The 71923-nt window shown below is 36.1% G+C and overlaps 7 protein-coding genes and 1 long non-coding RNA gene across 10 annotated transcripts in view; 3 read left to right on the forward strand and 5 right to left on the reverse strand.

Annotated features, from left to right (window-relative positions):
• LOC115714046 (telomere repeat-binding factor 2) overlaps window positions 1-1897 on the forward strand; it is a 4210-nt gene extending 2313 nt beyond the window's left edge. Inside the window, exons 5-7 of one of the 3 annotated variants that reach the window (XM_030642568.2) lie at window positions 509-592; window positions 923-1272; window positions 1492-1897. In XM_030642568.2, coding sequence (XP_030498428.1) covers window positions 509-592; window positions 923-1272; window position 1492 — 435 coding nt within the window. In that variant the 3' untranslated portion in view covers window positions 1493-1897. Of the gene's footprint in view, window positions 1-508; window positions 593-922 lie in introns of all 3 variants that reach the window. The other 2 variants (XM_030642569.2, XM_030642567.2) reach the window with 2 other exon arrangements.
• A 623-nt stretch (window positions 1898-2520) lies between these two features.
• On the reverse strand, window positions 2521-3399 carry LOC115711927 (uncharacterized). The gene has a single exon (XM_030640121.2). The coding sequence runs from the start codon at window positions 3247-3249 to the stop codon at window positions 2725-2727; it is 525 nt and encodes a 174-aa protein (XP_030495981.2). The 5' UTR covers window positions 3250-3399; the 3' UTR covers window positions 2521-2724.
• A 4437-nt stretch (window positions 3400-7836) lies between these two features.
• On the forward strand, window positions 7837-8804 carry LOC115712156 (uncharacterized). Its single transcript, XM_030640400.2, has 2 exons — window positions 7837-8422; window positions 8508-8804. Exons 1-2 carry the CDS (start codon window positions 7983-7985, stop codon window positions 8557-8559), a joined length of 492 nt encoding a protein of 163 aa, XP_030496260.1. The 5' UTR covers window positions 7837-7982; the 3' UTR covers window positions 8560-8804.
• A 6292-nt stretch (window positions 8805-15096) lies between these two features.
• Window positions 15097-17794, reverse strand: LOC115707015 (uncharacterized). The gene is made up of 2 exons (XM_030634810.2): window positions 17146-17794; window positions 15097-16744 (listed from the first exon to the last, which is right to left on the reverse strand). The coding sequence occupies exon 2, from the start codon at window positions 16655-16657 to the stop codon at window positions 15824-15826; it is 834 nt and encodes a 277-aa protein (XP_030490670.2). The 5' UTR covers window positions 16658-16744; window positions 17146-17794; the 3' UTR covers window positions 15097-15823.
• A 1627-nt stretch (window positions 17795-19421) lies between these two features.
• LOC133037483 (pentatricopeptide repeat-containing protein At5g67570, chloroplastic) lies at window positions 19422-23994 on the reverse strand. Its single transcript, XM_061114870.1, has 9 exons — window positions 23379-23994; window positions 23069-23260; window positions 22610-22691; window positions 22345-22533; window positions 22134-22247; window positions 21958-22051; window positions 21721-21878; window positions 20651-21088; window positions 19422-20285 (listed from the first exon to the last, which is right to left on the reverse strand). Exons 1-9 carry the CDS (start codon window positions 23930-23932, stop codon window positions 19527-19529), a joined length of 2580 nt encoding a protein of 859 aa, XP_060970853.1. The 5' UTR covers window positions 23933-23994; the 3' UTR covers window positions 19422-19526.
• A 215-nt stretch (window positions 23995-24209) lies between these two features.
• LOC133037125 (uncharacterized) lies at window positions 24210-25768 on the reverse strand. Its single transcript, XM_061113948.1, has 3 exons — window positions 25674-25768; window positions 24829-24974; window positions 24210-24778 (listed from the first exon to the last, which is right to left on the reverse strand). Exons 1-3 carry the CDS (start codon window positions 25766-25768, stop codon window positions 24210-24212), a joined length of 810 nt encoding a protein of 269 aa, XP_060969931.1.
• A 9737-nt stretch (window positions 25769-35505) lies between these two features.
• Window positions 35506-37037, forward strand: LOC133036556 (uncharacterized). Its single transcript, XR_009687158.1, has 2 exons — window positions 35506-35615; window positions 36773-37037. It is a non-coding gene; the product is annotated as an uncharacterized LOC133036556 (long non-coding RNA).
• Window positions 37038-55101: 18064 nt separating this feature from the next.
• On the reverse strand, window positions 55102-58514 carry LOC115702195 (ADP-ribosylation factor-like protein 8a). The gene is made up of 6 exons (XM_061114871.1): window positions 57810-58514; window positions 57178-57259; window positions 57040-57072; window positions 56748-56869; window positions 55884-56045; window positions 55102-55477 (listed from the first exon to the last, which is right to left on the reverse strand). The coding sequence occupies exons 1-6, from the start codon at window positions 57845-57847 to the stop codon at window positions 55360-55362; spliced, it is 555 nt and encodes a 184-aa protein (XP_060970854.1). The 5' UTR covers window positions 57848-58514; the 3' UTR covers window positions 55102-55359.
• Between the last annotated feature and the right edge of the window lie 13409 nt (window positions 58515-71923).

Genomic DNA, 71923 nt, shown 5'->3' on the forward strand with positions numbered 1-71923 from the left:
GCAGAGGACACAGATAGTAACATGTAGTGGCTGAGTCACCTGTGTCACCGATAATATTGCCAATTTCAAATTAATTGGATTCACTACTGCTAAGCCACTGAGGCTATATCTCAGTGGTGAGGGTCCTGACCTGAGGGATGGTGGGGAAAAGGGTGGTGGTCTCAGGTTCGATCCTGGGACCTCTTGGTTCTTTAAGGTGTTGTGTAGTGCACCAACTGGGCTACACAGCAAAAAAAAAATAAATAAATAAATAAAGGGATTCACAACCATTAAAATTTGGCGACAGTTTCAAGATGCTTATTGTGAACTTTGTGATATAGCCACTTACCAATTCTATTGAATGCTTCTGCATTCTGCTAAGTAAACAATGTCATCTCAACTAATAAGGACAAACTGTGTAATCCAGAATATGAAAATAATTTCACATATTTCACATTTCTTTTTTCAACTTTGGTGTTTAGTTTCTCCCTTAAAATGCTTCTTGATATTTTCCAACTTCATTATGCAGGAGAAATATTGGGCGCCACCAAACCTCAAAAAGCTGTTATCAACAAAACTAAAGCATATGACAGAAAACGGGAAACTGATTAAGGTAAGACTATCTAGATTAAAAGTGCTTGTTTTAATACATTTGCCATTTGTGCATTGCAATGAGGAATCGATTGAGTTCGAAAAGCATTGCTCTGTAAAATTGAATATCTTTTTTTCAATCTGTAATCTAAGTATGCACATGTAGATCGTTTTCCATTGTTATGCACGCGTCTAGATCAGTGATTCGATAATTTCAGATAATGTGGTGTTTATGAAAGCACATTAGTAATTGCAGAGATATGCTAGAAGTGAAAGTTAAATGGAAAAAAAAAGTTTAAATGTTAAAAGTACAATTTCCAGTTTATCATTTCCATATTATTTGTGTTTACAGGTTAAGCATAGATACAGGATTGGATCAAGCTCAACAGGTGCTGAAAAGAGAAGAAACTCATCTGTGTTACCTCTCGAGGAAAGGCCAAAGGATCACTCAGTAGCAGAGAAGAGTGATGTCATTATTCTTACTAAATCTCAGGTTGATGCAGATCTTTCAAAGATGAGGAGCATGACTGCGCAAGAGGCAGCTGCAGCCGCTGCACAGGCAGTTGCTGAGGCAGAAGCTGCCATTGCAGCAGCTGAAGTGGCAGCAAGAGAGGCAGAGGCAGCTGAAGCTGAAGCAGAGGCAGCACAAGTTTTTGCCAAAGCAGCAATGAAAGCATTGAAAAGTAGGACGCTTCGGTGTTGGTAAACTACTCTGGCTAAATTGGTTTTTGTAGGGAACTGTTGCTGGCATAAAATTTGATTCTAAGTACTGGGGGTGGGGGGAAGGGATTTCCTGCTTTGGGTGAAACAAATATTCCTCCCATAGTTGAGAAAATGTGTCGGTCTTTACATGTTTTAATAAAGCATACATTCTACAACTACAATTATTCAGGTTGTTAATCTGGGTTTTCCATTTTTCAGATGTGACATGACATTAAATTCACATGTCAGTGACACAAACGAAAGGAAGAACCGTATTTGGTATGTGAAAATTATCCCAACCCGGTATGTCTTCTTCATGCATCTGCTGGTGTACATAAATTAGGCTTGTAAATCTGGAGAATGTGACTTTTATGTGAACTTATGTTACTTTTTTGGGGGTTCCATTGCATATGGAGTTTTGTTTTTAGATTTTGAAAACAGATGAAAAGTTGTGTAAGAAAGAAAGAGTTATGGATACCCCATGAGAACCCCTTCCCTATGTTACTCGTTTTGATTTGATCCAGAGGGAAGATCGACTGAACAGAAAATTAACAATGTATGGTAGTAGGAGCATTGTGGCCCTTTGTGTTCTTACATTATTAGTCATTGTGGACTTTCTCTCTTACCCTTCCTTGCTCATATGTGGTTTTCTTTTTACAAAGAGTAATGATACGTGCAATAGCAAATCACTTTTAATAAGTGGGTTCTATTAAAATGATTGTTTAAAAAATTCGCCATTAGTGTCATTGTGTGTACACATTATTTTTTTTAATGCATTTTGGAGCAAAGCCTAGTCGGATTAGACCTTTTTAGACTTTTTTTTTTATAAATCATCTGATGAGAGTGTATTCCTTTCATTATACGAAGAACAAAGGCAAGGCAACTAACCCTTTAGATTTGGATTTAACTTTGACGGGACTTTTGTTTGATTTTCACATAACCTTAAGACAATCAAACCCACAAAGAAGAAATTGATTTAGAAATAACTACGAATGAACCCTTTAAAACATTTAAGATTTTCGACAATTATCAATTTGGATGGTTATAAAAAGGAAGGCCTTCAAAGGTCCAGAAGTATCACAAGAACAATGAACATTCAACAACAAAACATGGTAACCAAATGGTAACATTTTATCCACCTTAAAAAAACACAATCTGAGTTAGTGTTTTGCTAACATCATGTTCATATATACACTTCAAAATTTATAAAAAGCATTAAACTTGGACCCAAACCAAACTCAATCCGAATAACAAAAGAAAAGCAGTCTATGAATTAGCAAATACCAAAATTCTTTTCAAACTCCACTCATAATCTGCTTATGAGTAACACAAGAAACTTCAATAACAGTTTATCCCTTTCCATTTATGATCAAACCAAAGAATCATTATTCTACATCAATGGAACTAAACTCAAAAGAAGAAGAAGAAACAAAAATTGAGTATTGAGTTTACTTATTCCAATACTACAGTAGCACCCAACTCCTTGAGCTTTTCCATAATTGGACCAGCCTCCTCTTTTGTCAAACCCTTCTTCAACACAACAGGAACCTTCTCCACCAACTCCTTGGCCTCTTTCAGACCCAAATCGGTAAAAGTTCTCACCTCCTTTATGATCTTGATCTTCGCCGCCGCATCGAACTTCTCAAGCTTAATGTCGAAAGCCGTTTTCTCCGCCGCCTTAGCGTCAGCTGATGCCGGCCCAGATCCAGCCGCTCCTGAACCGCCTGAACTGGGGGCTGAGATCGCCGGACCGTACCTGTTGAGGCCCATTTTATGGCGGAAGAGAACAGAGTAGTCGTACCTCTCGAGCTTTGTGAGGTCGAGGAGCTCGTCGGCGATTCGCTCGAGCTTCTGGGTTCGAGGCTCTGTGGCTGTGGCTGTGGCTGTGGCGGCGGATAAAGTGCGAAAATTGGGATTTGAGGAGGCGAAGAGCCTGGTGAGAGACCTCGGGGAGATTTTTGTGGCTAGTGAAGACATGTTTGGTTGGATTATCGGAATATGAGTTTTGGGTTGAATTTCTTGGTTTCTCTTAATTTTTATTTTTCAGAATTTTCTTTTTTGGTGTGGGTTTCAGTTTCATGGGCGATCCCAGTGAGTAGTGAGTGCAGAGGCTCCAGTTTTTGGCTCCTCAGGGGTTTAGGGGTATAGTCTAGATAGAGAAGAGGGTAATTTTGGAAACTACAGTAAAGCTACATGTCGTTTTCCCCAAACGACAGGACTCAGGAATATATTTTCAAATTCCTTTTTAAAATATCGACATGACTTTTAAGTTTTTAACAATTACTTTTTTACAATTTTTTATTTAGGAGAAAGGGGAGGAGGAGACTACCCACACCTCTCTCTCGTTGCGCGTAATTATGAGCGCTTCAACTCCGCTCACCAATGTGCATCTCTATTTTTTAAGGGTAAATGACGGAAAAATCTCCAAACTTTCGTTTTGGTTTCACTTAACCTTTAAAATTTAAATTTGTACGAGATAATCTCTAAAATCACTATACTGATAGCAAAAACATACATCCGTCTCCCTGACCCGTTATTTGCCTACGTGGCTCAGTCCAAATAGGCAATTGCTTGCCATGTCATTAATTATTATGAAGTGAAAATTAAAAAAAAGGTTAATGAATTTTTTTTAACTAATGCCTAATTAGGAAAAATAAAAGACAAAAAATTAAAAGAAAAAAAAACACATATTAAAATTAAAAGACACATTTAATTCCTTAAAAGACACAATTAATTCTCCAAAAGACACATTAAACTCAAATATAAACAGTTCAAAAATTAAAACTAAATTATAACTATAAATCAAAACAAAAAACTCAAACTCAGAAATGCTTGAGCAATCGAAGGAACCCTAGAAAAAGTAAACCCAGAAGTTACCACCATTTTCGTGATAAATCGAAGAAAATCCAAAAAAAAATCGTGGTAGAGAAAGCACACAGGAGGGAAACACGAGACCCAGCCAACCCAAGAAGAGATTCATCATCCTCGTGTGAAATCGAACGAAACCCAGAAAATTGGTAGAAGTAGAAGGTTTTTGAAATGGTGTTTCGTCGTCGAGGTGAAGAAGTCCTCCTCCCGACTACAATAAGTCCCAGATCCATAAATTCTAGGGTTTTTTGTGTTTTCAAAAAATATTGGTGTTGTTTGGGTGAATGTGAGTAGAATGAGTTAATGGGGGGATTTTATACGAAATTTTCAGTGGGTAGTAGCTTTAATGGTTTGTGGTGGGGCTTGTGGTCTATATCATGTACAGTGGTTGGATATGACATTAAAGTGGAAGGTTTGAAATTATTGCTTAAAACAGATTAGTCAAAGGCCGTTGGGAATCTTTGGTTGTTGTTTTCTTCAATGGGAACATTTCCACATGTTTTTATCTAGTTTACATTATTCTTTGTCTGTTTGTTGGCATTGGGGGATGAATTGCTATTGGGGGTTAATTGTTGTTGGGGGTTAATTACTATTGAGGGTTAAGTCAACATGTTGAGAAAGTTTTATTGGTTTTGCCTATGTCACCTGTAAGTTTGACTGTGTACTTATACTTACATATTAACTTTGTAGGTTTGAATTTGGATAATTTCACTGTGAAATTTTTCCATGGTGGTTATTGGTTCACCCGAGGTGGCAATAGAAAGTATGAGAACAGTCGAATTGCCTACTTTGATTTCTATAGTTTTAATGGATTCAGCAGGCTCCACTTTGAAGAAATGGCTCAGGTATTGGGATACATATTCGCTTTTGGTTTTCTGTTTAAGCTAAAAGGGAAGAACTTGAATATGGGGTTTAGGGTAATTGAGGAAAGTGAAATTATTATGATGTTGGATGATTTGAGGGGTAGAAATTACAGGGAGGCCACCATATATTTGGTATTGCCAGATCCAGTTTTTGCAGTTGAATGGAGACTGGATGAGGAGCCAGTAAGGCATGTCCCCCAACCCCAACCTGCTAAATTAGTACCAGATGTTGTTGTAAATCCAAAAGGCCATCATTATCCTAATGATGAATTCTACAACAAGTTTGTGTAATGGGGTGATTTAGCAGCACAATGGATTAATGAAGAGGTAGATTCTCGAGAGTGCAACCCCCAACCATGTAATATTGTGCCTGAGACAATTCATATTTCATCCTCCTCATCATTAGAATTTGAAGAAGATGATGATGCTGCTGCTGATGATGGAGATGATGATGGAGATGATGACCATGATGATGGAGATGGCAAAGTTGAAGATCGTGGAGATCCACCTGATGATCAGAATATTTTTGAAATTATGGACTGGGCTGAGGAGATTTTGGGGCATTTGGATGATGATGGAGGCCTAACAACATATCCAATACCATTGCAGCAAAGCCCCCCTTTGCCAGATGTAGCACCAGCATCCCAAGTTAGTGTATATATTTGTCAAAATGAATAATTTTGGCTCTGTTTTGTTGGCATGTTTCTAATTTTTAATTTTCTTTTTGTTTACAGGATAATCATGGTTCAACAGGTTCCCCAGATGTGGAGATCACTGGTTATACGGAAGTTGAAGAATCTCCAAGAGCTAAAAGACTTAGGCAGAGGAGGAGGTTGAGATTCAGTGCCCAATCATAACCCCACACTGAACCAGAACCCAACACTCAACCAGATGCCCACATTAAACCAGAACCCCACACTCCACCAGAACCCCACATTGAACCAGAAATCATTCTCCCAACACCCTAAACCCAACCAGAACCACAACCCCACCCTGAACCAGAAACTCATAGCCAGTCTGAAACCCACCCTAAACTTGAAGAACCTCTAAGAGCCAAAAGAGTTAGGCAAATGAGGAAGCTTAAGGAACCCCAATCTCAACCAGAAACCCCACCAAGAGCCAAAAGACTTAGGCAGAGGAGGAACTACAAATCCCCCCACACTGAATCAGAACATATATCACAACCCCAACTTGAACTAGAACCTATACCACAGCCCAAACCTAAACCAAATATTATAACCCAACCTAACTTTTAGTTTCCCTCACAATCATCCCAACCTGACCCTCAAACCCAACCAAAATCTCACCCTGAACCAGAAACCCAACCAGATGCTGATTTTGTTTTGCATGAGGAGGAATACTGTGGTGAGCCAGAAGTAGAGAGGCATGGCTACACACAACCTGAAAATTGTGAATGGTGGGGAAGGCACACTGAATTGGTTCCTGATAACCTCTGTGAAGATGAAGGTGACATTGGTGAAGAAGATGAAATGGGCAGTGTTCATAGTGATGAAGAAAATGAAGGTGGAGGACCATATAAATTGCCATACAATCCAGAGACAAATCTGGATGCCTTGGAGTGGAAACCATACATGGAGTTTGCTAGCATAGAAGTTCTAAGGAAGACAATCAAGGAATATTTCATTCATGAAAACAAGGAGTACATTCTACTGGCTAATGACTGCAAGAAGTTTAGGGTGAAATGTAATGCTGAAGGATGTAACTTGATGCTCTATGCATATGTGAAGCAAGATGGGAAAACATTCAGGGTAAACAAATGTCAACCTAAGCATGAGAGTTGTGGCATTGTTTTGAATAATAGACATATTACTACACAATGGCTACCAGAACAATTCAGAGACACATTCAGATGACATCCATCAATTGAGTACAAGTCCTTCTTGGAGATAATCAAAGACACAAAATATTCTAAAGTAACTACCACAAAGTTTTATAGGGCAAAGAACATAGCAAAGGTAGAACTAGAAGGCACAGTCATTGAACAGTATGCAATCTTGGAGGATTACTTCAAACAACTCTTGGAGACCAATCTAGGTAGCACTGCCAAAATTAAGTGTGAGATACAAGGTGATAAAAGAATATTCCAAAGCTGCTATGTCTGTCTACATACTTGCAAGGAAGGGTTTAAAAATGGGTGTAGGCCATTTATAGGACTTGATGGGTGCTTTTTGAAGGGGTTTTGCAAAGGAGTCTTGCTGGTTGCTATTGGAATTGATGCAACAAATTTTATATTTCCAATAGCCTATGCTGTCACTGAGAAAGAGACAACCAACAACTGGAGTTAGTTTTTAGAGTTATTAAGAGATGACTTGAGTCCCATTGAGCCAAAGTCATTCACTTTTATGAGTGACAGACAGAAGGGGCTTCAAAATGCGGTTGAAAACATTTTTCACAGCCCAGATAGCAGGTTTTGTGTGAGACATATGCATGGAAATTTCAAGAATGAGTTCCCTGGACTACTGCTGAAGCAACTACTGTGGAATGCAGACAGATCCACCATTGAAGCAGATTTTGATAGGAGAATGGAAGAGATAAAGAATGTGAATGTGAGGGCATACAACTGGCTGGCAGCAAATCAACCATCAGAATAAACAAAATCACATTTCAAAGAGGGGGTGAAATGTGATATGTTGTTGAACAATATTTGTGAAAGCTTCAACAATGCAATTCTTGATGCAAGGGACAAACCAATTATTACTCTATTGGAGTCCATTAGGTAATTTCTTATTATGTTCGCTTCAACTACAATGCTCATTGATGAAAAAATACTTATTTTGAACTTTAATTTGTTACTTTTTAGGTATTGGCTTATGTGTTATTTTTACAAAAAAAATGGAGAGTATATCAAAATGGAAAAGCCCTATACACAACAACATTGTTAAAATTACTACTAAGCTAACAGAGGTTGCTAAACGATGTGTCGTAACAAGGGCAAATGCAACTATGTTCCAAATTTAGATGAATCAAGGAGGTGGTTTCACTGTCAATTTAGAGGGGAAAATATGCACGTGTAGGAGATTCCAGTTGACAGGCATCCCATGTGGACATGCCTTAGCTGCAATATGGTTTTGCAACCATCAATCTCATGCTTATGTTCACCTTTGTTACAAGATAGAGGCTTTCAAGAAGTGTTATGAACATACAGTTTACCCTGTCCCAAGCCCTGATAAGTGGCCCAAAACAGGTCAAAATCCAATCCTTCCTCCAGATGCAAACATTTTGCCAGGCAAACCAAAGAAAAATCGAAGAAGAGATGTTGATGAGCCACCCCTCCAAATTGCACAAAGACAAGGAGAACTGGTGCAACTATGCATTGTAGCAAATGCAAGAAACCTGGACACAGTAAGAGGACTTGCAAGAATGAGGCAGCACCTACTCCTACTCCTGCTCCAACTCAGGTAACACATTTTTAGCTGTAATTTGGTATACATATGTCCTTTGGATACTTATGTCAATAAAATAACAGTCATTGTTTTTGTTTAGGGCCAAAAGAATAAGGGGGGCAAGCCACCAATCCAAAATCCAAACAAGTTAACATTAAAAAGAAGGAAAAGAAGGGAAAAAGAAAACGTTAGGAAGGCTAGGCAAGCTGCAGAAGGTGGTGGAGCTGGGTCAGCTGAGGCTGGAGGGTCTAATACATAGGATGGAGCATTGTTTTGTTGTAGCATCTTGTGCACAAACTGTTGTATTTTGAATTAGTGCACGTGATGCTTACTTTTAACACAAACACTTTAGTGTTTAGGGCTTTTAATTTTAGTTTTTTAAACTGTTATTGCTGCACATTATGTGTTGTGTTTGAATTAGTGCACATAATGCTTACATTTGATACAAATTCTTTAGTGTTTAGGCCTTCTAATTTATGTTTTTTGTTGTTGCTATTAGTACACATTTTGTAATACAAGACTCAAAGCAATGTTTGCTTTTAATTAATTAAAAGTAGATTATATTTCATTGATCAACAAAAGTTACACTTGTTACAATTAATTGCTCATGCTTTAAGTACAAACAACAAAATACATATTGCAATACATATTACAAGATATCTAATACATCCACTCCTTTGACATTTACAAGTTTGACTTCCATTTAGGATTCATCAATGGTGGGAGTGTTATCATCAAAACTCTCCACAATTTCATATCTGTCTTTGCAAGTCATTGACTTTTCAATAGGTTCAGAATGGTCTTTGTTAGTCACAAAGTTCTTAACACCTTCAGATGATAGCATGGACACTTCTCTCTCCAGATTTTGAATCCTCCTTAGCAGCTCAGGAATCACATCCTTCGCTTGTTGACAAATGGGTGGGTCGTACCACATCCAAAAACCACACCCTTCTACTTCCTGCCACAACCAGGAACAATAGTGAACAGAAGGAAAAAATGAGAGATAAGAAAATAAAAATTAGGGCAAACAAATCTCACATCATGGCATGGGCATCTAATGAACCTTCGTCCAGGATTCCGATTTGTCCAGGATGTTATCATATGTGCAACTTGAGGGGGAAGACATTCACAGTAGTGAGGCCCCGCAGACATTTTTTTTGGTGGTTTGTGGTCTTCAGCTTCAACAATGTAGGACAAATACAGGTACCCAATACTTTCACTTTTATTTCTCTTCTCTTCAACTTCGACCGGTGGGTGAAAATGGGGTCTGAGGATTTTCCCTCCTTTGCAAACCCAGATCTTCGTGACTGAGAAAATATAGATTTGGGTTTGGAAGTTTTAAATTTAAGTCTGTGTTTTTTTTTCTGTTAATTTTTTGTCTTTTACTTTTCCTAATTAGGCATTATTAAAAAAAATTCATTAACCTTTATTTTTAATTTCCACGTCATAATAATTAATGACATGGCAAGCAATTGCTTACTTGGACTGAGCCACGTAGGCAAATAACGGGGTCAGGGGGACAAATGTGTGTTTTTGCTAACAGTATAGTGGTTTGGGGGTTATCCCGCACAAATTTGGGTTTTGAGGCTTAAGTGAAACCAAAACAAAATTTTTGGGGGTTTTGCCGCCATTTACCCATTCTTTAAAGGTGTTAAAAATATAATATTTTATTTTATATTTTTTTCATATCAATATTAGCGCTCTTATTTCTAAAAACACTCAAATAGTATAACACTTAAAAATACTATAATTATAATCTCACACATTATTATATATAAATCTTTTTCTTTATACTATATTATATATTACTTACTTAATTTTTTATTTTAAAAAAAATATAGCATCAAAGTTATTGTGTGATACCAATATAAATTTCAAGAATAACATTCTTTTATTTCCAATGATATAACATCTCTATATTTTCTTACCTAAACTTTTTACCTCATTAACTCTCCAAAATACTACCACTAGAGATGCTCTAAGTTCTTTTGAGTCTGATCCCTACTAAGCATAAATATTCATAAGATATTTCAAGGGGCTGATTTGGTCTTACATTTAAGACTCCCTATTCAGATTTGAACTAATGACTTTTATTTCATTTAAAAAATTACTTAAGAGTAAGCACTTTGCCACTAAGCCACTCACTCACTGGACTTTCACTCTAAAACAAAAAGTTGAAATCGACAAACATATCAAAAGTAGTGCTCCTTCTTGCGTTAACTTTTTTTTTCCCTAAAATGACTAATGAATTCACAAGGTTGACATTAACAATGGGAAATTTGACATTTTATGCTAAAAAAACACACATGGTGTTATTTTATGCCACCCTCACAAAAGTTTTTTAACTATGCTAATCTTTTAATCTTAACCCCAAAATGTCCCTCTCTCCTACAATCAAAAAATTCAGCCTCCTCATTCTACAATTCCATCTCGTGCTCACTCTCTCTCTCTCTCTCTCTCTCTCTCTCTCTCTCTCTCTCTCTCTCTCTCTCTCTCTCTCTCTCTCTCTCTCTCTCTCTCTCTCTTTTTCACTTTCTCTCTCTTTCACTTTCACCCTCAAGGTCCACCGCTCACTGCCGCCATTTCCACCCTCAACGTCCACGACCGACTCCCACACCACCATTTCCACCCTCAACATCCACCACACTCAACAAACATATGGGTAAGTGTTTTTCTTAGTAAATAATGTTGTTTTTTATTGTATTGTATGGATCTGAACGTAATTAGTTGTAATTTGTGGCTTTTGTGTCCTTGAAATCGAGGTAGAGTTTGTTACGAGCAGTCTGTATTTTTCTGGGTTTTTTTATTTTATGCAATTTTATGCGACATTGTGCGATATTGTGTGCGATGTCATGAGCAGTCCAAGGTTAGGGATGAAATGATTAATTTTGGCGACTTTGTACGATTTAAATGCGATTATGTGTGCGATTGTAATATTTGGCGATTTATGTGCGATCTTTGTGCATCATTATGCGATTTTGTTGAGTATGTGATATTGTGCGACGTTATGCGATTTCTTTCCATTGTTGTGCGATTATTGTGCAACATCATAACTGGTTTATATTATGTTAGCTTAAGGCGATATTGTGCGATATTGTGCGATTTACTGTGCGATATAGTATGCTGATTTTGAAATGTAAGTTTGTTTGTATTTCTTTGGGACAGATTCATCTGTATTTGTGCCTGTACTGTTTGATGGCGTTTGGACTTTGGAGGGTTTCAACTGGGTATTTGATTCCTCAAAAAGTAAGACATTGATATTAGACATTGACTGTACACTGAAAAGTTGCGTGAAGTTTTGCATGAGGAGTTGGAGGTGGACCCCTTGGTGTATGAATTAAAGTTAGAAGTTCTTTACATGTACATGAAAGGCACTAAGTTTCCACCTGAGGTTTTAGTGAAAGATAGTCAACTACGAGTGTTCTTGAGCATGAAGGCAAAAATGAGTGTGGACAACTTGTTGCCACTATTTGTGACTAAGGTGAAGAAGAATGTGAATTTGGAGCAGACTCCCCGAAATGTAACCCTTAGAATTGTTGTTGGGACCTGTGTCCCAGAAACTGATCTGGGGGTTGGTTTGGTCGAGCAAGTTGGCACTAATGTAGATGATGAGAGAGTGGGTATCGAATTTCATCATTCAGATGAGTTCGATGCTCCCTTTTACAACAATGATCCTGTGGTTTATTTGGGTGTGGATGATGATGTGACTACAGATGTACCTCCCCTGAGGATGGAACTAACTCCAAGCAACCAAGTAGAGCAACAAAGAAGACCCCCCGTAGTGAGAATCGCCAAACACCAGGAACTAGTAGCAGTCGGCCAGGTCCTTCTGATAGTGCTCCTGTATCTGAATTTGAAGTTTCTACTAAATTCAAACCTCTTGTGTGGACAAGGGAAGACATAGAGGAAAATAATGTGTATACAACATCTCTTAGTGGTACGCCTTCAGGGGAGATATATCTTGGCAAGTTGTACAAAAACAAGGAAGAATTGAAGAATGTAGTGGGAATGTATGCACTGAAAAATAATTTTGAGTGGATGGTAAGTAAGTCTGGCACTGATGTGTTTTACGTTACTTGTAAGGATGAAAATTGTAAATGGAGATTAAGGGGGAAGAAAAAGGCACTTTGTGACATGTTTGAGGTTACTGTGTTTCACAACGAACACACATGTAACTTGGATTCTAGACATTCTGATCACCGGCAAGCAACACCGTGGGTCATTGGTCACATTATTAAGAACAAGTACACATCAGATGGATCTAACTACAAGGCAAAAGACATACAGAGGGATATGTTTGATGAATATGACATCAAGATGAGTTATGAGAAAGTTTGGAGATGCAGAGAGAAGGCAGTTATGTACAAGAGAGGTACTCCAGCAGAATCTTATACGAAGTTATATGGTTACTTCTACATGCTGGAACAGAAGAATCCAGGCACTATTACTGACATTGTCAGCGAGGATAACCGGTTCAAGTACTGTTTCTGGTCACTTGATGCTTGTAGGAAGGAATTTAAGTTTTGTCGTCCTGTGATTAGTATCGACGGAACATTCTTGAAGACGAAGTATGGAGGAACACTGTTAGTTGCTGTTGCGTACGATGCAAACAACCAATTGTTTCCGGTAGCCTTTGTAATTGTTGACAGTGAGAATCATGACTCTTGGAAGTATTTCTTGCGGAAGTTGAAGGAAGCCATTGGTGAGGTTGAAAATCTTATGTTCATATCGGATAGGCATCAAAGCATTGAACATGCTATTGATGTTGTTTTCCCAGAAGCATGCCACTGTACATGCTTCAAGCATATTACTATGAATGTCGTTCACAAGTTTAAGACTGATGTATGTAACCAGCAAATATGGCTTGCAGCTTACGCATGGAACAAGACGGAATGTGATAGGCATTTTGAGGTGCTGAAACAGATGGACCCTGCCATTGCTACATACGTCGAGCAAATAGGGTTTGAAAAGTGGGCTCGTCCTTATTGTCCCGGTGATCGGTACAACATAATGACAAGCAACGCTGCCGAAAGCTTCAACAAGGTCACAGAAGAATTCATAAAATATCCAGTAACTATTTTGGTTGACTTCATCAGGTTCACACTTCAAAATTGGTTTGCTTCTCGTCTCGAAAAGGCTAGTAACTGCGCTACTCCTTTGGCTACTACTTTTGAAAATGATTTAAAGGATCAACACAAAGATGGTATGTTCAGGAGTGTCCTTCGTAATGGTGCCCAATTGTTCAACGTTGGTACGAGTCCTCAAGGTGAGAGAGGTGGTGATGTGAACTTACTGGAGAGAACATGCACTTGCGGACTTTTCTAAACGCTCAAAATCCCTTGTCCCCATGCATGTGCCGCCGCAGTTGGTCAGAATGTTAGCGTGTACACACTTTGCTCTCCGTATTACACTAAAGAAACGTGGAAGAAGATCTACGATGCCACAATTAATATTGTTGCCGAGGAGGATGAGTGGGTACTACCGGAACATATCAAGATCATAAGAATTGGGGTACCAGTGGAGAAAAAACCAGTATGTCAGCCTAGGAAGAGCAATGCAGGTAGAAGACCGACGAAGCGTCGACCGTCTAGTGGTCAGGTGGTAGGGGAACCTCGTCATTGTTCGCTATGTCACGGTTCAGGTCACAACTGAGCTACATGCAAAGCTCGAGTTTGAACTGTTTCTCTAATATTTAAATGAATATGTGTTGTATTGCTGGTTGTTGTTTAACAGGACTATCGCATGAATATTTAACAATATGCGACATTGTGCGATTTATATGCGATATTGTGCGATTTTCTCCTAGATTAATACTTTTTGGTATGTTTAGTGACTTTTAGGCGACATTATGCGATGTTTGTGCGATGTATGATATTTGGTATTTTTTGTGCGATTTTAACAATATTATGCGATTACTGTACGATTTTAGTGCGATGTTAACTGATAGGATCTTGATTTTTTAGTTTGTTTAGTTCTTTATTTTTTGGCGATATTGTGCGATTTTTATGCGATTCTTACCAGAATCATTTTTCAAGATGTCATCATTTCCCATAGTTACTGTTATAACAATAAGACAGGTATTTATCAAAAATAAAAAAAAAATAAAGAAATTGATAGAAGCAACAATTTAAATAGCTTTAAATTTACTTGATATATATAATTTTGGTGAGATTATAATACAATTACAAAAGTTTGTGTGTATAAGAATAACATTACAAAAACCTATAAAAAACTACCATGTTAAATTCTGGTAAAATAAGTCCACACACCACCTATGTCTAAAGGTGAGCATGTTACCATCATTAACATGCTCTAACGACCGGTCCAGCATGCAGTGCTCAATGTACTCCATGGTATACACTCCACAATTGCCACTACAAATAAAAAAATTACTAAATATTAGCAACAATTAAGTTAAGTAATTCATAATGGAGTGCAAAATTAAATAAATTACTCAAAATATAAAAAAAAAAAAAGAGAGAGAGAGAGAGATTCACCTGCTCTCCGTTTGTGGTGCAACCTCAGAGGTAGTTCGTCTATAATGTAGGGGTAGGAGCTGACTGAGATCGTCCAAGTCCACCGGATGTACATAATTGTTGTATGGAAAATAACCGCTAGCTCGAATTAGATTCGTAAATAGCTCGCTGTAAGGCTTCAAATATGACTTCATGGCTTCCTCAGGGGTGACACCGATATCAGAATCATATACAATGATCTCCCAGTTGTCAATATCCACCTCAACTGCCACCCAGTGGCGCTCTTTGGGAAGGTGCAAGACAAAGTATATGTAATCCTGGTTCTCCCAACATGGCGAGAAACTGTGCGGTATCCCCTGCACGTAATTCATAACGGCCTCATCCCATTTCATCTTGCTCTTGTCACCCTCATAGAAATTCCAATACATGGCAAATATCTGTGGAGCAGAAGTGTCCAAAACTACACCTTTTCGAGTGTAGACTTCTGGGTACAGGGTCCGTCTTCTTCTCAATAAGTGCGCCATGGCATCAAGTTGTTGTGTTCCAAAAGAAAACAGTCAGACAGATATCGCATAAATGTCGCATATTAATCGCACATAATTCGCAAAAATAATACATAAATTAATGAATAAACGCACAAACATCGCACCATCATCGCATAAAAGTCACACATACAGATTTGACAGAAAGTGCAAACATCGCATATAAATCGCATATAAGTCGCAAAAATAATACATAAATTAATGAATAATCACACAAACATCGCACAATCATCGCATAAAAGTCGCATATAAAGATTTAACAGAAAGTGCAAACATCGCATATAAATCGCATATAATTCGCACAAACATTTAAAAACACAATAAATTAATCATGTTAAGAAATAACTTACAGCATCGTCGAGCCATTCGTTCAGCACCATCAATTTCACAAACCAGGATCAAGTGGCTACGCCAGTGTGAACATCCCTAGGACGGCCGTTGTCCCTAGCGTAAGTGATCCACTTCTGGAAAAATTTTAACAGCCGGGAGTCCGCCAGTTTCACTGTGTCTACTACCACGGGCCCATGTCGTTGTTTCTTCTTCCCAGCTGTGTAGTCATTCAAGAAAACCGGCTTCCGCTTTCGCCTAACCCTGCAGAAGTCCACCCCAGCTGGTGGCCCCTGCAACTCTTCCACATCCTGAGATTCTGTATCACCCAGTGAAATGACAATGACGTTTGCAGGAGTAGAAGGAACGTCACATATGTCAGGTTGCCAATCTTCTGGGTAGACATCATCATCATCATCATCATCTCTCGGCGGTGATGGATGTACCGTCTGTAATGGCTCTGCCATGTCTGATGGATGTGTCGGGTCTGATTGATGTGCCGGCCCTGATGGTTGTGTCGGCTCCGAAGGCTGCTTCTGTAACAAACTTATCACGGTCGCAATTTGATCCATGATAAGATTCTTCATCTCTTTCTGACTTCTCTTGAAGTCAGCCTTCATCTCAGTCTGGGCAGTGAGAATCGCAAGTTGTTGCGCTTCTACCTTCTCCAATCTCTTAGCCAACAAGAGGTAGTCGGAGTCATTGGCTGGAGCAGAGCTTGGGGGCACAGTGGCAGGCGTTGGGGGCACAGTGGCAGATGTGGAGGCGTCTGGTGTTTCTTTGGGTGGGGATGGTGGAATAATTTTGGACCTTTTCACATAATCCGCCACCCGTTCGGCTTGGGTCTGGAATGCGGTCGAATCTTGCACCCCGACTTGCGTTTCTTCGACCTCATCCAACCCCATTTCCACCGTGGGGACCTCACCCTCACAATTGCTCTTCTAATAGTCCACCTCCCAATTCCGAGGATACAAAATTTGAAGAACAACCATCTGAAAAAAGAAACGAAAAAAAATTAATTATCGCACAAACATCGCATATACGTCGCATAAAATCGCAGAAAATAACAGGTTGGTATACAGCATAGTAAAGTCGCGCAAACATCGCATATATGTCGCATAAAATCGCAGAAAATAGCAGACCCGTATACAGCATAGTAAAATCGCAAAAAATTGCATGAAAATCGCAAAATAAAACAGAGGCAAATGAAAAAACATGTCTAAATCGCACAAAAATCGCATTGAAATCGCATAAACTCGCAAAATAAAACAGAGGCAAATGAAAAAACATGTTTAAATCGCACAAAAATCGCATTGAAATCGCATAAAATCGTTCAAAATCACAGTTTAGCAAAACAAATACCAAAACAACAAAGAAAGTCAGATTGACATACCCTTTTCTCAAATAGTGTAGCGACATCAGGTTGCTTCACATCATGTTTCGTAACCGTGTTGGGGGTGCTCCAATTCAACATTCGAGGGAATCTAGTCCCTCTACACTGCCCGTACTTCTTCCCCAAATCTTGCATCACCTCAAAGGCCCAGTATTGTAGCACCGGTGCATATCCGTAGACATTGTACTTCGCCTCAGGTTGAGTAATTTTTTTCTCATTCTTCCCTTTCTTCTTATCCTTAGTAGATTTATCAATGTAGTTCTTCCTCAGGTCAGTCATACTTTTGGCTGTGGATGACAACAACTTCTGATAAGAAAGAAGGCCCCACGGATATTCAAAGAACTTCTCCTCGTTTTCTACTAACTTCAACATATCCGACCATATATAAACACCCTCAGCCCTTGATAGTAGCACACCTTCAACAAATGCACACAGCCCCAGCTTGTACACGTCGTCGGCCACATCGCACGCCTCAAAAGCTAGCCAAAGGGTTTTGAAAGTGACCCGTTTGGCATTATTGAGGTAGTTTCGCAATATCCGATCAGACTCACATAGTGTAGTCAATTCTTCAGTCGAGGGGCCACCGCTCATCTTCAGGCCAGTGATCAATCCAAACTTAGACCTTCCAAATCTGGCCTCGGTTTTACTCATGTAAAACCAGACTTCATCATTTTTGACCTCACTCAACTTCATTTTCCTCAACAGCAGTTGATGCACAATCAACCTGGAGAATTTCAGTTCATTCGCATTCAAAAAACTCCAAAAGGAGTTTCCTTCACCCTCTCGGTCAAGTTGAAGGCTTCAAACTTTGCTTTAATTGAAGCAAAGTACCCATTCCCTCTGTAAGTGATACGCCCAGGAAAATGCTCAGCCAAGGGAAGAATGAGTTCTGGAGCCATCTGCAAATACAGTCAAAAAATCTAATTAATTGGACAGAATCGCACAATAATCGCATAACAATCGCACATACATCGCCTAACCAAAACTACAAAATTTATAACTACCTTGTAAAAATCGCACAATAATCGCATAGAAATCACCAAAAATGTCATTTCTAAGTTTAACAAAACTTTCAACACTTAAATCGCATAAAATGTCGCACAAAATCGCTCAATATCGCATAAAAATCCCAATTCCAAAAAAAACTTCAGTAACTCACATTATATCGCCAAAAATCGCCAAAATGTCCCCCAAAATCGCATAAAAAACTATCTCATACAATAACCTAACAGAATCGCATTACGTCGCACAAAATCGCATAGAAATCGCACAATAATCTAAAAACCCAGGACCTATGCACACTCGTATTACGTCGCACAAAATCGCATAAAATCGCACAATAAATAAAAAACCCAGAAAACAGCTATTGCTCGAAACCCATATTCTTCCCACAGTTTTATTGCACAATTTATCACAAATAACATAAAAAATAGCAACTTTCAATTCAATACCAGAATCAACCACAAATGTATGCATTTTAAAGGATAAAATTCAAAGAAAAATTCCAAAAAACTAACCTCGGGTTGGTGGGATTCGAGTGGGGTTAGTGGGATTCGAGTGAGTCTCGTTGTTCGCTCGGGTCGATTGGGTCGAGAGGCCGTCCGTCGATGGAGTCGATTGGAGTCGATTGGAGTGGGTCTCGTTGTTCGCTCGTGGGTCTCGTTGTTCGCTCGGGTCGTTCGTCGGAGCTTGGGGTCGAGAGGGTCGTGGGAGCCGAATGGAGGGGCTGGGTTGATTAGGGGGTTGTCTGGTTCGAGCTTGCTGGTTCAAACGGAGGGGAAGCGTTCGAACGGAGGGGAAGCGTTGGGGGTTCGAATTGAGCGTGAAGGAGGAGAGAGAGAGAGGGGGCTGTTAGAGAGAATGGGGGGAAAGTGAAAGGATAGGGGTAATTTTGGGAGAATATTGAAAAATTGACATATATTTACTATGTTTATATTTTTGGTTTAATTAAACACCACTTTTAACTTTTAAGCATAATATATCAAATTTCCCTTAACAATTAACAAAAGATAATCAAAGGACGTGCTTGGCCATATCAAAGACGGCTAGAACTCTTTCACATTCGCAAAAGTTCCTACAAACATAAATAAAATTAATAAACTAATACAATATATAGAGGTCAGTCATTTTATTGATTTTTGTATTAATTAATCAATTTTTCTGATGAATTTGGTATCCTCTACCCGTTACCAATGGTATGAATCACATTACAATTTTTCCTCAATTTTAAAATATCAGCATATATTCAAGAACTGTGACTCGCTATGATGTATTGATTTAACTAGATTACTATCGAAAACGTTCATTAATGTACTACACGTACATATATACACAGTTGCATCAGCAATAAGAGGAAGTAAAAAAAAACAGACAAAAACCACTCATTTCTGGCCAAGTCGAGATGAGAACAAGACCCCATCTTTTCTCCTGCTTTCCTTCCAAGCCTCTAGAACTTCATATGCAGAAGGCAAGTCAGATTTATCAGAATGATGAACCCCATTCAACAGTTTTTCAAGTTCAGTCTCATCCACATCCACCAAGCTTTCAGTTATATCAGTTGTTGAGTAACTACCATGTAAAGGGTCACTAGATTCACCGTTCGAAGCTTCATCTGTAGTTAACCCTGTTGTGCTGGTTAGAAGGTTGCTTTCCCTGTCATTATCGAGATCAACCTCCATGCTAGTGAGATCTATGCTGAAGCTAGGAAGATCTTCATCTGAGTCGGAGTCTTCGCCAAAAGTCATTCCAACATTATCATCCAAGGATGATTTATTTACGTTTTCACTCCCACAATCAATTGAGCTAGAGAAATTTCCTGATATGCCGGAATCACAGAGACGGCGCAGTGCTCTTGATAAGTTGACGACTGTGGGTTCTGATTTTACATCACCATCATCCAAATAGTCCAGCAGTTTCTCTAAGTTATTCTGACCGATTTTCTCTTCGTACTTCTCAAAAAGTTCTTTCCATTGATCTTCACTGATTTTGAATGGCGCAAGAGCCATTGCATTTATCAGAGTGACAGCTTTCATATAGTCTTCTTGAGCTACATTTTGAAGCACCATTTCGGTCCAGTACAAAGAATTAGGAATATCTTCAGCTTCTAAAATAGCATTGAATGCATTTTCCAGCAAATGCCACTGTATCAAGAACAAAAACTAGCTGAATTTTCATAACTAGGCTCAATGAGTAACTAACATAACGAACAACAGTGGAAACTATGATGTAAAATAGTGCCATTAAGGCAATGTAATATCTATGTTTCACAGTACAATTGACTTGTATTTCGAGTCCCATTTTTATTGCTGATAAGATCCTGACATGAAATATTTGTTTAAATATAAACAAATATTACACTAAGTTCATCTATTTCCTACTATTGTTCTTGTGTTCTTTCCTAACAATTGCACCAGAAGGGTCGGGTCTCAACAAATATATTTATTATTTCTTTAGATGTTAGAATGTGAAAATATATTATCACTTTTAGTTAAGGCAAACGGATTACCTTCCCATTTCTGGATGCTTTCAGAAGTAGTGATGCGTGTTTAGTTTGATCTAGCTGGTACCCAGAGATAACCATCTCCTTGTACACAAACTCAAAGTATTCCCATTGTAGAGCGCTCGCAGATGCCTCGAGCATTGAGCTGTATGTGAACTCATCTGGGACGAGGAGTGTCTTATGACCATCCAAAGATGGGCAGGAATCAGAATTAGCTTTCTTTATCTCTTCGAACAACTCTTTAGCTTTAGAGAACATATCATTACGGCCGTATACTTTCAACATGATATTTATGGTCCCAATGTTAGGGGAGCACTGATTTTTCATAGTTTCAAAAATAGATATGCAGTCATCAATATGTCCACTTCGCATAGAAGACATAATCATGCCGGTGAAGGTGACCGCCAAAGGTCTAGTATTAGACAATTTTTTCATCTTATCAACCTGCAGTTATGTTGCAGGAAACCAAAATATAATTACAAATAATAAGCTTCAAAGGTGAGAAACCAAGAAAATCACTATTAAAAAGAAAAAGGGAAAAAAAAAAGAGCTTAGGATTCAAAAATTTCACAGCATTTTAACTTCCAGGATCTGGCGCAACCAAGACACTAGGTAGGTGACTGGAACTCAGAAAATCAGGGAATTCTCAACCCTTTACTATAACCATCAAAGAGACCAATGGGCGATGGGAGGTACTTACCATTAACTAAATGCCAAAGTTTCTAATCTCCCAAAGATTTGCAGGAAATGAATCAGCCATATTTACACAATAAATCACTAATTACCCTAAAGGTTAGTTTTTTCAATGTTTAGGTCTCAAAGAAAGTACTTTTCAACAAGTCTTTGCACGTTCTAGAAGTACAATGGCTGCTTAAATCACAAAATGAGAAGTAACAACAAGACAGTCCAACAAATCCTATTTTCTAAGATTTTCATTAACTACTAAACATCACCGTTATAAGTTTTTGGTAGTAGCATTTATATGAGCAGCCTCTAAAGGCCACAAGTCAAATTGCACCAGAAATATTAAGTAATACTGAAAACCAGATCCAGAATTCACAAACAAACAAATTTACCTCTAACATAGCATCTTCCCACCTTCCTACGCTACAGAGGCAGCAAGCTAACTCATAATATACACTGCTTGCTCCAACCACACCCCTTTGTTCCATATCCCTGACTGCTTCAACAGCTTCATTCACTTTCCCTTCGCACCACAATGCTTTAACAAGAACTGAGGAGACATGCACACAAATATGTATTATTCACCAAACATGCTGATCAATTCCAGGAAAGCTACTAACAAAACTTACCTTTATATGTAAGAGCTTTTGGAGCTTCCCCACTTTTTCTCATTTTTCTAAAGTATTCGTGAACAAGGTCATACTTTCCAGATTGTAGCATTACCTAGGCAACAAAAACAGCCTAACTTCCTAAGACTCATGCAAAAATTACAACCTAAGGAGTAAACAAATCATGAGATAGCTACCTCCATGGCAAGTCCGTAAGTAGCTCCATTAGGTTTCAAACCACTCTTTCTTAGCTGAATGAAAACCCAAGACACTGCCTTCCACTGCTGGGATGGCACACACGCATTCAATACCTGGTAAAAAAATCGGGAAATTTAAATACCAACCAAATGTAGAGTAATCTATGCCAGGCAATAAAAAGTAGAGTATACATAAAAAGGCCTATCTTACAGCATTATATACAACAACATCAGGTTCAAGAACAGGATCCCAGTTCTTGAACTGTATATTTTTTAGTTTAGAAGGCTTCTTTCTCATGCATTCCATAATGTTCAGCAATTCCTTCAGGCGACCAGCTTGACCAAGTGTGACAGCAATGCTATGATATGCAGCCATGTCAGGATATATATGACGATTTCCCTGGATGATCTAGTGTTAGAGAGTCCAACATTATCATATACAGAGTGGAATCTGAATAAAAGTTCTTGATCATTACACGCATCAGATTGAAAACACTTAGAGCATCATCTGGCTTCCTGGCTTTCCCTAGAACTGCCATGAGTTTTGTGTAAACAAACCTACAAGACACATCAATATTTTAGCTTAATTTATAGTAAATAAAAGTAAAAAAAGTTAATAATATAGAGCCAGTGAATCTCATCTTCATCAGCCAGAAAATTGCATATATGACATTCAAGACTCCCCCCATCATCATCAAGTCCTTACTATCAAGAACTAACTTCATGTACCAAATTAAAATTTTCAACTCACTATGAAGTACGAACAACCTTAGTGAGTTATGGGACAGTGGAACTAGACCATGAGAATTGTATCAAATAGTTTCAGACGATAATTTTACCCCAAGCTTCTGAACCTATAACTCTTCTAGGACAAAGTGACCGATCTATAAGCACAAAAGGGAGTTCAAAATCTTCATGTGAGCAATCAAATTTACCTGCTTTTATTTCGTCCCCTTTCCTTATCCTCATATACCCACTCAACTACAGACATTGCTGTCTGCCAACATCTCTTCGCCCCAAGCCCATCAACGATCCTAAGCAACTGAGCCTCAGTGAACGCCAGTCCCGACTGCTTCATAATCCTAGAAAGTTTCCAGTCCTTAATGGCAAGCTTAGTAGAACTGAGTCTGAACCAAAACAGAGAAAAGAATCCACCATTAATCATTTAATCATACACGAGAAATAAAAATTCAACATTTCCAAAACCCAATTAGCATTGTAGAACAATATGATATCATCACAAACCTATCAACAAGAAACTGAATCACCTCAACCTCTCCTCGTCTCCGCTTCAATGGGTCCCAAACCTTTTTCTCGCCATTCAGAACCTCTTCACTAATCTCTAAGTCATCTTCCAGAACCCACCGCAACTCATCGCGCTTCCGGGCCTCAAACACTCGGCCCAATTCCCTCAGCTCCTCTCGCCTCAACTTCTCTCCGGCGTATTCGGTGGTGGCTCCGGCCAGCTCCCTTAACCTGAGACTGTCCAACCTCTCCCAAGGATTTCCAACCGTCGGAACACCCATCTTCGAATTCACCTCTTTATTGAAGTCCATGTACTCGCGTTTAAGGGTCTTGAAGTGGGATTCTTCGGTGAGATGAAGTGGAGGCGGCGGGGCTTGATCAGTTTGGGTTTTGTTGAGTTTGCGATTGTGCTTTTGGATTTCTTTCTTGCGGAGGGTGTGGATGATCTTGGGAGTAGGTTGGACGCCCTTCTCGAGCAGGTTCCGTTTGATTTTATCGGTGTCTGGTTCGAACTTGCGGAGAGGGATTCGAGGAACTCCTGACAGAGCTTCCATGGCTGAGTGAGCGAGTTTCTGCGAGACAAAGAAATAGGATTACGTTTTACGTAGTTGAGTTGAGTTGGCTTGAGGGGTTTAACAAATATGGGATCATGGGACCCACAAAAATTTTGTCCTTAGAAAAATTAGATAAATCAAAGGCTAATTAGAATTTTTTTCCTAAACTTTATAAAATCATGCGTCCTGAATTATTTTGCAGCAAAAGGGTGCACATTTAGACCCGTAAACCCAGAAAACCCGACTACCCACCCCGACCCGCCGCCAAAAAAATCGATTACCCAAAAACCCGTTTGGTCGGGTCAGGTTCAACCCGAAAAGACGCCAAACGGGTTTCGGGTTCGGGTTTGATTATTTGTTTTTCGTGAGCTATTTTCTGAAGCTCGTGAGACTGGGCTTCGACTGATTTATCATCGGTCATTTGAAACTTCAGGTAGCGGCTCACAGCATATTTCTTTGTTCCCGCCTCCTCGGTATCATATTTTTTCTGTAATGCTTCCCATATCTCCTTGGCAGATTTGTCAGAATTATAATAATCATACAAATCATCAGACAAACCGTTCAAAATAAAATTCTTATACAGAAAATCATTCTCTACCCAGGAGTCCCTTTCCTTAACCTGCGATTCGTACTTCTCGACTTCATCCTTCTTCTCGGCAGGAGGTGGAGTCTCAGACACAACTGGTTTCAAAACAGTAAGCACAAACACAACTTTTTTCATAGTCAGAAAAAACAGCATCTTCTGTCTCCAACGTTTAAAGTGCAAACCCTCAAAACGAAAAGGCTTGTTAATGTCAGCAGTAGAACCAGAACATTCATCAGTAGTAGTCATAGCAGAAAGAACGTCTTAAAATTGTTGAGTAAATTGCTAGCAAATAAAAGAGGAACGATATTACCGAATGAAGAATTCTGGGTTGAGTCGCAGACTAAGTCGCTCTCTTTAAGACGTTCGCGGCACTGCCCAGGAGTGTGCAAGCAGTCAGAAATTGCCGGTCGTCCCCATGATAAAACAGCCCAGTCGTTGCACTGTATCGGAACCCCACTGCACTGTACAGCACCGTCGAATACACCCAAAAAATTTGATATCGCAGATGGAATTTTTAATTTTCTGAAAACTGTATTTTTCTGATACGAAAGAAATGTGTTCTTCCCATCAGTTCAATCGCATTATATAGGCGAATGGATTGAATAAACATAACGGGAAGAATAATGTTTTCTGAAGTGGGGTGAGTTGGTTTTTGAACGTGTCCCGTTAATTGATACGACTAAGTAATCAGTTTAATTAAACACGTTTCTTAATTAAATTAACAAATAAAAAATAATTATTTTATTAAATAATTTTTCTGTAAAAAATAATATAGTGTCACACCACACCACCCAACCCAACCCGGCTCGGATCAGACGGACGGCGCGCGCGTGTGTGTGGTGGGTCAAGTGTGTGTGTCCTCACCCATTCGCACAAAACTGGGTACCCCTTGGGGCCCAAACCCAAATGCTAAAGTTGCACTCTTTATACCCTTGTAAATGAGGGTTCATATCCCATGTGGGACTCTTTCCAACTCACACACACTAAGACACTTATATATTTTGTTAAAACATTCACAACATTTCCAACAATCCCTCACTTGAATTTTTAAAAAAATATTTCCATCTACTAGTATCATTCAACAATAAGATTGAGCATAAACAAAGGTATCTTTCGATTTGAACCTCTGTGTAGTGAATACGATTTAGATTTTACTAGAGTGACCCGTAGTCTTGAACTCTATCTCTAACATTGTACCACGCAACAACCTTTTCAAGGGTGTAATCAAAAGCCTGTGCGTTAATGGCCATGCACGTCTATCCCAGTATAGTGAACGCTCTAGAAATTTTGCCCAAAATTTCATAGGAAGCGGCCCCACTCCCACATTCACATAGGTGAGTCTATCAAGAGTACTCCCGTAGCTCGGTACTCCACTCTACTTGGAGTATAGATCTCATTAAGAGTTTCTATTAACTCAGCCTTAAATCGCTTCAGGAACTCATGCTTCTCTTTTCGTATAATTATAGCATGATCTTACTTTTATCACTTCATAACTTGTTATTACCCATTGAACCTATTTCTTGGGATCTCCAGTCTATAGGTCAGGTTGCCATTATGAGTGATTCATCAATCTAAGGGCAACAGCTCCATTCCTTTCGATGTTTTAAGGACTTTCTCTCTAGCTAAACCTTTCGTCAAAGGATCAACCAAGTTATCATCAGTGCGTACATGATCCACTCTAACAGCTCCTGTTGAGAGAAACTCTCTAACAGTGCTGTGCTTACGACATATTTGTCGTCTCTTACTGTTGTAATAACGGTTCTGAACTTTTGCAATAGCCGCGGTACTATCGCAATGGATCAACACAGCTGGAATAGGTTTTTCCCATAAAGGAATCTCAGCTAGCAGGCTTCTCAGCCAACCTGCTTCTTCACTAGCAGTAGCTAGTGCTATCATTTCAGACTCCATTGTAGATTGAGCCAGAATAGTCTGTTTCTTAGACTTCCATGAAACAACTCCACCAGCTATGCTAAAAATATAGCCACTGGTTGCCTTGGAGTCATCTGATAAAGTGTTCCAATCAACATCACTGTACCCCTCAAGTACAGTTGGAAACTTTTGATAATGTAATCCAAGAGTCAATGTTCTTTTGAGGTATCTCATGACCCTCTCTATAGCATTCCAATGCTCTGCACTAGGTCTACTAGTAAACCTGCATAATAATCCCACGACATGGGCAATGTCGGGTCTAGTACAATCAGTGGCATACCTAAGACTGCCAATGATGCTCGCATATTCAGATTGTCTTACACCATCACCAGTGTTCTTAAATAATTTTACACTGGGATCATATGGTGTACAAGCAGGTTTACAGTTAAAGTAATTATATTTCTTTAAGATCTTCTCAATGTAGTGAGATTGATCCAAAGAAATTCCCTTTTCAGACCTAGTGATCTGTATACCAAGGATTACATTCGCTTCACCTAGATCTTTCATGTCAAAATTTTCACATAACAAAGATTTCACATTGTTCACGACATGACTATTTGATCCAAAAATTAGCAAGTCATCCACATATAAACAAATAATGGTACACACATTATTTTCAGATTTATAGTAAATGCATTTGTCACTTTCATTTACTTTAAAACCATGTGAGATGAAAAGATTATCAAATTTTTCATGCCATTGCTTAGGTGCCTGTTTCAAACCATACAAAGATTTATCTAATTTACACACTTTATGTTCTTGACCAGGAACAACAATGTTAGCCCAAGATATGTTTCGAAGAGGGGGGGGGGGTGAATTGGAAATTTAAACTAATTTCGGTAAATTAAAACTTTTAACACAAAATTATGCAATTAGTCACTTAATCAAATAAAAGCAAGTAGTATGGCAAGCAATATATTAAGACAAATAATTAAACTTGTAAAGTAAAGAGTTTAAGGATTAGAAAATGCAAACTCTCGATTTTTACAAGGTTCGGTAGAGCTATGCCACCTACGTCCTTGGTCTTCAAAGCTATGGACTTAGCTTTGAGTTCCAATATCGAGCCAAGTTAACGGGCTTGACTAACCCTTACAACCGGGAAATTTTCACCAAGGTATTTCCAAACCTCTTACAATAGTTTCGCACCCCCGAGGACTATTAACCTCTTTCTCGGATTGTTGAAGTGTCAATCTCACTATTACCGGGTTGTTTACAATACTGGTGCCAACCTCACCTCAATCACAATATGGAAATGTGTTTGATATTACAAGCTAAAATCACTCTAGAGATATGATGATACAATGGAAACCTAGAGTGAAAAGCAAGCACACTCAAGATGAATAAAATCAAATTTTGGCTCAAAGTGTGTGAAAAGTGTTTGTTTAGATTTCAAACTTGGAAGCTCATTAATCTCACTTAGATAGGTTAGATATTTGAAATAAATGCTCAACCAACTTATTTTTTGAAAGAAAAATCGAGTTTATATAGTGTTGAAGAGAAAAATAGCCGTTTATAGCCGTTAGCACGTTTCCCGAGGTGAGGTTCCGGATGGAAACCGGAATTTTGGATTGATGACAACCGGAATTCCGGATGCCAACCGGAATTCCGGATGACTGACCAGAGGCAAAAATGCTATTTTTCGGGACTTAAACACGCATAACTTCTTACTCGATTGTCAAATTTCAGAAATTCCAACTTTGTTCTCTTAGTTAAACAAAATTTGATTTAGAAATTCAATCAAAATTTTTTTTGAACTATCGTGTGAGAAAACTTGTTGCACAAGTTAGTGAATGGGCCAAAATTTAAATTTATAAAACTTAGTGTGCTATGCAAATCACTTTAACAAGACTAAAGTAAATTTATACCATTTGATTTTGAGTAGTCTTTGATGTAGATGAGCCTCCTAGCTTGATTTGCATGTTTTTTTGATCCCATGTTGACTTTTCCCGAGAGTTGACTTTGACTTTGACTTTGACTTTCGGGTTGACTTTTGACTTTGGGCTTTTGAAGACCTCTTTTGAATAGGGTCTTGAGTTGTTGATCCCTTGATGAATCTTTTGCTCTTCATATGCTTGTTGAATCCATTTAGTGTTGCTTTCAAAAGTTTGGTAAAAATACCAAAATATTTTTTTTCTCTTTTAAATTTGCTACAAAATCAATAAATCATTAGTAACAAATAATAATCAAATATTTGTTAATCATTAAAACAAGGAGATCTAAAAGTTTGAGTTAACAATCTCCCCCTTTTTGATGATATCAAATATTTGATTATTTTGAAAAGGGAAAGAAAAATTTAAACAAAGTAAATTGGATTAGCTCCCCCTTAATGTGTGCAAGAAAAAAAAAATTACCTTTTAATTTTACCTTGCATGAATTTGTAAACTCCCCCTCAATTTTTTACTTATGATGAATAGATTAGATACCAAAAAAAAATTGAGGTGATGCCAAAAATTAATCAATAGTTGTTCTCCCCCTTTTGATTCATCAAAAAGGGTGGCAAGGAATTCACAAAATAAAAAAGAAAAGTGAAAAAAAAAAAAACAAAAGCAACATTACCAATGCATTAAAAATAAAGCCATATCATCCAAAATATCATTCAACACACAAAAAAAATAAAATAAAAATACCAACTAACACAAAGTCAAGAGGCATGAAGCCTTTGCACACAACCAAAAACAAAATAAATAAATAAAAACTAAATATGCAAAAAAAAATATGCAAGAACTAGTTTGGTGGGGGGCCAAAGCGATCCATGTATGCCCTCCATTGTGCCATCTCCTCTTGAACATTTGCAAACCCATGAACCATGTCACTCCTCATGGTGTTGATATCATTGTTGAGGTTGGTGAGTTGAGAGTTGAGATCATTCCTCAAGGTTTGAAATTGATTGTCAACCGAAGTGTGAAGACGAGTAAAAGCTTCCTCAAGGTTGAATTGGGGAAAGTTAGGCATGTGAGGAGCTTGAGGAGGCATCTCTTCTTCTTCTTCTTCTTCTTCACTTTCACTTGCGGGCAAATTAATGTCTTCATCATCACTCTCCAAATCAATTTGCATTCTTTGGCCTCTCTTTGGAGTGAACACCCATTCATTGTTAAGGAATTTGTAACCCATAGTCTTGAAAGTTTTGGATCCTAGAATGTCACTAGAGGTAGGATCATTTTTCTTTTCATGTAGGGTAGGGATTCCTAAGAGAGGAAAGAGGTAGCTAAGAAGAAAACCAAAGGGAAGTGCCTTAATCATATTAGGCTTGTCCACATCAATGATGAATTTTAAAATAAGATAGCCTAGGTTGATTGGTGTAGTTTTAGCTATGATGAGATGCAAGAGTAATTGGTCAATGGAATTTATCTCATCTTGGTGTCCACTTCTAGGTGCAAGATTAGCTACAACGAATTTGTGGAGAATTTTGGCCTCTAAAGTGAGTTGGTGTCTTTTTGGTCTCATAATAAAAGGGCCATCACCACAAATATTCCTAGAACATTCATCAAAGTTAAAAATGACATCATTTTTAAGAGAAAGTTGGGTTCAAGCAATATGCCACTATTTGGTGCTCCTAACATGTCATTGAGAGATGCTACATTTAGTTCAAAAGCTACTCCTCTAAGGGTTCCTTTAACTCCTAAAGGGGCTAAGCAAGGTTTAATGCAAGCATAAAAACCTTGTACTAGTCTAGGATATAATGGAGTATTGATTTGAATGAAAGATGTCCAACCTAGAGTATCAAAGTGATGACTAAAATCAACATAATCAAGGCTAGAGAGATCACAAATTTTACCTTTGAGAATCTTCCTAGAAGAGAAATCATTGACAAACTTGTTATGATCCTCATCATTGAAGAATAGAGTGGGCTCTTGCCTTGCTTTTGCCCTTATTTCCCTTTGTTGAATTGCACTAGCCATTCTCTTGTGAGCTCTTGAGGAGGGATGAGATGAAGAAGCCATGAAGAACACACCTTTTTTTTTTTGTTTGATTGTTGGAAGATGAAAGTGAGGTTTTGAAAGAGAGAATTTGAGAGAAAAGGGAGGAGTGGCTGCTGTTTTAGGTTAGAAAATCTGAATGGGGAATGAAAATTTCGGTGGTAGGGTTTTTAAAAGGGAAAAATCGCACTGAAATGACGAAAAGGGCCTTAATTTCTGGTCCTGCGCCATTCAGAATTCTGGATGCTACAACCGGAATTTCGGTTGGTGCAGCAGACCAGAAAAAAGTCCCCAAATTCGTCCTAAAAAATCCAATTTTAACCCAAATGACCCCAAACCAATTCTAATACCTTTAATATGATAAAACAAAATTGCTCAAACAAGAAAAACTGAAAAATAATGAAAAATGACGATTTACGGTAAGTTTTTCGAAAATTGCCAAGAAAACTAGAACCTTACCGAAAATGAGTTTTATGCAACGAAACTGAAAAATTCTTTTTCCGGCAGTTTGATAAAATAAAATGTGAGGTGTACAAACTTACGGAATCGAAAAATTTTGAAAAATGAGAAAGTTTGGCGAAAAACACTCTTTTAGGCCTAAAAATCTATAAATTCAACAAGTGAGGTACCAAAAATTTGTTCCATGCAAATTTCAATCAAGATAAACCTATAGGCACACTAAATACATTCAATTTCACATATTTAAACATATAGATACACAAGAAAATCAAATATGCAAAAATTCACATGTTTACTTGTTTAAAATCAAGTCCAAAGTTCACCAAAAATCCACGCTATGACCTATAATTTTGAGTTTTCAACAAGTATGGTTCATATAGGTCAAGTATCAATAAATTTTCTCATCTATGCATATAAATCTCATTAATATCATATTTAGAACAATTATGCATAAATAAGTAAGTAAAGAGATATGAAATTTTTCATAGCTAACAAACCTTATATTTCATTTAAGTTGGTCATGCCTAGCTCTCTTCTAATGAAACTAAATCTCTCATCACTAAGAGGCTTGGTGAATATATCTGCTAATTGGAATTCGGTGCTTACAAAGTCTAGCATAATATCACCTCTTTGGATATGGTCTCTAAGGAAGTGGTGCCTTATGTCAATATGCTTGGCTCTAGAATGCAATATTGAATTCTTAGAGAGGTTAATGGCACTAGTATTATCACACTTTATGGGTGTACATTCAAAATCAATATCAAAATCCTTAAGAGTTTGTTTCATTTAAAGTATTTGTGCACAACAACTACCCGCGGCTATATATTCGACTTCGGTTGTTGATAGAGCTACCGAGTTTTTTTTCTTGCTAAACCATGACACTAAGGAATTTCCTAGAAAGTGACAAGTTCCACTAGTACTTTTTCTATCCGTCTTACAACCGGCAAAGTCGGCATCCAAGTAGCTAACTATTTCAAAGTTTGAGTTCTTGGGGTACCAAAGTCCTAGATTCATTGTGCCTATCAAGTATCTAAATATTCTCTTAACGGCACTCAAGTGGGATTCTTTAGGACAAGATTGGTACCTAGCACAAAGACCAACACTAAACAAAATATCCGGTCTACTAGCGGTTAAATATAATAAAGAGCCAATCATACCTCGATACTTGGTGATGTCCACATTCTTACCACTTTCATCTTTGTCCATCTTTATAGATGTGCTCATGGGGGTATTCATGGACTTTGCATTTGCCAAGTCAAACTTTTGAAGAAGATCCTTGATGTACTTAGTTTGACCTATGAATATGCCATCCTTTTGTTGCTTGATTTGAAGTCCAAGGAAAAAGTTGAGTTCTCCCATCATGCTCATCTCAAACTCACTATGCATACACTTAGAAAATTCTTCACAAAGAGCATCATTAGTAGCACCAAAGATAATATCATCAACATAAATTTGTACTATAATAATGTCTTTCGATTTTCTTTTTATAAAAAGTGTATTATCCGCTTTACCCATTGAAAAATCATTTGAGATAAGAAAAGTGCTTAATCTTTCATACCAAACTCTAGGAGCTTGCTTTAAACCATATAAAGCCTTTTTCAATTTGTAAACATGGTTAGGGTATTTATGATTTTGAAAACCGGGTGGTTGAGAAACATAAACCTCTTCCATAATGTACCCATTTAAGAATGCACTTTTTACATCCATTTGGTACAAGATAAAATTCTTGTGGCATGCAAAAGCTAACAACATTCTAATGGACTCAAGTCTTGCTACCGGGGCAAAGGTTTCCTCATAATCAATTCCTTCTTCTTGATTGTAACCTTGGGCCACTAATCTAGCCTTGTTACGCACAATGACCCCATACTCATCTACCTTATTTCTATAGACTCATTTTGTTCCAATCACCGATTGATGTGACGGTCTTGGAACTAACTCCCAAACATTATTTCTTATAAATTGATTTATTTCTTCTTGCATAGCTAGAAGCCAAAATTCATCAACTTCGGCCTCTTTAAAATTCTTTGGTTCAATTTGAGAAATAAAAGCAATGAAATTACACAAGTTTCTAAGGGAGTTTCTAGTAGTGACACCTTGAGAAGGATCACCTAGAATTTGGTCTATAGGATGAGCACTTTTGAATTTCCACTCATGTGGAAGATTAGAGTTCATACCTTAGCTTTCATTTACCTTTTCCACGGGTGGTTCCTCTTTGGGAGTTTGTGAAGGAGCATTGGAAGTCTCTCCAATTTCGAGATTTTGAACCTCATCTCCCAAACCTACAACATCATCATCTAAACTTTTGCTTGTAGGCGGGTTAGTCTCATCAAAGGCAACATGAATAGATTCTTCAACAACATTATGTAATACCCGGAATTAAGAAATGGATTAGCAAAACCCTAACTAGATAATTATGTATAATGGAGGAATTATATTATTATATAGTTCAATATATGTGATTTATATGAATTTTAATATATTATAGACCCCGTTGGTGAGCCAGGGGTATTTTCGTAATTATGACCCGAGAAGGGTAAAATGATGAAATTAATTTAATTACGTGCTTAATAGAACTATATTATTATATAGTATGCCTGTGTTGTCTTTTCAGGTGTGTTCTGACAGGTTAGCGCGGTATAGTCACACCGGAATTTCGAACCGGTTCGGCCCGAAATGTAAATTGAATTGATTATTTGGCATTTTATTTGATAAATGATAATCTGAAATTTATTTGAAATTAATTGAGTATTGAATGACTATTTTACCCTTGTGAGGGTGTATGTGGGTATTTAAGCCCTAAGGGCATTTTGGTCATTTGATCCCTAATTACTATGTTTGGAAAATGTGATTTTTGAGGGAAATAGATTGATAATTTTCTGGTGGCTTCACCCTCTCAACCGAACCCTCTCTCCCTCTCTAACCCTTTCTTGAACTTCAAGTGAAATTGTTGAGATATTGAGTGAATTACTTGGCTTTGAAGCTTGAAATTGGAAGGATTTTAAGCTTGGAATTGAGGTATCTTCTAGATGAAGTGATTTAGAATTATTGCTGTGATTCTTGTTGATTTTAATTGTTGAAAAAGCATGTTTGGAATTTAGAGTTGCATGTTCTTGATGTAGGTTGAATTTTGGTGTTGAACTTTGTGGATTTTGCGTGAGAAATTGCAAGATGTGGTTTTGAGTTGTTGGTTGTGATTATTGAGTATTTTTCTAGGTCAAATCTTTGTGAATTGATTGTGTTTGCAGCTGGAATTATGAACTTGGTTAAGTTGAGCTTCTTGGGTTTGAGCTTCAATTTTATGGAGTTAAGGCATGGATTTTATGTGTTTTTATAATCTGAAATTATGAACTAAATTGTGGGATTTTGGATGCATAAATATATGTTTTTAATCCTATAATATTAAACTAACATGAAATCAGCATTAAGCAATAATCTAAATGTCACAAAGGCTATGTAAATACTTTCGTTTCACATCAAAACCTAGACTATCCAATTTTAGCATTCTCAATTCTCACTTTTCAGATTTCGAATTGAGATCATAAAACATGTAAAAGGTGATCAATCTTGCACATGGAAATTAAACACAAATATGAATAGTATTCATAATCAAGATGGAGGAATGGCAATTAATCATTAACTAGGAAAAACTTAAACAACATTCATCATTCTCCCTAAATAGGAGTTTAGTTCAAAACATCCATAATCAAATCCATAATTAACATTGAAATAGAAAAGAACATAGAAAAATTAAAGAGAAGAGAAAGAACTAGTTGAAGCAATTGATCCGGGTCGCCACAAGCCGCTCTTCTAGCCTCTTCCTTTGTTTCTAGGGCTCCAATTCTGAATCCTCCCTAATTTTCACGAACTCCCTCTATTTAAACCAATTCTCATCTTTAAAATTCGTGAAATTACGAAACTGCCCAAAAATCCCGTCACTGGGGTCCCCGTCGCGACTGGCAAAGCCCCCGTCGCGACGGGAGTTCAACTTCGAATTTTTTTGAAACTTTCTCGCCGATTCCGTCGCGATCGGCAAATTCCCCGTCGCGACGGAACGAGCAAGCCGACACCAATTTTGGTTTTTCTTCTCGATTCTTTCACCATTTTTCCTCAATTCTTGTACATACTTTCTTTAAATGCCCGAGGACCTGAAACAAAAGAATCAAGCGTAATATAGCCCTAAAACTAGAAACAAAGAGTGAAAACTAACCGAAATACGACCCGAATCTTAGACTAATTTTAGCCTAACAAATATTGTCTAGCTGCTGTAAGTGGATTAATTGTAATTTTGGTTGTGAAAAGCAAGCTTGAGTTCATGGAACTCAAGCTTGGTGCTTTAATGGCACTTTTTGATTTTTAGTGCAATTGTTGTGTTTAAGTTGTGGAATATGTTTATTATGACATATATTGATGCTCTGGAAAGTTTGGGAATGTTTGGGGATGATTTGAGTGAGTTTTGGGGGTTTAAAGATTGAGAAATTTCGTGTTCTACGGACAACCGGAATTCCGGTTGGTTCATCCGGAATTCCGGTTGGAGTTCATCGGGAAATGCTGAATTTTGTTTCGGCCATAACTTTTGACTCGGGACTCCGTTTGGGACGTTCTTTATACCGTTGGAAAGCTCTTTTCGAGCTCTATGTGATTATCTGTATTTGAAATGCCATGAATTTATTTTATGAATGTGAAATCAGGGGTTAACCCTATTTGTGAAAATCCTGGATTGTGTGACTAGGATTACCGGCACCTGGTCAGGAGCACCCGGGGATTCGGAATCTCTGCCTTTACGGGACAGCAGGTAAGACAGTAGTTGCACGTAGAGATATGCACGGTGGTGCTTATATTGAATATTATATTGGTGATAATTAGAAACCGAGATTAGGGTTATTACCCTAAAGTGAGCGGTTTAATGGCCTAGGGTTATTACCCTAGTAATTATTAATGTGTAAATGCTATGCCATGCTAAATATATTGTAATAAAGAATTATGCGCACAAGGCATAATTAAGTTAGACTCGGTAAATTAGTACCTTGAGTTTGATAGTAATGCAGTCTAGGGTTATTACCCTAGAATTTATGTGAAGGTAAGAAAGTCATGATGTACAATAATATTGCTAATCAAGTGAAAGCATGAATTAGGGTTATTAATCTCTATAAGTGATATTTTGAGCATGCAATGATATGTTATATGATAGACTATTTGGTATGTAATTTAGGGTTATTACCCTAAGATTCTATATGTGTTTTGATATCTATTGAATACATGCATATATTTCAAGAGTTATGTGCATAAGACATAACTTGGTTAGACCTAGTATATTACTAGGATAAACCACTGAAAGAACGTAATGTATGGATTACGTAAATATATATGAATAGGGTTATGCGAGCAAGGCATAACCAGGTTAAACTCGGTAATTATAATCGAGATAAACCTTACTAAGGCCTTATTGTAAATAGACGTGTGAGCGCAACACGTAGGTCTATGCTACATAGACATATATAGACGTGTGGGAGCAACACGTAGGTCTATGCTACATAGACACATATAGGCGTGTGAGCGTAACACGCAGGTCTATAGCAAATAGACAAATAGTGCAGTGGCACCAATAATTATATGATAAATATATATGTTGAGACTAAGGGTTATGCGCTCAAGGCATAACCAGGTTGGACTCGGCAACAAGAACCGAGATGAACTGATCTAAGGCCTTATTGTAAATAGACGTGTGAGAGCAACACGTGGGTCTACGCCACGTAGACATAAATAGACGTGTGAGCGCAACACGTAGGTCTACGCCACGTAGACATAAATAGGCATGTGAGCGTAACATGCAGGTCTGTGTCACACAGACAAATTTGAATAGCATTGTTGTTTATATTGTATGATGAGCATATTATTGATATGTTTTATACTGTCTTGCTGGGCTTGGCTCACGGGTGCTCTACTGTGCAGGAAAGGGTAAGTCAGTGGCTGATCAACCATGAGTTTGAGGAGCAAGATGAAGAATGTACATGTTCAAGCCATATCAGACCAAGCGGGTTAAGGGTCTATCAGTGATGAACTTTTGAATTCTATTTTGCCGTTTAGGTCGGCTAGAAATAAATGACTTGTAATAGCGTTTGTAAATATTTTTGGGATCCCAACTATTTTAAAAGTTTTAAATATATTACAAGTTTATTTTCTTTCTGTTTAATATAAAAGTTTAAATTCTGCGCTATTTTGATTAGTAATCCTGTTTAGGGGATTAGGGTTTCATAAGTATTTTGGGTAGCGTGCCTAATTATTTAGGGCGTTACACATTAGTTCTTTTGTTATAAATTCTATAAGCTTTACTATGTGTTGAATACCCTATAAAAATTCCAACATCGGATTTCGCATCAAATTTTCCAAGGTTGTCCTTGGTGTTTAAAATGTAGCATTTGCATCCAAAAACTTTAAAATAGCCAATGTTGGGTTTTCTTCCTTTCCAAAGCTCATAAAGGGTTTTATTCATGTTGGGCCTAATGAAAACACGATTCAAAATATAACAAGAGGTATTGACGGCCTCGACCCAAAAATATTTTGGTAATGAAATTTCATTTAGCATTGACCTAGCCATTTCTTGAATTGTTCTATTCTTCCTTTCGACAACTCCATTTTGTTGTGGAGTTCTTGGTGCCGAAAAATTATGGTTAAAATCATGTTCATCACAAAACAATTCTAAGGCATCATTGTCAAACTCACCACCATGGTCACTCCTAACGGAGGTAATAGAATATCCTTTTTCATTTTGCACACTTTTACAAAATTTGACAAAGTTTTCTAAAACATCACTTTTAAGAGTCAAGAAAATAACCCAAGTAAATCTTGAAAAATCATCAACAATTACAAATGCATAGTATTTACCACCAAGACTAGCAATTCTAGAAGGACCAAATAAATCAATATGGAGCAATTGCAAAGGTCTAGTAGTTGAAATCTCTTTCTTGGAATGAAAAGATGTTTTAATTTGTTTTCCAAATTGGCATGCATCACAAAGTTTATCTTTAACAAACGGAATAGATGGCAAACCAATAACAAGATCTTTTCTAACCAATTTTGAAATAGAATCCATACTAGTATGTCCTAATCTTCTATGCCACAACCAAGAATTATCATTCATAACGGTTAAACATTTATTTTTACTATCAAAAGAATCAACATCAATAACATACACATTATCCTTCCTTACTCCAAGGAAAATAACTTCATTGGTTGAAACATTTTCAATGGAGCATTTTGAGGATTCAAACACAACACAAAAACCTATATCACATAATTGACTAATACTAAGCAAGTTATGTTTAAGATTATCAACAAGAAGCACATTTTTAATACATGGAGAGTATATGTTACCGATATCACCAATGCCCAAGATTTTTCCTTTTGAATTGTCTCCAAAGGTGACGAAGCCACTTTCCTTGCTTTTAAAGCTTGAAAATCTTGATGGATCACCGGTCATATGCTTTGAACATCCACTATCCAAGAACCATAAGCTTTGGCTCTTTCTTGTTGATTCCTACAAAAACAAGTTCATTTATTGCCTTTTGGTACCCATATAACTTTGGGTCCATTCTTGTTAGTTCTAGAACCCTTTGGTACCCATTTAGTCTTGCCTAGATATGCAAATTTCTTCACATGACAATAGGAAATAGTATGACCATCTCGGTTACAATATGTCCATGTAAAGTGAGGTAGACTAGATGATTTCACAAAAAAGTTTTTCAAAAACTTTTGTTTCTTACTAGGATCATAACCAATACCATTTTTTGAACAACCACATGATTGGTTTCCCACCATGAGATCATAGCCTTCCTTACCTCTAGTGAAAGTTTATATGTCATTTTTTAGGCTTCTCACATGGGCTTTTAATTCAACAATTTCTTTCTTATGTGAAGCACATGTAGCACATTGAGATTTAGCTATAAGTTCTTTTTCATTTATTTTCAAAATCTCAATTTCTTTTAAAAGCATGTTGGTCTTCTCTCTAAGGGTTTGGTTTTTAACAAGCAATTTACCAAAATCATCAAATAGTTTCTTAAATAAATTAGACAACTCATCATATGACATATTTAAGTTATCATCATCATTTTTCGCTATCACAATCATTTTGGTTAGAAATGCTTACCCCATCATCAAGTGCCATCATGCACATGTTTGCTACTTCATTCTTTCTTTCTTCTTCGAAGTCCTCTTCATCACTATTGAGCCAATCCGCCAACATTGCCCTTCCTTTGTATTTGTTCTTCTTCCTCATTGGACAATCCATCTTCATATGTCCGGGCTTCTTGCATTCAAAGCAAATTGGTGGATCATCTTTGCTTTTTCTTTCTTTTGAGTCACTCCCTCTTTGTGGCTTCTTCCCAAAGTTTTTTTTGAATTTCACGAACTTTTTGTATTTCTTAGAGAAGAGTGCCAAGTCCTCCATGTCACTACATAAGCTTTCTTCATCTTCTTCACTAATGGCATGGGAGGAGGAAGACTTGAATGCAATAGTCTTCTTTTTCTTCTCAACTTCCTCTTCTTCTTGAGCACTCATGAAAATTTCATGGTTCATGAGTGAGCCAATTAGTTCTTCTAAGGGAAGTGTTGAGAGATCCTTGGCTTCTTGAATGGCAACCACCTTTCCTTGATAAGCCTTGGTGAGACTTCTCAAAATCTTGGTCACCATATCCTTTTGAGTAAGTACCTTGCCAAGAGAGTTCAAACCATTAGTAATTGTGGTGAAGCGAGTATACATATTAACAATGGTTTCATCCGCTTTCATCTTAAAGTTCTCATATTGAGTGGAATAAATTTGAATTTTATTTTCCTTCATAGCACTAGTTCCTTGATGAGTAACTTCAAGCATTTTCCACATATCATAAGCGGTAGAGGCTTGTTCAATATTTTTAAATATGTCTCTATCCAAACCACATATAAGAGCATATTTAGCTTTAGCATTTTTTGAAAGCATTTTCTTATCATTTTCATCATATGCCTCATAAGTCTTGATTACTTCAACACCATTTATGACATGTTTAGCAACATAAGGACCACTAGACACAATATGCCACAAATCATAGTCTATAGATTGAAGGTAAGTTTCCATTCTAATTTTCCAATAAGGAAAATCTACTCCATTGAAGTATGGTGCTCTATTTGTGCTAAAACCTTCTAACATGTTATTTTATGAATTACTTGGAAACGTCATGCTCTAGATTGTGAAATCTAATCAAATAATTTGAGCCCTTGCTCTGATACCAATTGTTAGCCCAAGATATGTTTCCAAGAGGGGGGTGAATTGGAAATTTAAACTAATTTCGGTAAATTAAAACTTTTAACACAAAATTATGCAATTAGTCACTTAATCAAATAAAAGCAAGTAGTATGGCAAGCAATATATTAAGACAAATAATTAAACTTGTAAAGTAAAGAGTTTAAGGATTAGAAAATGCAAACTCTCGATTTTTACAAGGTTCGGTAGAGCTATGCCACCTACGTCCTTGGTCTTCAAAGCTATGGACCTAGCTTTGAGTTCTAATATCGAGCCAAGTTAACAGGCTTGACTAACCCTTACAAGCGGGAAATTTTCACCAAGGTATTTCCAAACCTCTTACAATAGTTCCGCACCCCCGAGGACTATTAACCTCTTTCTCGGATTGTTGAAGTGCCAATCTCACTATTACCAGGTTATTTACAATACCGGTGCCAACCTCACCTCAATCACAATATGGAAATGTGTTTGATATTACAAGCTAAAATCACTCTAGAGATATGATGATACAATGGAAACCTAGAGTGAAAAGCAAGCACACTCAAGATGAATAAAATCAAATTTTGGCTCAAAGTGTGTGAAAAGTGTTTGTTTGGATTTCAAACTTGGAAGCTCATTAATCTCACTTAGATAGGTTAGATATTTGAAATAAATGCTCAACCAACTTATTTTTTGAAAGAAAAATAATAGCCGTTTATAGCCGTTACACGTTTCTCGAGGTGAGGTCAGCCGTGAACCGAAATTCCAGATGGGAACTGGAATTCCGGATTGATGACACCGGAGTTTCGGATGCCAACCGGAATTCCGGATGACTGACCAGAGGCAAAAATGCCATTTTTCGGGACTCAAACGCGCATAACTTCTTACTCGATTGTCCGATTTCAGAAATTCCAACTTTGTTCTCTTAGTTAAACAAAATGTGATTTAGAAATTCAATCAAAAAAAATTTTGAACTATCGTGTGAGAAAACTTGTTGCACAAGTTAGTGAATGGGCCAAAATTTAAATTTATAAAACTTAGTGTGCTATGCAAATCACTTTAACAAGACTAAAGTAAATTTATACCATTTGATTTTGAGTATTCTTTGATGTAGATGAGCCTCCTAGCTTGATTTGCATGTTTTTTGATCCCATGTTGACTTTTCCCGAGAGTTGACTTTGACTTTGACTTTAACTTTCGGGTTGACTTTTGACTTTGGGCTTTTGAAGACCTCTTTTGAATAGGGTCTTGAGTTGTTGATCCCTTGATGAATCTTTTGCTCTTGATATGCTTGTTGAATCCATTTAGTGTTGCTTTCAAAAGTTTGGTAAAAATACCAAAATATTTATTTTCTCTTTTAAATTTGCTACAAAATCAATAAATCATTAGTAACAAATAATAATCAAATATTTGTTAATCATCAAAACAAGGAGATCTAAAAGTTTGAGTTAACAAACAAAACCTTCAGGTTGGTCCATGTAAATCTGTTTTTCTAATTCACCATTCAAGAAAGCAGTTTTAACATCCATTTGGTGCACAACAAGATTATGAATAGCAGCAAGAGCAAAAAGCACACGAATAGATGTAATTCTAGTAACAGGTGAAAATGTATCAAAGAAATCTACATTTTCTCTTTGTCTAAACCCTTTGGCAACAAGACGTGCCTTGTACTTTTCAACAGTACCATCGGGTCTTAATTTCTTTTTAAGAATCCACTTACAACCTATTGTCTTACAACCTGGTGGTAACACAACTAAATGCCAAGTTCCATTTGACTCAAGAGAGTCCATTTCATCATTAATAGCTTCATTCCATAAATCAGCATCTAGTGAAGTCAAGGCTTCTTGGAGGTTAGAAGGATCCTCCTCTAGAGTATATGCACAAAAATCAGAGCCAAAATCTTTGGTAATTCTAGCTCTTTTACTTCTTCTAGGTTCAGTTTCTATACCCTTTTCAAGCTCATTATCCCTAAAAGCAGTCATGTTACTAGATGATGCACCCCCACTATTTCTCAATTTAAATGGAAATCTATGTTCGAAAAAATCAGCATCATTAGATTCCAAAATAGTATGCGCATTTAAATCATAAAATCTATATGCTTTACTATTAACAGCATATCCAATAAAAACACATTCATATGCTCTACTAGCCAATTTAATTCTCTTAGGATCAGGAATTCTAACATAGGCCAAACAACCCCAAGTTTTAAAATATGAGATATTGGGTTGTTTATTTTTCAAACTTTCATATGGAGAAATTTTCTTTTTAGATTTAGGAACTCTATTAAGCACATAACACACAGTTAATAAAATTTCTCCCCACCAATGAGAAGCAGCACCCGAATTCAATAAAATAGCAACAACAGATTTCGTAAGAGTTCTATTTTTTCTTTCAACTTTTCCATTCATTTCAGATGAATAAGGTGCAGTTTTATCGTGTATGATTCCATGTGAGTTATAAAATTCAATAAAAGCAGTGGAATCATATTCAGTGCCTCTATCGCTACGAAACTTCTTGATTTTTCTACTAAGTTGATTTTCAATTTCAGCCACAAATATCTTAAACATATCAAGAGCTTCACTTTTATTTTTCATTAAATACACATAGGTAAAGTCAGAACAATCATCAATAAAAGTGATAAAGTAGCGTTTACCATTTCTAGTCAATGTTCCATCAAGTTCCAAATATCAGAATGAATTAAATCTAGAGGCTCGGTTTCCTTTTCTATCACAGATTTATGTGGTGTTTTAGTAATCTTGGCTTGGCTACAAAATTCGCATTTTTCAAAGTCATTTAAAGATAATTTAGGAATTAGGCCTAAACTACTCATGTTCTTGATTATGCGTTTATTTACGTGACAAAGTCTAGCATGCCAAGTATTAAAAGAACACAACATATAAGCAGAAGCATTAACTTTATTGACTTGAACATTCAATTTAAACATTCCCTCAGTTGCATACCCCTTCCCTACAAATATCCCATTCTTAGTTAAAGTAAACAAATCAGCTCCTATAGTCTGTGTGAACCCCGCCTTGTTGAGAAGATAGCCCGAGACCAAATTCTTCCTCATCTCTGGAGTGTGCATCACATCTTTCAGAATCACAGTTCTTCTAGAGGTGAATTTCAATTCCACATTTCCAGTACCAGCAACTATATTGGTGTGGGAGTCACCCAACAACACTTTCTGATCCTCACTAGCAGCAACATATGTTTTAAACATATTTCTATCATAGCAGACATGGCGAGAAGCGCCAGTATCTACCCACCACCCTTCAGATCCACCAATAAGGTTGATCTCTGAAATCATAGCTGTAGATGGCAGCTCTTCTGTCAGGTTGGCCTGCGGAGCAGAACTAGGCATGTTCTTACACTTTCGTGCCATATGACCTGGCTTGTTACAGTTGTAACACATGAACAAACCAGAGTCATTTCTATTAGGGGGTAGTTGCTGCCTGTTATTATGGTTCCTTTGATGGTTCCAATTCTGATTGTTGTTATTGGTTCGAGGTTGATTGTTGCGGTTTGGATTCGCTTTGCGATTCTGATTCTTAAAGTTCTTCCCATTGGGTTTCAGAACAGTAGTGGATCTTTTATTAGTGTTGTTATTGTTTCCAACAACAAGTACCTCTTCCTTTTGGTCTTGTTTTCGAGCTTCCTCCTCAATTCGAAGACGAGTGATCAGACTTTCCAACGAAAACTCTTTTGTTTTATGCCTGAGAGTATTTTTAAAATCTTTCCACGAAGGGGGTAATTTATCAATCATAACAGCAACTTGAAATTGTTCATCGATAGTCATACCTTCAGACAGAATTTCGTGAGTTATTTTTTGAAGCTCGTGAGACTGGGCTTTGACTGATTTATTATCGGTCATTTGAAACTTCAAGTAGCGGCTCACAACATATTTCTTTGTTCCCGCCTCCTCGGTATCATATTTTTTCTGTAATGCTTCCCATATCTCCTTGGTAGATTTGTCAAAATTATAATAATCATACAAATCATCAGACAAACCGTTCAAAATAAAATTCTTATACAGAAAATCATTCTCTACCCAGGAGTCCCTTTCCTTAACCTGCAATTCGTACTTCTCGACTTCATCCTTCTTCTCGGCAGGAGGTGGAGTCTCAGACACAACTGGTTTCAAAACAGTAAGCACAAACACAACTTTTTTCATGGTCAGAAAAAACAGCATCTTCTGTCGCCAACGTTTAAAGTGCAAATCCTCAAAACAAAAAAAGCTTGTTAATGTCAGCAGTAGAACCAGAACATTCATCGGTAGTAGTCATAGCAGAAAGAACGTCTTAAAATTGTTGAGTAAACTGCTACCAAAATAAAAGAGGAACGATATTACCGAATGAAGAATTCTGGGTTGAGTCGCGGACTAAGTCGCTCTCTTTAAGATGTTCGCGGCACTGCCCAGGAGTGTGCAATCAGTCAAAAATTGCCGGTCGTCCCCAGAATAAAATAGCCCAGTCGTTCCACTGTATTGGAACCCCACTGCACTGTAGAGCACCGTCGAATACACCCAAAAAATTTGATATCGCAGATGGAATTTTTAATTTTATGAAAACTGTATTTTTCTGATACGAAAGAGATGTGTTCTTCCCATCAGCTCAATCGCATTATATAGGCGAATGGATTGAATAAACATAGCGGGAAGAATAATGTTTTCTGAAGTGGGGTGAGTTGGTTTTTTAAACGTATCCCGTAACTGGTACGACTAAGTAATCAGTTTAATTAAACACGTTTCTTAATTAAATTAACAAATAAAAAATAATTATTTTATTAAATAATTTTTTTGTAAAAAATAATATACAACGGACGGCGCGCGCGGGTGTGTGGTGGGTCAAGTGTGTGTGTCATCGGTAGTAGTCATAGCAGAAAGAACGTCTTAAAATTGTTGAGTAAACTGCTAGCAAAATAAAAGAGGAACGATATTACCGAATGAAGAATTCTGGGTTGAGTCGCGGACTAAGTCGCTCTCTTTAAGATATTCGCGGCACTGCCCAGGAGTGTGCAAGCAGTCAAAAATTGTCGGTCGTCCCCAGGATAAAACAGCCCAGTCGTTGCACTGTAATGGAACCCCACTGCACTGTAGAGCACCGTCGAATACACCCAAAAAATTTGATATCGCAGATGGAATTTTTAATTTTATGAAAATTGTATTTTTCTGATACGAAAGAGATGTGTTCTTCCCATCAGCTCAATCGCATTATATAGGCGAATGGATTGAATAAACATAACGGGAAGAATAACGTTTTCTGAAGTGGGGTGAGTTGGTTTTTAAACGTGTCCCGTAACTGATACGACTAAGTAATCAGTTTAATTAAACACGTTTCTTAATTAAATTAACAAATAAAAAATAATTATTTTATTAAATAATTTTTCTATAAAAAATAATATACAACGGACGGCGCGCGCGCGTGTGTGGTGGGTCAAGTGTGTGTGTCATCGGTAGTAGTCATAGCAGAAAGAACGTCTTAAAATTGTTAAGTAAACTGGTAGCAAAATAAAAGAGGAACGATATTACCGAATGAAGAATTCTGGGTTGAGTCGCGAACTAAGTGGCTCTCTTTAAGATGTTCGCGGCACTGCCCAAGAGTGTGCAAGCAGTCGGAAATTGCTGGTCATCCCCAGGAGAAAACAGCCCATTCGTTGCACTGTATTGGAACCCCACTGCACTGTAGAGCACCGTCGAATACACCCAAAAAAATTGTTATCGCAGATGGAATTTTTAATTTTATGAAAACTGTATTTTTCTCATACGAAAGAGATGTGTTCTTCCCATCAACTCAATCGCATTATATAGGCGAATGGATTGAATAAACATAATGGGAAGAATAACGTTTTTTGAAATGGGGTGAGTTGGTTTTTGAACGTGTCCCGTAACTGATACGACTAAGTAATCAGTTTTATTAAAGACGTTTCTTATTTAAATTAACAAATAAAAAATAATTATTTTATTAAATAATTTTTCTGTAAAAAATAATATACAACGGACGGCGCGCGCGCGCATGTGTGGTGGGTCAAGTGTGTGTGCCATCGGTAGTAGTCATAGCAGAAAGAACGTCTTAAAATTGTTGAGTAAACTGCTAGCAAAATAAAAGAGGAACGATATTACCGAATGAAGAATTCTGGGTTGAGTCGCGAACTAAGTCGCTCTTTTTAAGATGTTCGGGGCACTGCCCAAGAGTGTGCAAGCAGTCGGAAATTACCGGTCGTCCCCAGGGTAAAACAGCCCAGTCGTTGCACTGTATTGGAACCCCACTGCACTGTAGAGCACTGTCGAATACACCCAAAAAAATTTTACATCGCATATGGAATTTTTAATTTTATGAAAACTGTATTTTTCTGATACGAAAGAGATGTGTTCTTCCCATCAGTTCAATCGCATTATATAGGCGAATGGATTGAATAAACATAACGGGAAGAATAACGTTTTGTGAAGTGGGGTGAGTTGGTTTTTGAACGTGTCCCGTAACTGATACGACTAAGTAATCAATTTAATTAAACATGTTTCTTAATTAAATTAACAAATAAAAAATAATTATTTTATTAAATAATTTTTCTGCAAAACATAATATACAACGGACGACGCGCGCGTGTGTGGTGGGTCAAGTGTGTGTGTCATCGGTAGTAGTCATAGCAGAAAGAACGTCTTAAAATTGTTGAGTAAACTGCTAGCAAAATAAAAGAGGAACGATATTACCGAATGAAGAATTTTGGGTTGAGTCGCGAACTAAGTGGCTCTCTTCAAGATGTTCGCGGCACGGCCCAGGAGTGTGAAAGCAGTCGGAAATTGCTGGTCGTCCCCAGGATAAAACAGCCCAGTCGTTGCACTGTATTGGAACCCCACTGCACTGTAGAGCACCGTCGAATACACCCAAAAAATTTGATATCGCAGATGGAATTTTTAATTTTATGAAAATTGTATTTTTCTGATACGAAAGAGATGTGTTCTTCCCATCAGCTCAATCGAATTATATAGGCGAATGAATTGAATAAACATAACGGGAAGAATAACGTTTTCTGAAGTGGGGTGAGTTGGTTTTTGAACGTGTCCCGTAACTGATACGACTAAGTAATCAGTTTAATTAAACACGTTTCTTAATTAAATTAACAAATAAAAAATAATTATTTTAATAAATTATTTTACTGTAAAAAATAATATACAACGGACGGGGCGCGCGCGCATGTGTGGTGGGTCAAGTGTGTGTGTCATCGGTAGTAGTCATAGCAGAAAGAACGTCTTTAAATTGTTGAGTAAACTGGTAGCAAAATAAAAGAGGAACGATATTATCAAATGAAGAATTCTAGGTTGAGTCGCGAACTAAGTTGCTCTCTTTAAGATGTTCGCGGCACTGCCCTGGAGTGTGCAAGCAGTCGGAAATTGCTGGTCGTCCCCAGGATAAAACAGCCCAGTCGTTGTACTGTATTGGAACCCCACTGCATTGTAGAGCACCGTCGAATACACCCAAAAAATTTGATATCGCAGATGGAATTTTTAATTTTATGAAAACTGTATTTTTCTGATACGAAAGAGGTGTGTTCTTCCCATCAGCTCAATCGCATTATATAGGCGAATGAATTGAATAAACATAACGGGAAGAATAACGTTTTCTGAAGTGGGGTGAGTTGGTTTTTGAACGTGTCCCGTAACTGATACGACTAAGTAATCAGTTTAATTAAACACGTTTCTTAATTAAATTAACAAATAAAAAATAATTATTTTATTAAATAATTTTTCTGTAAAAAATAATATACAACGGACGGCGCGCGCGCGTGTGTGTGGTGGGTCAAGTGTGTGTGTCATCGGTAGTAGTCATAGCAGAAAGAACGTCTTAAAATTGTTGAGTAAACTGGTAGCAAAATAAAAGAGGAACGATATTACCGAATGAAGAATTCTGGGTTGAGTCGCGAACTAAGTGGCTCTCTTTAAGATGTTCGCGGCATTGCCCAGGAGTGTGCAAGCAGTCAAAAATTGTCGGTCGTCCCCAGGATAAAACAGCCCAGTCGTTGCACTGTATTGGAACCCCACTGCACTGTAGAGCACCGTCGAATACACCTAAAAAATTTGATATCGCAGATGGAATTTTTAATTTTATGAAAACTGTATTTTTCTGATACGAAAGAGATGTGTTCTTCCCATCAGCTCAATCGCATTATATAGGCGAATGGATTGAATAAACATAACGGGAAGAATAACGTTTTCTGAAGTGGGGTGAGTTGGTTTTTGAACGTGTCCCGTAACTGATACGACTAAGTAATCAGTTTAATTAAACACGTTTCTTAATTAAATTAACAAATAAAAAATAATTATTTTATTAAATAATTTTTCTGTAAAAAATAATATACAACGGACGGCATGCGCGCGTGTGTGGTGGGTCAAGTTTGTGTGTCATCGGTAGTAGTCATAGCAGAAAGAACGTCTTTAAATTGTTGAGTAAACTGGTAGCAAAATGAAAGAGGAACGATATTATCAAATGAAGAATTCTGGGTTGAGTCGCGAACTAAGTCGCTCTCTTTAAGATGTTCGCGGCACTGCCCTGGAGTGTGCAAGCAGTCGGAAATTGCTGGTCGTCCCCAGGATAAAACAGCCCAGTCGTTGCACTGTATTGGAACCCCACTGCACTGTAGAGCACCGTCGAATACACCCAAAAAATTTGATATCGCAGATGGAATTTTTAATTTTATGAAAACTGTATTTTTCTGATACGAAAGAGGTGTGTTCTTCCCATCAGCTCAATCGCATTATATAGGCGAATGAATTGAATAAACATAACGGGAAGAATAACGTTTTCTGAAGTGGGGTGAGTTGGTTTTTGAACGTGTCCCGTAACTGATACGACTAAGTAACCAGTTTAATTAAACACGTTTCTTAATAAAATTAACAAATAAAAAATAATTATTTTATTAAATAATTTTTCTGTAAAAAATAATATACAACGGACGGCGCGCGCGCGTGTGTGGTGGGTCAAGTGTGTGTGTCATCGGTAGTAGTCATAGCAGAAAGAACGTCTTAAAATTGTTGAGTAAACTGGTAGCAAAATAAAAGAGGAACGATATTACCGAATGAATAATTCTGGGTTGAGTCGCGAACTAAGTGGCTCTCTTTAAGATGTTCGCGGCACTGCCCAGGAGTGTGCAAGCAGTCAAAAATTGCCGGTCGTCCCCAGGATAAAACAGCCCAGTCGTTGCACTGTATTGGAACCCCACTGCACTGTAGAGCACCGTCGAATACACCCAAAAAATTTGATATCGCAGATGGAATTTTTAATTTTATGAAAACTGTATTTTTCTGATACGAAAGAGGTGTGTTCTTCCCATCAGCTCAATCGCATTATATAGGCGAATGAATTGAATAAACATAACGGGAAGAATAACGTTTTCTGAAGTGGGGTGAGTTGGTTTTTGAACGTGTCCCGTAACTGATACGACTAAGTAATCAGTTTAATTAAACACGTTTCTTAATAAAATTAACAAATAAAAAATAATTATTTTATTAAATAATTTTTCTGTAAAAAATAATATACAACGGACGGCGCGCGCGCGCGTGTGTGGTGGGTCAAGTGTGTGTGTCATCGGTAGTAGTCATAGCAGAAAGAACGTCTTAAAATTGTTGAGTAAACTGGTAGCAAAATAAAAGAGGAACGATATTACCGAATGAATAATTCTGGGTTGAGTCGCGAACTAAGTGGCTCTCTTTAAGATGTTCGCGGCACTGCCCAGGATTGTGCAAGCAGTCAAAAATTGCCGGTCGTCCCCAGGATAAAACAGCCCAGTCGTTGCACTGTATTGGAACCCCACTGCACTGTAGAGCACCGTCGAATACACCCAAAAAATTTGATATCGCAGATGGAATTTTTAATTTTATGAAAACTGTATTTTTCTGATACGAAAGAGATGTGTTCTTCCCATCAGCTCAATCGCATTATATAGGCGAATGGATTGAATAAACATAACGGGAAGAATAACGTTTTCTGAAGTGGGGTGAGTTGGTTTTTGAACGTGTCCCGTAACTGATACGACTAAGTAATCAGTTTAATTAAACACGTTTCTTAATGAAATTAACAAATAAAAAATAATTATTTTATTAAATAATTTTTCTGTAAAAAATAATATACAACGGACGGCATGCGCGCGTGTGTGGTGGGTCAAGTTTGTGTATCCTCACCCATTCGTACAAAACTGGGTACCCAGGATAAAACAGCCCAGTCGTTGCACTGTATTGGAACCCCACTACACTGTAGAGCACCGTCGAATACACCCAAAAAATTTGATATCGCAGATGGAATTTTTAATTTTATGAAAACTGTATTTTTCTGATACGAAAGAGATGTGTTCTTCCCATCAACTCAATCGCATTATATAGGCGAATGGATTGAATAAACATAACGGGAAGAATAACGTTTTCTGAAGTGGGGTGAGTTGGTTTTTGAACGTGTCCCGTAACTGATATGACTAAGTAATCAGTTTAATTAAACACGTTTCTTAATTAAATTAACAAATAAAAAATAATTATTTTATTAAATAATTTTTCTGTAAAAAATAATATACAACGGACGGCATGCGCGCGTGTGTGGTGGGTCAAGTTTGTGTGTCCTCACCCATTCGTACAAAACTGGGTACCCCTTGGGGCCCAAACCCAAATGCCAAAGTTGTACTCTTTATACCCTTGTAAATGAGGGTTCATATTTCATGTGGGACTCTTTCCAACTCACACACATTAAGACACTTATATATTTTGTTAAAACATTCACAACATTTCCAACAGATTCTGAGCATAATAAGTAGTTTTTCGATGAGAATACGATATACTACTACTTTTGAGAAATTTAATTGTATATCGTCCTTCCTAATATGGTAATAATAGTATAATATTAGAATTTTTATAACTATTTCCATTATAGTCTAAAATTTGTGCGTTTAAAAAATAAATTAATATTTGATTCAAATTTACAATTGAGCTCTAAAACCATCTTCAATGTAATAGGTAAAAAAAATGTGTTAAATTTAACAGAAGCATATCTCTTTAAAATTAAATTAAGGAAAATTTTCACCTGCGCTTATGTGAGATCCGCAAGTGGCCACCCCTAATAGGGCGGAAATTTTTCACTTAAATAGGTAACGGAATGGGGACAATCTTCTATTTTTTATTTATTTTGTAATATTATTTTATAGTTATTATACATATATTTTTTATATGTTTTTGTAGTTTTAAAGTAAACTCTGAAATATATTTATTCTATTTTTTAAAATATTGTATATTTTTAATTATTAATATATAATTTGTTTTAATGTAATTTATCTTTTTTATTTATAATATATATATTTTCTAAATAAATAGATTTGTCACAAGCATTATCTGGCCCAATGGAAATTCTCTGCTTTGCACTTATAAGAAATATGGAGTATAGGAGCAAAGATTAGTACTAAAATAGTTAATGGGAATGGAGATGGGAGAGTACTCCTCGCTTATTACTCCTCCATTTATATCCCTAACAATAATAAATTAAAATATAAATTGACATAAAAATATTTGTCATAAATGGTTTTCCAATACAATAGAAAAAAAATCATGTGTCAAAATTATAACAATATTATATTTTGTGCCAAATTTAATTAACTTTTAATAAGATTAAGGCTTGAAAGGACTGCTCTAGCACGATGGTATGAGCAAATCGTGTTTCATGTGGCAAGGCTATGGTTTGTGTTGATGCAGCTGGGATGCTTGGATAAACTGTAACACTGTTGTTATCTATTGGACTAATGATGGAGTTCTTGACACAATGGTCACTTCGAGAATGGTCATATCTTCTCTTCTAGAAACGAAAACCTAAGCTTTGTTGAAAGTTATCCAACATTGCCAAGAAATCTCATAGTCAATATTCTTAAAAGTTCGTATTGATAATGTGTAGAAATTTAATATCATATATATAAGATATATTGATTACTCTAATTGTTAATTATTTTACAACTTACTATACACACCCTATTTTTTTTTCCACCACACTTCTAGACTTCTAACACTCTTTGTTTATTTGTTTGACACTTTCTCTAATTTCAGTTTGTTTTAGGTGTCTTGGTCTAAAAATGAGTTTGTCCATAATGTAGCAGCTTGGGAGGATCATCATAATCGTGTTGGCCCTCTATGTAACGAGGTAAAGTTCATTGTTTCTACTACTATCTTTCTAGTTTTTAGTTGAATGAGATTACGTTTTTAATATTTGTCAAATTTAATAACGTTTTAGCACGCCATTAGAGCATATCCAATCAAGTACTAAAATAGTAGTGTATTTAAGCATAGCAAAAAAAATCAATTTATTCGAATCGGGTCAGAGCTTCAATCAGATAGATCACTTATGATCTGAAACATTCGGATAATTATTAGATTTCGGATCTGATCCGACTTGCTTTGCCTTCTTTTTCATTTTTATTAATGGAAAAGCAAATGGAAGCAGCAGTATATGACGTTACAGAGTCAGGTAAATCAACACTATTTGATTTTTTTTTTTGTTTTTCCCTTCTCCATTTTCAGTGCCTTGTTCTTTCGGTTCATGAATTTAAAAACTTTCTGTAAATGTGAAAGGTATTGATGTTATTGAGCATTTAATTTAATTTTTATTAATGACTACGCATCTCATACTAAATTATTGAAATTAATTCTTTGATTCAAACCTAGTTTCATCAACGCTTCTTAAGTGGTAATAGTATTTGGGCTTTTTTCATAAATGTACAACAAAAATAACATAATTACAAAAAATGTGCAAAAAAAAAAATATTTTAAAAACTTATATATTTTGAAAACTTATTACATGAAACCATACATTTTAATCATTAAATAATAAACTATGTTTATTAAAATTCAAAATAAACAATTTCGTAAATTAACTAAACAGTTTTATAAAAATAAACAAGTTAATTTTTTTTATTAAAAGATAAATGATTATTATTTGTTTTAGTATGAATTATTATAATTTAATAAGATTTTTTTTTTATAAAATACAATATGAAAATTATAAACATTAATGTATATAAATATAAATCAATACTTAAAATTATTAAAAATAAACATGACACATAGAGTGATATAATAAACATATCTGAATATTATTATTTTATTTATTAAATTAGTGTGTTTAATAAATAGAAAATAAAATAAACATATATATATACAAAATATTTTATATTATTAGTTTGTTTATTATAATTGTAAACATAAAAATAGAGTTAGACAATTTATACTATACTAAAATAAGTATATTTTTTTTTTCTATTGTTTCTATATATTGATTATTTTCTAATGAATTAGTGAACGAATTTTCTATTGAAGTATAATTGTTACATCAAAAAATAAATAAACAAACATAACTTTATAAACTCCAAAAATTATTTAATTAAAAAAAATAAACATGACACAATAAACAAAGAAAAAGATAAAGATAAACAATTTTTTTTTATATATATACATTATTTATTTTTTAAAAAATTACTAAAAAAATAAACATAACAAATATAGAGTGATATAATAAACTTATGTGAATATTATTATTTTATTTATTAAATTAGTATGTTTAATTAGTAGAAAATAAAATAAACACATATATAAAATGTTTTATATTATTGGTATGTTTTTTATTATAATTGTAAACATAAAAATAAGCATAGCCAATATTACCATATATATAATAATCAATAATTATTACCATATATATATTATAAAAGAAATTGAAAAAAAGTTTTTAATTATATATAAAAATGTATAAGAAAATAATAATAAGTTTTTTTTGCACATATTTTGTAATTAATTAAAATAATGTATACAAAATTGTAAAATGCCCATAGTATTTTCCAATTGATTTATTGACTCTTGAAAGGGTTTCAGGCTTGTTTGAGTCCCATCTTAAATATATATTTTATCTCTCATTGCTCTTACTTGGGAACTCCATTTAGAGTTTTTATGAAGGCTCACTATTGGAGGAGTAGATTCTAGTAACCTAAATTTTGTTTCTTGCTCTCAAACTCTTGGAAACTCAATTAAAAAAAAAAACTAAGTTTAAAGTCGGGCCAAATCGAACCCAATTCAAATAACCCAAGTCGGATTCGATCCAAATATCTAGTCTAGCAGGACAGGGTGGATCATTACATGAACATGATCGGGTTGGATCATAGTCAAATTAAATCCGACCCGATCCATTTACACTCCTAAGTGTATTGTTATATTTTAACACTTGATTCTACATTAGAGTCTTAGTCTTAGAGAAGCATGTATTAAAAAAATGTTAAAATGTAAGATTGTATCACTTATTAGGCATTCCCTTAGAAATGCTCCTATCATAACTTTTAATATGTACCAAATTTTGTTCACATTACACTACTATTGGAATTCTGTTTTTGTATTAAAAAAATGCATATGCACCATTTTGTAGTATTTTTTTGATTGAGACACCTAAATAAAATAACTATTGTTTGTTCAATGTGTATTGCTGTCATGATATGTCCTTGAATTTTTTTTAGGAAATTGGCATAGTAATTGCAGGTAGTAATTGCACATTTTCTCCATACAAACCGTGTGAAAATTTCTCGTCTAAATGGAAAACAGAGCATGAACGGGAATACCCTTTTATCAAAAAGTTGCAGGTAACTCTTGTGTCTACAAATAACACAACCATAAATAAAAAAGAAAAAAATAAATAACTTTTGGTGTCTCAATTAAGATAGTACAGCATTTTGGTGTCTTACTTGAGACTATGGGATATGCTCGCCCATTCTCTCCCACCTCCCTCTTACTGATTGGAAATAGGGGTGATTTTAGTGCAGTGGCAGAGCCATCTACTCCTCTTAGATGGGCCAAAGAATAAATAACATTTTTAAAAAGGATATTGCTGATGACATATAATTTGTTAAAAATCTTTTTCACTTACTTTCCTTTGTCCTTAGTTTATAACCATTTCATATATTACTCAACGCTATTAATTAAACTAGTAAAATGACATACTTCAGCTTAAAATCTATGTAATCAAAGAAATCATTTCAAAAAGTTTCAGGAGATCATTTTCACAAGTTGGACAAATATACCATGGGTGATGGAGAGAGCATCACGACTAAATTAGACATGGAGCTCAGTAACTTAGTAATATATGATACAGCTGAGAATGTAGGAAAAGCTAAGGAACAAAGATCACAACCAAGTTAGATGATGTGAATCTCACTCACCAACAAATCCATGAATTAATCTTTCAGAAAATTATGACACATGAAAACGGAAGAATAGAGAAGACAACCCATCTTAGTTCTTTGATTTTGAATGCTTTACAAGCCAGTCAATGACTGAATCTATGTTGGTTGAGTTCTTGCAAGAGATCATGAAGCAACAAACTTCTCTATCTGTGATCGATTTCAGGCCCCTGCACAACCCACATACCATTATTGTAAGTCAAAGCATTGAATAATATTAGTTTAAAACTAGATTCTATTAGGATGGAACTCCATATTGTGAAATACTAGCAGTCCAAAAACAGCTTTCTATTTTAATTCATTTTTTTTTAATTTTCTCCAAATTGGCATTACTTGGGCACCACAACACATGTATTGCAACATGTGGAATGTCAACACGCACAAGAATAAGTTTCACTTCTTTTCAGGATTTTATCCATATACCCTATTGGGAAGGAGGGATTTCTGTCAAACCACTCTGATCTTCCAGTCAAACCATCCTACCTACCTAGCTCCCTAAACAAATTCAACTTACTGAAATAGACATATTAATGAAGGTTCTTAAATTTTTAATCATAAAAGCCAAGTCTATCTTACATTTCATCAGTCAAAGCCTGCTTCGATAGAGCTCCTGGTTTGTCAATCTTATTCCCTAAAACCAGCAACGGGATACCGCTCAATGAAGGCTTGCTCAATAAATCATGAAGTTCACTTTTTGAGGTGCTCAAGTTATCGGGATCAGCAGCATCAACAACATAACTGCACAAACCTAGAAGAACATTTTATCTTATCACATAATATAATATTACTTTCACTAAAAATATCATTGTAACACTGGTGGCAAGACTCCTGTCCGGTCCATACATTACTGTCAGCTAAAAGTTTATTACACACAACGAACAAAATGACAACTAGTAACCACTCAACTCAACAGAGCTTCCCAAAATCTCAACCATTCAATGTAATCAATTAGGCAACACATATAATAAAATAAATTTGCAGACCAAGGCAGTATTAAGCTATGACACTATAATAGCAACTCGTACTATAATCAAATATTAGCATTATGAAAATCTTGTTTGCATCTTCCCCGTGCTCATGCAATCATGCTCAGCAACGTTAATGGTACATTCTTGTCCTAGAAACATGATTTATAGGAATGTGGCTATCTCATTCAAATAACTAAATAACACGTGAAGGTATTCAAGCAAGCAACAACAATTTTCTTCTATCAAAATATCTACTCATCAATTTTAAAGTTACCAGTAAAAAAAAGCTCAACCTAGTGCATTCTGATGGCAACTAGATTTCGAGAGTAGTACTATAATTATAATGAAAGCAAGTTTAAAAAAGAAGGTAACATAAAATAGATTATGTAACACAAGTAGCAATCTGTTCCTGACAAAAATTGTAGTATACTCTTTTGTAAAGTTAAAAAGACATAAGAAGTTTAGTCCATACACAATAGCAGAAACTGCACGACAATATCGCTCCCACATGCTGCGGAATCTAGGTTGACCTCCGAGATCCCACAACTTTATAGTAACATTTCCTTTTGTTACCTTCCTCATATTAAATCCAACCTGAAAAGTTAAAAGTGTGAGTCAACCTTGCCTTGGATAGCTTTGAAGCATTCATAAAAAAGAAAAGAAAAAAGAATTAATATAATATAATCAATAGCTAGCAGTTGATGAAACAATGCATAACAGAAACAAGCAAAACAAATGCTAAAACTTTACAAATGAAAACTCACTGTGGGGATCATGTCTTCGCTGTATCCACCAGTCTGAAGAAAAAAAAAGCCATCAAAATTATGAGTCCAAACATCTAAACCAGTAAAATAGGGAAAAAGGGTAATCCCAAATACATTGATAGAAGTTGATTTACTTACCGCCACGACATTTACAAGAGAAGTCTTTCCAGCGTTCTGAAGTCCAATCAAGGATAGCTCCATTTCCTGTTTGAAAAAGAGGCTGCATATGCATATACAATATAATTAAAAACAAGCACTGGCTGCAATCTTAGAAGTTAAAATACCAAAAAACAGATTATGAAGAACACTAAAGACACAGCATTCTAACCTAACCACAATCAACCAATTAGTACTCAAAACCAAATAAAATTCATTAGTTCGCTTTTTAGATATCCTGTACAAAACAACTCACAAAGATTTATATAATTGAAAAAAAAAACGGAAGAAAAAAAAATAACTATAACTTCCAGGCCAAACATAAATCATTGTGCTTAAGCAACATTCCATTATACTCAAAAATTTCACATTATGAAATGAGAGCTTTTGTTTTTCTAGCAATTTTTCACTATTTATCCAGGGAAACTCTAAAAGAAGAACAAAAGTAAAGCACAACAATAGATAATCTTCCCCAACAACAAACCACGCTCTATTACAGAATCAAAATATATTATTGATCAAGATTAGCGTCGAATTTTTACACAGTATTAATCCAAACAACATAGGAATAAAAGAAGAGTGATTAAACATAGAAAAAGAAAGAAAAAAGTAACCTTCGAAGCCAATTGAGAAAAGCTTCCCACAAACCCATCGATGATCAGAGAAGAAGAAGAAGAAGAAGATAGAGATCTCTGATTATCAAAATTTTCTCAGAAAGAGAGAGATCTATCCAAACAGTCTGACCTCAGAAGGACCTCTCTCTATTCAATCTTTGGGAGAAAATAAAAAGACCCCTTGTTTTGCACTTTCCTCCCTCTCTTCTCTTTCCCTCGTTACTCCATTTACCGTATTTTCCTTCTACGTATTTATATCCCCCATACTCTACGGTTCCATACGGTACGGTAATACTCCACAATAATTAAAATTAAGATTAAAATTAAAATAAAAAATAAATTCAAAAAAATAAAAAATAAATCTATTTTTTAAAAAATTAACAGAAATATTTTAGCACAACGCTAAACGTTGAATTATTAGACACTTTTAAAATTAGATTTAAGTGAAAAATCTGAATTATATGTGGTGCTAAAAATTAGGTGTCTATAACATTATTAGCAGATTAGAAAAATATTAGCAAATAATGTTTGTTTTCCAGTCGAAAACGACATCGTTTGGCCGATTTATCAGTGAGATCTACACCGTTGAATTAATTGTCCTAATCTGACGGTGTGTAGAGTTTACGGGAAGCCGCGAGTTTCGTCTCCGTCCGGTACCGTGAGTAGTAAGTGAAACTCGGAGGGGATTAGTTGAGCATTATTTTAATTTCTCGGATGGCGCGAGTGAAATACACGTACTAATGGGCGTGGATATAGTTGGTGGGTGAGGGTTGTAGGACATTGATTGGCGCGTGAGCTCTGACAACAAGATTTCAAATATCCCTATTGTTAGAAGTAGAACTAAAGGAGTTTTTTACTTAAAAAAAAAAGGGCCAACGGTGTACTCCTTACACGAACCAATGGGACATTGCCACTTGTATGTACAACCTTGGATTTGAGCTGGCAATAATTGATGGTGGTGGCGGCAATATTTTATTAAGGATAATATTATGATCAGACTTTTTGATTTAGTTCAATGGAATTTCAAGCAAGAATAAATCAAAAACAATATTTGAATTGCTAAAAATAATAGGCTACTTAGGAGGACTATTGTATCTTTCACTTTCACATGTATCAAATTATCTTCTTTGAATTTTTAAAATCGTTAAAAATATTCCTTGAACTATGGAGATGTCTGAATTTAAGAATTTTTTTCCAATTTTAATTAAAAAATCTAACAAGGATGAAAGTTCAAGGGACACAATTTAGTACATGTCAAAGTTCGAGGGGCATAATTTAGTAGATATAAAGTTTGGGGAGCATGATTTAGTACATAAATAATCACTAAAATAATAAAATTGAATGAAATTAAACAAAATTCTTTAAATCTAATCATCTCAATAGTTCAGGGCATTTTTAACGACCCTAAAAATTCAGGGACATGATTTGGTACATGTCAAATTTCAGAGGACAAAAATCCTAATTAGCCAAAATAATAATTAATAAATTGAGTAAATCTTTTAAGTCTAATATAAGTAGCCAAGAAGACATTTTTATTTTCTGTTAATTATTTGTTGGAAGTTTTAAGTTCTTAGTTCATCACTACTTTTAAATGGGGTTGTATTTAATTAGTTTTGAGTTGAAAGTAGAATCATATTGTTGTGAAGTGTCACCAAAAGGGTTGTATACTTGAATAAAGCTTTGTTGCATATAGCCACAAGGTCAGAATTTGTTGAAATCTTTTGCATTTAAAAAAGTAGAACACAATCATGACCGACTTTAAATTAATTAGAATAATTATTGGGTTTGGTTCCCTTAATAAATGAAATTGAAAAAAAAAATTAAATAAAGAATTCCACAATCTTTAGAAGAGAATTATATTCTAAAATAAAACAATAAAATACACAAATGTATCATTCATCATCAAATACTGTGATGCAAGTTAACACGTGGTGTGGTTTCTAGCCTTGTAATGTCAATTTCACTCGACCAAGTGATGCAAGTTTTTCACAGAAAAAAAAATGCAAGTTTTGATGAAATTAAAAATGATTTAACATATTGCATTGTGAATAATATAATATTTCAACGTGTACACCACAATAATAGATTATAAAGTTTCCCTCACCACCCCAAAACTAAACATGAAAAAGGTAAATACATTGTGTGATTAGCTAGAGAGCAAAAGTGGAAGAAGAAAAGAACAGAGAAAGCAAGAATTGAATGAAAGCATTAACTCAATAGAGTTAGCTTAGCCCTTTATTTATATGAACAAAGATTACACACCAAAATTCAAAACAAAAAAAATTTCAAAAAAAAAAAAAAAGATTCAAAACAAAAAATGTAACAGCTTAGTGCATGTTTGACATTATAACTAAAAAACTGTTTTTTGTTTTTGAAAACAAAAAATTATTTTTTGAAAACAATTTGGCTTGTTTGGCCTTATTTTTTTAAAACAATTTGGCCTTGTTTGGTTAATATTGCTTTTAAAAAATACTAACCAAACATGACTTATTTTTAAAAACTTCAAAAACTATTTTTTATTCTCATTTCTAAAAGCAATTTTTTGAAAACAAAAAACAGAAAACAATACCAAACATGCTCTTAACAACTCAAGACTAATACACTAACCAATATAATTGACTATTAACTGTCATAACAATTAGTTAGGTCACAGACCCTAAAAATTGGTTAACATCCCCCTGTGTATCTGACATGAGTTTGGATCTTAGGTACAAAAACTTGTCTATTGATAAAGATTTTGTAAGAAGATTTGCAATTTGATCATTGGTACATATCTGACTAACATTTGCTTGGATAAAATATGCTCTCTAACAAAGTGTAAATTAATCTCAATATGATTAGACCTTGCATGGAACATAGAATTTTCTGCAATTGCAATAGCACTTTAATTATCCACCCATAGAATAAGAAATTATGAAGTGTTGATGTGAAGTTTTGAAAGCGGGGACATCTGTTGTAAGATATAAATATATGTGTATATTTATAATATTACATATATATATATATTTCAAAAGAAACAAGGACGTGGCTCATTCTTTTATTTGACTTGGTAATATATTGAACTATTGCATTTCTTATAAACTAGCAACCACACCCACTATCTTCTCAAAAATATGAGCAACGTCTTTTGTGACGTTAGTGCTCTACATGCGTGTATATATATATAGATACTTAAGGGTATTGCATGAGGAAGTATCACATATATACAGTATCGTATATACACTGTATCGCACATATATTATATACAACATATATAACTTATTTATATAGTACATATTATATATATAATTGTTCTTGGCTGGGTTATTATATTTCTGATGTTTCTGTTTTCCTGGTTCTTTCATTGTAATCAGAAGACCTGTTGAATCCTGGGGGATTACTTTGTAAATCTTTAAGGACAATGTCTTGTTTGCACGCCTCAGGTGTTATCAGTTTATTATTGTATTGTAATTATTTTTCTAACAATCTTAAGGATTTATGGATCACAATGCTACTACTGCTGCTGCTGTTGATAATACCTCAGGTTCTCTTCCCATTGGTGGTACTCCCTCTGTCACCGCTGCCATTAATGGAGATATATCATCTGGTATTGGAGCAATCAATCTTTCTGCTCCTTCTTCATCTGCTGCTGTTGTTCCATACTCCAAGCCATTTCTTGACATTTCGAAAATAGAAATGTTTGATGGTCAATTTTTCAAAAGATGGCAAGAAAGAGTCTTCTCACTCCTTGATATACATGTTGTTGCATGGGCACTCTCTGAAGAGAAAACAAACACTAATACCGATGCTTGGACTCATGCCAATAAGGTATGTAGACACACAATTTTGTGTACACTTTCTAATGATTTGTTTGATGTCTACTGCTCTTATAAGGAAGCCAAGGAGATATGGAACTCTATGATTGGAAAGTACATTGCTGAAGATGCTGGAAAACAAAAGTTCGTGGTTGGCAATCTTGATCGTTGAAGGATGGAGGATAACAAAGACATCAAGGCTCAGATTAATGAGTATCACAAACTCAATGAAGATCTCAAGGCAGAGAGCATTATCCTACCAGAAATTTTTTTGACTGGATTATTAGTTGAAAGGCTTCCTGAATCGTGGAAAGAATATAAGAGTCACCTAAAGCACAAACATAAGCAGCTGTCCCTTGCAGATACTAACCGCAAGGAACTCCAAACTACCAAAGCGAGAGAAATGGCAGCAAAGGCGAATCTGGTACAAACACAAAACAAAAATAAAAGGTATGCTAACAAACCCAATCATTCAAATAACTCTGTTTACAAGCCTAAAGCTAATAACACCACTACCTTTAAGAAAAAAGGGAGTTGTTTTGTTTGTGGAAAGCCAGGTCATCATGCACCTCAATGTAGAAAAAGAGTGAGAAATGACAATCCTCCTAAACCAAATGCAAATTTGGTAGAAGGAGATGATATTATTGCTGCGGTCATTTCTCAAGCTTATCTAGTGGCCAATGTGAAAGAATGGGTGGTAGACTCTGGTGCTACCAGACATATTTGTGCTAACAAAGATGTCTTTTCCTCCTACAAACCAGTAGGGGATGGTGAAGAACATGTTTATCTTGGTGATTCTCGAACTGCTCAAGTTCTTGGTAAAAGAAAAGTTGTTCTTAAACTCACATCTGGCAAGACTTTGGCTCTAAATGATGTACTTCATGTTCCTAATATAAGAGCAAATTTAATTTCTGTGGCTCTATTAGGAAAGGTTGGAGTTAAGGTGTCATTTGAATCTGACAAGATTGTAATGACCAAAAATAATATATTTGTGGGGAAAGACTATTGTAATCAAGGTCTTTTTGTATTGAATGTTTCTGATGTTATCAATGAGAATGCATCTTCTTCTGCTTACTTGGTTGATTCTATTGATTTATGGCATGCTAGATTAGGACATGTTAGTGTTAGTTATATAAATAAAATGCAATCTCTTGGTCAATTTCTGGAGTTAATAATTCTAGTGTAAATAAATGTGAAATTTGTGTTGAAGCTAAATTAACTAAGAAATCTTGTAAATCTGTTCAAAGAGAATCTGAATTGTTAAGTTTAATTCACACTGACTTGGGAGATTTAAAACAAACTATGAATAGAGGTGGTAAAAAATATTATGTGACTTTTATAGATGATTTTTCTAGATATGCTAAGGTATATTTACTTAGAAATAAAGATGAAGCATTTAATATATTTTTATCTTATAAAGCTGAAGTAGAAAATCAATTAAATAAAAAGATTAAGAGAGTTAGATCTGATCGTGGAGGTAAATATCTTTCAATAAATGATTTGTGTGAAAAAGAAGGCATAATTCATGAAGTAACTCCTCCATATTCTCCTGAATCAAATGGAGTTGCAGAACGAAAAAATAGAACTTTGAAAGAAATGATGAATGCAATGCTTATTAGTTCTTCTGCACCTAATAACCTTTGGGGTGAAACTATCTTATCTGCTTGTCATTTACAAAATAGAATTCCATATAAGAAAACAGGTAAGTCTCCTTATGAGCTATGGAAGGGATACAAGCCTAATTTAAAATATTTAAAAGTGTGGGGGTGTCTAGCAAAAGTTTTGTTACCTGATCCTAAGAAAAGAAAATTAGGCTCTAAAACTTCTGATTGCATGTTCATTGTTTATGCTAATCATAGCCTTGCTTATAGATTTCTTGTTGTGAAAAGTGATGTGCTTGATTGTAATACTATTATTGAAATAAAGAATGCTGAATTTTTTGAAAATATTTTTCCTTTGAAAAATGAGTCAATTTCTCATGTGCCTGCTGAAAATAATTTTGAAAATTCTTCTGAAGAGCATAGAAAAAGCAAAAGGCAAAGGAAAGAAACTTCTTTTGGAAATGATTTTTATACATTGAAAGTGATCCTTTAACCTTTCTTGAAGCTATTTCTTCATCTGATTCATCATTTTGGAATGCAGCAATTAATACTGAAATTGATTCCCTTATTAAAAATAAAACTTGGATTTTGGTTGACTTACCTCCTGGAGTTAAACCTATTGGTTGTAAGTGGATTTTCAAGAAAAAATATAATCCAGATGGGTCTATTGATAAATTTAAAGCTAGATTGGTTGCAAAAGGTTTTACTAAAAAAGAAAATGTTGATTATTTTGACACTTTTGCTCTTGTTGCTAGAATTGCTTCAATTCGAGTTTTAATTGCTTTAGCTTCTGTCCATAAACTTTTGATTCATCAAATGGATGTTAAAACTGCTTTCTTAAATGGTGATTTAGAAGAAGAAATTTATATGGTGCAACCTGAAGGATGTGTTGTTTATGGTGAAGAGAATAAAGTGTGCAAATTGTTAAAATCTTTATATGGCCTAAAACAAGCTCCTAAACAATGGTATGAGAAGTTGGATCATGTGTTAATATGTGATGGATTTCTTCCTTAGAGGTTGATAAATGCATATATACTAAATTTATTGATAACGAGTGTGTAATAATTAGCCTTTATGTGGATGATATGCTTATTTTTGGTACTAATATTGACATTATACTTAATACCAAAGCTTTCCTTGCTTCCAAATTTGATATGAAAGATATGGGTGAAGCAAGTGTGATATTGGGTGTCAAAATCATAAGGAAGGGTGATAGTATAATGCTATCACAAGAACATTACATTGAGAAACTTCTTAAGAAGTTTGGACATTTTGATGTCACACCTGTGAGTACCCCTTATGATGCTAATACTCAATTAAAGAAAAACTTGGGAGAGCCTATTGCTCAATCTGAATATGCACAAATTATTGGGAGTTTGATGCATTTAATGAATTTCTCTCGACCTGACATAGCTTATGCAGTATGCAGATTGAGTAGATATACACACAATCCCAATCGTGATCATTGGGCTGCAATAGTCAGACTGATGAAATATTTGAGAGGAACCATGAATTATGGTATCCTGTATAGTGGATTTCCCGCTGTATTAGAAGGCTACAGTGATGCTAACTGGATCTCAGATTCAGATGAGATAAAATCCACTAGTGGTTACATATTCACTCTAGGTGGAGGTGCAGTTTCTTGGAAATCAACCAAACAAACTATTATTGCAAAATCCATTATGGAGTCTGAATTTGTAGCTCTAGAGTCAGCTGGAAATGAGGCTGAGTGGTTGAAAAACTTCTTAGCTAATATTCCATTGGGTATAAAACCAACACCTTCTGTGTTTTTGCATTGTGATTGCCAAGCAGCTATTGCTATTGCAAAGAATAAAACCTTCAATGGTAAGAATAGACATATTCGTCTAAGACATGAAGTGATCAAGCAGCTGCTAAAAGATGGATCTATATCCATTGATTATGTGAAGTCAGAAGTGAATTTGGCCGATCCTCTGAATAAACCATTGGGTAGAAAATTAATTAATGAAACATCGAAGGGAATGGGACTTAAGCCTATTTAAGATATTAGCAGTGATAGTAACCCAGCCTTTTCTATTGGAGATCCCATGAATAAGGTTCATATGGGTAACAACAAGTTGCTTGCTAATACTGCTAGCACTAATTTTTGTCCCTTCCTATGTGTGAGAAGTGCTAGACTGCATAATTGTGAGGATGAGCTACTGTGCTCTTAGTGAATTTCAAATCCATTATGGATGGTGTATTATATGCAGTATATACTTGATGAAATCACCTATATGAGTGTGGAGTGGGGCCGCTCCTATGAAATTGTGGCATAATTTCTAGAGCACTCATGAATTACTAGGCACGCGAACGGCCTATTTGCGCAACACCGCGCCAAACAGCAAAAATAGTGGGGGTGTAAAGTGATTGATAAGATTATAATTTATATTAAAGAGTATTGGTTCATAGAAACTAAATGTTTCACTAATATTCTATTTATTGTGTCTTATCTTTCTAGAACTGGTTCATAGTCCAAAAGACACCAAATTCAAAGCATTTTACACTCATATATTTTACCCAGCAAAAATTAATTTTTTATAAACTTTCTTTTGAAATATGTGGGGGATTGTTGTAAGATATAAATATATGTGTATATTTATAATATTACATAAATATATATATTTCAAAAGAAACAAGGACGTGGCTCATTCTTTTATTTGACTTGATAATATATTGAACTATTGTATTTCCTATAAACTAGCAACCACACCCACTATCTTCTCAAAAATATGAGCAACGTCTTTTGTGACGTTAGTGCTCTACATGCGTGTAAATATATATAGATACTTAAGGGTATTGCATGGGGAAGTATCACATATATACAGTATCATATACACACCGTATCACACATATATTATATACAACATATATAACTTATTTATATAGTACATATTATATATATAATTGTTCTTGGCTGGGTTATTATATTTCTGCTGTTTCTGTTTTCCTGGTTCTTTCATTGTAATCAGAAGACCTGTTGAATCCTGGGGGATTACTTTGTAAATCCTTAAGGACAGTGTCTTGTTTGCACGCCTCAGGTGTTATCAATTTATTATTGTATTGTAATTATTTTTCTAACATCAACCACTTGATTTCTGCAGCTGCATTGGCAAGGGCTTAGAATTTTTAGTGGTAGATCGAGCCACAACATGTTGTTTCTTGGTAGACCATGAGACCAGGATTTCCTCCAAAAAAATATAACATATCCACCAGTACTCTTTCTGTCATCCACACAAGATGCCTAATCAGCATCTGAGTAACCTTCAAGAGCTAGAGTGCTCATTGGTGTAATATGAAGACCATGTAAGATAGTGCCTTTTAGATACCTCATTAACTTTTTACAAGCACCCAAGTGTATGTTGTTTGGAGCATGAATAAACTGACTTAGTTTGTTAATGATGAAAGCCATATCAAGTCTTGTCAAAGTTAGGTACTGTAATGCCCCCAATGTACTTCTACACAAGATTTTATCTTCAAATGGTTCTCCTTCTTCAAAAAACAGTTTAATGTTTGCACTTATTGGGTTAGGACTCGGTTAATTACTCCCTCCATATTTAGCTTTACAAGTAGATCTTAGATATACTTAGTTTGCGGCCAATTACATCCTAGATTTGTCTCTAAAACTTTCCACACCTAAAAAATAATGAACATGGCCTAAGTCTTTCAATGAAAAAGACTTGTTTAAGTCAAAAATAATTTTGTTGATGAGGTTTGTTGGGGCATGTAATGGGAAAATTAGAGTGTCTTTCAAAGTTTGGTTCCAAGCTCTTGGAGCTTGTTTTAGTCCATAAATAGCTTTGTGAATTATTGATAAGCATTAGTAGGTCGAGACTCATCCACAAGCCTTCTAGTTGCTTCATAAACACAGTTTCATGTAAGGTGCCATTGAGAAACTCATTACTCACATCAAGTTGTTTGACCATCCAATTGAGAGATACAATGATGGTAAGTATGATTCTCACAGTAGCAAGTTTGACTACTGGTGAGAAGGTTTCCTCATAGTCAATGCTGGGTGTTTGTAGATACCCTTTAGCTACTAGACTTCAATCTATCCAATGTACCATATGTACTGAGGTTTACTTTATGAAGCCATTTGTTTCCAATAACATCCATATCTGGGGAGTATGGAACCAATGTCCAAGTGCCTGCTTTTTTAAGAGTAGTGAACTCTTGCTGCATAGATTTGGGCTACTGAGGGTGTTGAAGAGTTGTTGTAGTAGTCCGAGGTTCAGAAGGAATGAGAGCTTCATTCAAAGAGTATTTTGTGGCCAGATGAGCTTTTGTCTTGACAATGTCAATTAGGGATCTAGTTCTCATGGCATGAGTCCTTGTAGCAGCACGGGTACCTGTAATGTTCAAAGGTGCAGTGGTTGTGATGGTAGGATTTTATAGGGTTTTATGGTTAAAAAGAAGGCATTTTCACAAATCACATTCCTGAAATTTATGATTTGGAGTTAAACAAGTTGTGCAAGATTGCAAATCCCCCAACTCAATAAATTATGATCACACTTTATTGAGCTCATATATAACCATAAAAACAAGTACAAATGTATTTTCATTACCAAAATTCAAGCAAATCATTCTTACGTAATAACAGTCTGTTTGAACACACGTAAAAAATAACCTACTAATTGCTAAACCAACATAATCAGTTATCGTTCAATCTAACTGCTCTATGATTATGCAATAACAAGTTAAAACATCCATTTAATTGTTGGGTTTTATGCCCTAAATAAAACTCAATTTCAATGCAATCTCTATTATTCAATATCAATAAAGAAACAAAAGTATTTTCCATTCATTTGTGTATTATTTGGTTCATATTGTCAATTACTTATCTATTTGATTTATAAATTCATCCAAACCCTTTTCACATTTATGTTCTTGTTTATTGTGTCGTCAGCACAGTAGAAAGTAATCAAGACTATGCGATTAAAGATATTCCTAGATTTATCAGAACACAGGGTTTTACTGATATGACAATCTACAACATAGTTTACTTGCATCTTGGATAAATGCTATGTTCTTTCCAGAGCATTGGTTGAAGTAAAGCTTGGGTTGGATGCATGGAGTATGCATCGGAAGGGACCGATATTGAACTTTGATATAGATATATTAAACTTACTGTAAAAATATTCAATTCAATATCACATAGTTGATCCTAGATCAAATGATCTTAATCCTGATATGATTAGGTTCAATCTCAAGAGTGTTATTCGTGTTCTTTGATTTGTTAGTTAAGCCTACTTTTGGGTCATGGTGATACGTACATTTTGGGAACACGGTAGTGTAATTGAGTGGGAGCGCTAAACATATATATGGAATCTATAGCTTCTATCTGGCAAATAGAAAGTAAATGATGATTTCCTTCAAGCTTGGCTAAACAGAGATAAATGGTTGAGTACTCATTTCACTTCGCTGAAATATCATTTATACGGGACTAAGTGTTTTAAGGATAAAATACATTGAAGGGTGTTACGGTAATTTAATCCATATACAATGTAGATCATCTATATAGAGGATCATTGATCAAATTAAGATTATAACAATGGATAATTCATAGCTTGTCTATATGGTAGAACATATAGAGCATTCTATATAGCTGAGAGTGCAATTCTAAGTTCTATGCGTGGATTCAACAAAGAATTAATAAGTCAGTGAATTTACTTGGTAAGTTCTTGGTCTGCTTATTGGAAGCTCGGATATATAGGCCCATGGTCCCCCCACTAGTTGAGACAATACTACTTGTAAGACTCAGTTAATTGATTTTGATTAATCAATTATAATTCTAAAATTAGACTATGTCTAGTTTATGAAAGAGTTTCTAGGGTATATTTGTTAATTAAGAGACTTTGATTAGTCTAATTAATAAATATATTAAATGACAATATTATTTAATAATTAGTTTAATTATTAAATAGTTGAAATTGGCATTTAAATGGTTGAATTTGAAAATTGGCGTTTTTGAGAAAATGAGATGTAAAAATGATAAAACAGTAAATTGCAAAAGTGGGGTCCAATATCCATAGCCTTGGCCGGCCACTTATGTAGGATTTATCATTTAATATTTTCATTATTTTAATGTAAAATAATTCAAACCTAACCCTAGGTAGGTGGCATACTATAAATAGGTAGTGATGGCTTCAGGAAAAGATGATGCATCTTATTCCTTCAGAGAAAAACCTGAGTGTCTTCTACCTAACCTAGCCGCCACCTCTCTTTCCCTCTTCTTCATTATTGAATCGAACCCCTTGAGTGATAGAGTAGTGCCCACACACATCAAGTGGTACCTCAATCATAGTGTGGAAGATCGTGAAGAATCCAGATTCAACAGAAGGACATTCAGACTCAGATCTTGGTGATACTCTGCGACAGAAAGGATACAAGGGTTAGAGATCTGAGTGGAAGGAGACATATTATTCTGCTGCACCCAATGTAAGGTTTCTCATACTTTATATGTATTTATTTATAACCGTTTAGAAGTTCATATTTAGTATGTTAAACAACATACTTGTGAGTAGATCTAAGATCCTGGTAAAATAATTTCAACATTAATTAACAAGTAATACACACATTCACGACAAAAAATGTACTCTAAGTAAAACATGCATTCTCCGTGCTATTTATAATGAAGATTCTCATCAACAAACTCAATTGTAAAAGGTGAAAAAAATTGCATGATAATCAAACTATCTCAGAAGGTTAGTTTTCTTTTCACAATCAAACAAATTTATGATATTTATGCTATATAAAATAAAATAAAATTCGATATAAAAAAACTGATAATAGGTCAATCTTACCAAAAATAAAAATCAAGTAAAGTCTTACAAATTTAAACTATATAAAAAAATATATCAATTTCGATTGCTCCTAAGAATAGGAGTGTAAATGGGTCGGGTCAGATCTGATCCGACTATGATTCGACTTGATCCAGATCATGTAAGGATTTGTCCTGCCCCGCCTTGCTAGATCAGATAGTCGAATCGGATTAGATCCAACCCGACTTATTTGGATCGGATCTGATCCGACCCGACTCTTTTTTTTTTTTAAGAATTTTAATATTAACTTATAATTTTATATCCATTTTAATTTTGTATTAGTATTATTAAATACAATACTATATTTGGTATTGACATGTATTAATAAATTGTGTAAAGATAATATATTTTTAATAAAACTCTACCCATACAGCAACAACGGGTCGGGTCTGGGTCTAAGTTTGGATCCAAGTCCGACTTTGGGTCCGAGTCAGGGTCCTGGGTTCGGGTCTTGGTCCAGGTCTGGGTTCGGGTCCGGGTCCCGAGTCTGATTTCGGGTCGGGATCCGGGTTTTGGGTCCCAGGTGTCGGTCGCGGTCCTGGTCTCGGGTCCCGGCTCGGGTTCGGGTCACGATGCCAGGTCCAGTCCTGGACCTGGACTCGGACCCAGACCCAGACCCAGACCGAGATCGAGACGGACCCGGGACCCAAGACCAGGACCGGGATCGGGACCCGGACCCGAGACCCTAGACCGGGACTGGGATCGGGACTCGGATCATAACTCAAGACCCGAACCTGGACCCTGACCCGGGACCGGGACCCGGGACCCGGGACCCAAGCCCGAATCTAGACCTTGACCCGAACCGAGACCGGGACTTGGGACCCAAACCTGGTCTAGACCCGGACCTGGACCCAGACCGGGACTCGAACTCAGACCCAGGACTCAGACTCGAGACCCAGGACCCAGACTCGGACCCGGACCCGGACCCGGACCCGGGACCCAGACCCGGACTTGGACCCGGGACCGGGACTTGGACCCGAACCCAGATCTAACCCGACCCCGAACCGGGACCCGAGATAGAACTCGGGACCGAACTCGGGACCCAAGACCAGGACCGGGACTTGGACCCAAGACCGAGACCGGGGCCGAGACCTAAGACCTAGGACCGAGACTCGAACCCGGACCCTAACCCGGGACCCGAACCCTGATCAAGAATCGGACCCGAGACCATGACCCGTACCTGAACCGAGACCTAGGACCTGGACCGAGACCCGGACCTGGACCCAGGACTCTGACCCAAAATCAGACTCGGATCTGGATCCAAAATTGGACCCGAACCCAGACCCGAACCCGGATCCAAGACCCTGACTCAGACCCAAACTCGGACTCTGACTCAAACTTGGACCCGGACCCGACCCGTTGGGGTAGAGTTTATTAAAAATATATTATCTTTACACAATCTATTAATACATGTCAATACCAAACATAGTATTGTATTTAATAATACTAATACAAAATTAAAATGGATATAAAATTATAAGTTAATATTAAAAATTTTAAACAAAAAGAGTCGGGTCAGATCAAATCCAATTCAAATAAGTCGGGTCGGATCTGATCCGATTCGAGTATCTGATCTAGTGGGGCGAGGTGGGGCAGATCCTTACATGATTTGGATCAGGTTGGATCATAGCCGAATCAAGTCGGGTCATAGCCGGATCAGATCCGACCCGACCCATTTACACTCCTAGTATAATAATAGATAATATATATTTATACTTAATGGAGAAGTGTTCCATATTTAGATATCTTCTAAGTATAAGGGTTATTATCATTTTGAATTAGAGTCTAATTAATCATTGCACGTAGGATTGGTCTAGAATATTATTATGCAACGTCGTATATGTTATCTTTTATAAGTTTCACTTTGAATTAGTAGAATA

The sequence above is a fragment of the Cannabis sativa genome, chromosome 4 (genome assembly GCF_029168945.1).
Source record: "Cannabis sativa cultivar Pink pepper isolate KNU-18-1 chromosome 4, ASM2916894v1, whole genome shotgun sequence".
In the NCBI taxonomy this organism is placed as follows: Eukaryota; Viridiplantae; Streptophyta; class Magnoliopsida; order Rosales; family Cannabaceae; genus Cannabis; species Cannabis sativa.

Coding starts and splice junctions, on each gene's coding strand:
- LOC115712156 (XM_030640400.2), top strand. CDS start 7,983: ATGAATCAAGGAGGTGGTTTCACTGTCAATTTAGAGGGGAAAATATGC. Junction 8,423..8,507: donor CTACTCCTGCTCCAACTCAG/GTAACACATTTT, acceptor GTTTTTGTTTAG/GGCCAAAAGAATAAGGGGGG.
- LOC115711927 (XM_030640121.2), bottom strand. CDS start 3,249: ATGTCTTCACTAGCCACAAAAATCTCCCCGAGGTCTCTCACCAGGCTC.
- LOC115707015 (XM_030634810.2), bottom strand. CDS start 16,657: ATGGGGTTGGATGAGGTCGAAGAAACGCAAGTCGGGGTGCAAGATTCG.
- LOC133037483 (XM_061114870.1), bottom strand. CDS start 23,932: ATGGAAGCTCTGTCAGGAGTTCCTCGAATCCCTCTCCGCAAGTTCGAA. Junction 23,261..23,378: donor ATTCAGTTTCTTGTTGATAG/GTTTGTGATGAT, acceptor GTTTTGGTTCAG/ACTCAGTTCTACTAAGCTTG. Junction 22,534..22,609: donor GTGTTTTCAATCTGATGCGT/GTAATGATCAAG, acceptor TAGATCATCCAG/GGAAATCGTCATATATATCC.
- LOC133037125 (XM_061113948.1), bottom strand. CDS start 25,768: ATGGCCATTAACGCACAGGCTTTTGATTACACCCTTGAAAAGGTTGTT. Junction 24,975..25,673: donor CAAGACTACGGGTCACTCTA/GTAAAATCTAAA, acceptor TGTACAGTGCAG/TGGGGTTCCGATACAGTGCA. Junction 24,779..24,828: donor AACCCAGAATTCTTCATTCG/GTAATATCGTTC, acceptor AACAATTTTAAG/ACGTTCTTTCTGCTATGACT.
- LOC115702195 (XM_061114871.1), bottom strand. CDS start 57,847: ATGGGTTTGTGGGAAGCTTTTCTCAATTGGCTTCGAAG. Junction 56,870..57,039: donor GCGAAGACATGATCCCCACA/GTGAGTTTTCAT, acceptor TTAACTTTTCAG/GTTGGATTTAATATGAGGAA. Junction 56,046..56,747: donor CGTGCAGTTTCTGCTATTGT/GTATGGACTAAA, acceptor AGGTTTGTGCAG/TTATGTTGTTGATGCTGCTG.